General features: G+C 39.6%; 1 protein-coding gene across 1 annotated transcript; it reads right to left on the reverse strand.

Moving 5' to 3' along the window:
- Positions 1-3025: 3025 nt before the first annotated feature.
- On the reverse strand, positions 3026-46605 carry LOC114666488 (uncharacterized). The gene is made up of 5 exons (XM_028821383.2): positions 46525-46605; positions 39516-39551; positions 22010-22297; positions 8318-8593; positions 3026-3243 (listed from the first exon to the last, which is right to left on the reverse strand). Exons 1-5 carry the CDS (start codon positions 46553-46555, stop codon positions 3026-3028), a joined length of 849 nt encoding a protein of 282 aa, XP_028677216.2. The 5' UTR covers positions 46556-46605.
- Positions 46606-72089: the final 25484 nt, after the last annotated feature.

A 72089-nucleotide genomic window follows, 5' to 3' on the forward strand; every position in this document is an offset into this window, starting at 1 on the left:
AAAACATCGGTTTAGTGGACAGCTGAGATCTCTCCTGGGAGAGGCTGCGTTTCTTCAGGCGAGATGGTATGCATCCTAATAGATTCAGCACCCAGGTCCTCTCCGAAAACAAAAAAAAATCCACATAAAGGGGCATTAACACGAATAACTTAATTACTATTTTGCGCAGCCGTAACACTCTGCCAATTCAGCACTGTTCTTCCAAGACCTTAAATATGGCCTTATAAAATGTTAGAGCATTAACCAACAAGATATTTTACATCAACAATCTTATTAGTGATAGGAAAATTGACTTTCTTACATTAAAAGTGAAACGTGGCTTAGCTCTGATACTGAAGCTGTTTTAATTGAATCTGTACCACCAAATTACAGCTTTACTCATGTGGTTCACCAAAGCAAGAAAAGAGGAGGTTTAAAAAATATTTACTTGAGCCAGTTAAAGTGTATATAGGTCGCCTTTGTTATGTTCACGTCTTTTGAGTATCTTGCTGTTGTTATTAAAGGATTTTCTCAGTCTCTAGTATTGTCGATGTATAGATCTCTTAAATATAATGGGTCTTTCACTGAGGAATTCTTAGTCTTATTGTCAATTATAATAACTAACTATAACAGTTTCCTAATTGTTGGTGACTTTAATTTTTGCATTGATAATCAGGGTGACCTGAAAGCAAAAGAATTCATGAATCTCCTGCACTCATTTGATCTGAGCCAGCACGTTAGCCATCCCACACATAAGGGGGGGGTGGGGGGCACACACAGGCTACATTCAAACACCTGCCTTTCACACTACCTACCTACACACCTACATTCCCTTCTTCATCAATTGCTTCTCCTGGTCTTGCACTTTGGCTTTCAGGTGTGGCTGTCATGACTCTGGCGTTAATGAGAGAACAGGTCGATTCTGTATGTGTGCACGCAAACGCGGGATCACCTGCTCCCACATATATCTCCAGAGCCACTCCACCACACTACCTATGCCCCACCTGAAAACTTGAGTATGTTATTTATTTATTCATTTAAAATGCACATGCCACAGACTCATAAAATAAAATACAAAAACTTACTTGCTGCTCCTGCACAAGTTGCACAGTAAACCTGTGAAAAGAACAAAAGCTTTTAATATCTGCAGTCATTAACTGTAATTTAAATTTCTGTTGAAACACTATACCCCTCTCATTACATAGTCTGTCTTCTGAAACAATTTGTCTAGTGAGTAAGGGTTTTAACGTTATACAATGCAAGTATTAAATACTCTAATCAAATTCCACTGATCCAGCAACACAGAATTATCTATTCTTAGAAAGTAACAAAGATGATGTCTGCATACTGTACAGTATATGTGTAACATTCATCTTGACCTGAAAAGAATTATTTTAAAGTAACTCCAATCATTTAAAATAAAAAATTCTGTGTGAACTAAATTTAAGAGACACTAGGACCTTGCATAAAAGAAATTGCTTCCTCTTAACATTTACTGGCCCCAAAATCATTTAGTGCCCACATTTATCAGCATTGTTAAAACATGGTCCTAGCTGGCTCAAAAATCTCAGAGTGATGCACATGTGTCCCTACCCTTAGGAGCAGGAATAATAGCTTTTATTCAGTTTTCATAATTTAGGAAACTACTAACTTCACCAGGATTTAGGAGAGCTGGTGAGCTGGTCTAACTTGTCAAAAGTTACCAGAACATGATAATCTTCCTGAGATCTTTTCTCACAGCTTAAAACCATAATCAGACACTGAAGTGAAATGCCAAGAATCTTTTAATTGCAAAGACAAAAGAAGAAAACTCATGCTAATGAGTAGGGTTTTGTGTTACTTTTTTTTTTTAAATCAGTAATCTCAGGTGACCAGAAAGTGTTTTAGGCTGACTGTTATACAGTAATGTAGATGGCGTCTCACACCATCAGCAACAAAACCAAATCATTACGTTAATACATTTGAAAGAAATAAACATTTCACCAACAAATGTATACGGGATCTTAACAACAAATGATGAAGTCCAAGGCAGTGTGGACCCCAGCACAGGACAATTCAAGTACTGAAATGATGTCAGGGGCATGGCTTATTGTCACAATTTTATACTTGTTTGTTTTCTAATTATTAGAATTTTTCCTTGCATTTAGAAATTGGCAACATGTAACACAAAGAGAAATACATTAACCTCTTACAGTGAAGATAAACTTATTTTATATTTACATCAAGAAGACATTTTTCTACTTGATGGCTTCTAAACTCTTACATTTGTGAAATATTTTCTGAAAATAGGCACACATTTTATGACCTGACATGGTATGTTAATGTGGCAATGCATCTTGGCATTCACTCTGAAGATGTTCTTTGAACAGGTTTTATTTAATTTAATTTTGCTATTTATCCATTTTCCTAATATATAATAAATAAGCTCATAAATAGTGTTGAAAACAGTGATCTGGTTGTGTGGACATTTAAATATAGAGAAGGCCCTTAGAAATGAAGGATGAAAATTAAGATGGAAGTCCAGCCATGTTAATATATATGACTGTGATTTAAGTCTTCATGTTCTCAAAGTTAAAAGCTTTGTATTCTGTGTTTTCAATCATTTTATTAGTGGCTCATTGGTCTTCAGCATTTTTCATATTTTACTTTCTTCTCAGCAGGAATGACATCTTTCCAACTACAGCAGTGCTCCCCATTTCCTCATTCCCTATTGCACCATCTCTAATACTGTCTTGCTGTCTAAAGAAAAAGCAGCAAGTAAAGTGATTTGCCTTTTGCTCATGTATGCAGCATTTATTTAGACGAACACAGGTACAGTAAGCAGCAAACCAAGCATCATGTAAAGCAACTCTTTTATGTCTGCTGTGTCGGAGTACTGTATGTTTGTCTTTCGTGATGGGTGACCAATCAGGTAACAAGACATTGCAATGAACATAAACCAGCCAGAGCCAAACTGAAATGTCTGAAATGTCACTCCATTGTTTTCAGAGGTCTCTGGCTGTGTAGTGGCATTTTTAGAAATATTGTTTTTTGTCAATTGGAAATGTCAGGATAGTGTTGGCAAAAGGCAGAAATGAAGACAAATGTCTGCATTTTTAAATGGAAATGTAGTAGTGTGGAAACGGCCGTACATGTGGCACCCCTCAGTTAAACGTGTACTGTCCCACTTACCTTCAACCCTTAGGTAAACACACAGCAGTAGGACAACAAAAAGAAGGAAAAGACCAATTCCGACACTGACCAAAGCAACACTAAGCTGGGGAGCTGAAGAAAAAAAATAAGGAAAAAGTTACCATAGCAGGCTAGTTACTTAATAGAAGAATTATCCCTCCCAGGCAAATTTTTATACTATATAGTATATAATAATGATGCATTTCACATTCTTCATTTAATAAATTTACACTTTCCAATATGTAGTGAACTTTTTGTGATCAATTTTTTATCCTAAAGATTAAAGAGCAAAATATCTATCAGCAAAAAAATTACAAAACACAATTTTGTTTGTGACCAGACAGGGTGGGTCACGGTCACAAAACGTTTGGTAAAGGGTGCACACTGTCTGAGGGCATCAACCCCAGAACTGGAAGTGTCAAACTGTTTTCAGGTCCTTCTTGAGCTGGACGGTGTCTCTGAAGATTCTGAGGTGGTAGGCAGGCATGAGGAGTCCCAATGGGCCACCCCTGAGTGAAGAAAGGCAGATCCTTTTATGCTGCTCCTGGGAATGCTCCAGGTGGCTCGTTAGCCATATCTCAAATTACTCCCAGGTGTGGTGGAAGCTCCCCCTGGCAGTCCCCACAGAGCACAACAGGGCTGTCCCGAACTCCAACTACTATGAAGTCCTGCTGGAATCCATGGATCCACACCAACCTACCCTCTAGTGCTCCAGGGGAGGCAGTGTCCTGTGCACATCTGCTCCACTAGTCCTTCCGGTATATTGGCCTTCTGGTCGGGCAGGGTCCACAACCATCTGTCACATCAGATAAGGTGAAAGACAACCCAAAGAGATTCTTTCAGTATTTTAGTAGAACAGTCAATAAGGGGATGAAGCGCATCAGAAATAGTAAAGGGGAGTTTAAAAAATACAGACAGTTAAATAGCAAATACTCTAAATTCACATTTTTCTGAGTTCTTCACATGTGAAGAAGTGGATAACCTCCCAGTGGTAAATGGAGCTACTAAGGAGATTCTGAGGGATTTGGAAATTGCAGAGGGAGAAGTGTTGCTCAGATTAAATAGGCTGAAATCAAACAAATCATCAGCACCAGATAATATTCACCCTCAAGTTCTTAAGGAGGTTAGCGAGTACATATATAAACCCTTGACACTTATTTTTAGGAAATCACAACACACCGGGGAGATTCAGACGGACTAGAAAATGGCAATTATCCCATTATATAAAAAAGATGATTGGGAGCATTTGGGAATTTCATTAGGAAGCAACAAAAGGGTATGATCAAAGTGTAGCTTATGACATTATTTATCTGGACTTTCAGAAAGCATTTGATAAGGTGCCACATGAGAGGCTGGGCATCAAACTAAAAGAAGTGAGAGTTCAGGGTGATGTTTGTAGATGGGTGCAGAATTGACTCAGACACAGGAAAGCAAAGGGTGATGGTGCAAAGAACCTTATCAGAATTGGCTGATGTTAAGAGTGGTGTTCCACAGGGGTCAGTGCTAAAGCTGCTACTGTTTTTAATATATATATAAATGATTTGGATAGGAATATAAGTAACAAGCTGGTTAAGTTTGCAGATGATACCAAGGTAGGTGAATTGACAGGTAATCTCTGTTGAATCATCACAGAGGGATTTGGACAGCATACAGTCTTGGACAGATTTGTGGCAGATGAAATTTAATGTCAGTAAATGTAAAGTATTACATATAGGGAGTAAAAATGTGAGGTTTGAATACAAAATGGGGGTCTGAAAATTGAAAGTTGACCTTATGAGAAGGATTTAGGAGTCATAGCAGACTCGACATGAAGAAGGCTAATAGTAAGTTAGGTTATATAGTGCCCTGATGTGTAGAGTACAAGTCCAAGGTGGTTATGCTGAAGCTTTATAACACACCGATGAGGCCTCATCTTGAGTACTGTGTGCAGTTTTGGTCTCCAGGCAACAAAAAGGACATAGCAGCACTAGAAAATGTCCAGAGAAGAGCGATTAAGCTACTTCCAGGGCTACAGGGGATGAATTATGAAGAAAGATTAAGAGAGATGAGCCTTTTCAGTTTAAGCAAAAGAAGATTTATAGGTGACATGAACAAAGTGTTTAAAATTACGAAAGGATCGAGTCCAGTGGATTGAGACACTGACTTTAAAATGAGTTCATCGACATCACAGGGACACAGCTGGAAACTTGTTAAGGGTAAGTTTTACACATACATTAGGAACTTTTTCTTTACACAGAGAACCACAGAGACATGGAATAAGTACCAAGTAGCGTGGTAGACAGTAGGACTTTCAAAACTAGACTTGATGTTTTTTTAAATGAATCAAGTGAACAGGACTGGTGAGCTTTGTTAGTCTGAAAGGCCTGTTCTCATCTAGATCATTCTAATGTTCTAATTCAGGGGACTGTGAAAGTACAGAAAGTTAGGGAAAAAAGCATGTTTAATATGCAGTCACACCACACGTCTTGAGAACCGACCTAAGCTGAAAAACCTTTCCTCTGCACTGGAGCCCATATCAAAGATTTTAAGGGGTATGTTTTGTTTTACCGCTATGAGCACTCCACATTTATGTGAGCTGGCTGAGGATGATCCAGCAACGTGGTGGTGTATATTAGCAAAGCGAATGACATCATCTGATAAAAGTTTAGATTCTTGTATGAAGGTGCTATCCACCTTCCTGAGCCGTAGAAAGTAAAGAATGCTGCGCCTTTTGATATTGGCAACAACACCCTAGAAATTCTAAAATTAAATTATCAGATTACACGTGACAAATAGTAGTGGCAAAAAAACTGAAAACAGCCTTCAATACCATCCAAACATCCCTTTCAAGGAGCAAACCCAGAGCCATGAAGATGGATGAGCCTGTGGTGTCCTGGATAATGAATTATCTGTCAGGCAGACTACCAAAGAGCTTCTCTGTCTGGTCACTATTCAAGAGTGGATGTGGAGGTGGTGCACTCTTAGGGGTCCAAATCAGTGATGGGTTGGACTGGTCTCGTAACACAGGAGAACTATATAAGAAAGGGCAGAGCAGGCTCTTTATATTAGAAGACTGCCTTCCTTTATTCTGGTTAGTGACATCCTTCATAATTTCTATAACTCTGTGATGGTCAGTGTGATTTTCAACGCTGTGATGTGCTGGGATAGTTACATCACTTCAAGAGAAGCTGATTAAAAGGGCAGGCTCAATTATAGCACACACCCTGGACTCCCTGGTGGTTATTATGAGTGCCATTATGAACAATCACAATATACAGAGGTCACTTCAGTGACCTAAACATTTATGATCTCTCTGTTTATTCTTTCACAGTTGTTTTGGTAATACAATGCCCACTTTGCAAATTATGATGACAGTCTTTTTCATTACAATCCTAAAGATGTGTTGGAGACAGAAACAATATTCAGTACATTTATTCCCAGTACTTGGAGTGTGCTTATCCTCAGCCTCATCTGCAAGAATCAAAAAAATAGGAAAGGGTGGTTGCTAGGTAACAGCAAGGGATGGGCTTTCCCGTGGAGAAAATGCAGTAATGAGCATGATGTTGTGTTTTGGTGTGTCTTTGGGTGGACAATGTGCAGCAGGTCACATTAAAAAAAGCACTGCACTCCCTGAAAGAGATATCAACAAGAGCAATAAATAAAATTAGTTTTACTGGGGGCGGCACGGTGGCACAGTGGGTAGTGCTGCTGCCTCGCAGTTGGGAGACCTGGGGACCTGGGTTCGCTTCCCGGGTCCTCCCTGTGTGGAGTTTGCATGTTCTCCCCGTGTCTGCGTGGGTTTCCTCCGGGCGCTCTGGTTTCCTCCCACAGTCCAAAGACATGCTGGTTAGGTGGATTGGCGATTCTAAATTGGCCCTAGTGTGCGCTTGGTGTGTGGGTGTGTTTGTGTGTGTCCTGCGGTGGGTTGGCACCCTGCCCAGGATTGGTTCCTGCCTTGTGCCCTGTGTTGGCTGGGATTGGCTCCAGCAGACCCCCATGACCCTGTGTTCGGATTCAGCGGGTTGGAAAATGGATGGATAGATAGTTTTACTGGTGTGCTATAGATTAGCTGCATTACACAGCCCTGGAAAAAACACAGGTAAACACAGAAGAGTGTTATTCCATATTTTTCACCTCAAAAATTCTTTACAAACCACAAAAAAACTCTTTTTAGTTGCATATTTTGTAATTGAATAGTACATTTTAGCATCTATTTCACAAAACTCTCCTCCCTCTGTAGAACAGATGATTGACAAACCTAACGCTGATGATGTCACTTCTAGTTTCTGACCTCCTGAACCCATCTCTTCCTTCTTACAGGCCTGAATACTTGCTCCTCTGCCATCTTGGGAAACAGTTGATGACAGACTTGCTGTGTGTTTTCTTTTGTTGCAATTTATTTCAGGTATGCGGGAATCACCTTCAGGTGCCCCAACCTTTCATAATCTGTTGTGTTATTAATTTGACAATATAATGATATGAAACCTGTTTGATAGTCTCATTAGTAGGAGGTTCAGGCTGTATACACAGGAGAGCTGACAACCAATAAATGTTCATCCGGAAATGCAATGCATAGAATGTAGCGACAAGGAATAGGGAACACGCATGTTTTGAACCTCGCAAATTGAAGAGAAGCTCATCTGTCTGATATTTCAGGTTTTATGTACTAAACAGAGTGGAAAAGAAAAATAAAGAGCAGAGATTGCTACTGAACTCACTGCAGCTGTTAGCACTTCATACATTGCTGGCTCCATCAGACAGCACACTATTGGGTGTCAAAAAAAGAGGTAAGAACGACTGTGCTGAAAAGATTGACGCACATCTGGTAAATGTGACATGGGCTGTAGTTTTCAGGCATGAAACGTTATATGGTTCTGCAACATGATCATTTGCGAACAGCAAATCTGACATCTTCTATGACAAAAAGTCAAAAATGTAATATCGACTTAACAGAGCTAATAAAACTGCACTCTAGCAGGAAGTCCCAACACCTTCACCTGCTGCAAAAACCAGTGTGGGACTCCTTAGCACAGAGCTACTTTTTGTGTGCCACTCTGTATATATTCAAACATGTCCTGGTTTTGCATATTTTTCAGTTACAACTTCAAGCTTTTATGGTTCTAAGCCTGCCATTGATGAAGAAACTATAAAGAAATAAAGTGAATTCAATCAAATATGATTTTCTCACCAGATATGTATAACTGAACAGGATCACTAAAATTTGAGTAAATCTCTTCTTTTCTGGCTCGACACCTGTACTCGCCACTGTCTGAATGAACTACAGAGCTGATGATGAAGGTGGGCTCCATTTGTGTGAGATAGGGGTTTATGGCTTTGCTTTTGTGCAGCTCATATCTCCACTCCACAAGATCTCCTTCAACCCAGCAGAGAAGCTGGACTTGATCTCCTTCAGATACTAAGCCATCTATATTTCCTGAGGTTACCTCAAGTCTGGCTCTTCTCCCTGAAAATGAAAATATGTCAGATTGTTAAGACATGAGAAAAAAATTAGGAGTCTGTGAGATTTTGTCTTCTCTTATATTACAGTAAAAACCATAAAATACCATCTTTACTTCTGTGAACTCTAATCTACCAACTGCAAACAGTCTCCCCTATAGCCAATGATTTAATGGTTGATGACCAGCAATTGGATCACAACTAAAGATATTATTATTATAGATGTTTGTCTGATAGGTTTATCCAAAGGGGACTATCCAAATTTGTTACTCCTTTCCACAGGAATTTCTTACAGTTGGAACACAAGTGACTTACTAAGGGTTACAATGGTGCAGCAGGTCTGGGAATTGAAATGGCAGTCTGGTGGCAAACTGCCTTAGGTACACAGGGTGAAGTCCAAAGTTTATGGGTGCCTGGTTTCACTTAAGTCACACTTGTAAAATACACGTCTGGAGACAATTATGAGTGAATGTTGCTTAAAACTGGGTGGGAACCATTAGATGGCTCACTGGGTGTCACTTTTCTAAGCCAATCCAACTCATCATGAAGTCAATGCTCACAGTAATGTGGTAATTTTGAACTGGAAAGATCAGTGATGCTCTTGTTAACCTGGTATGACAAACACCAAGCTTCGGTTTATGGTGAACCATCTACAGTCGAAAAGTCTCCTAAAAAAGACCCTCTTAGATATCTAAATGTGTAACACGTGTGCAGAGAGCACATTTTATGTCTTAAAAATAAACATAACTTGATGCAAGGGAAAAACCTTTCTGTAACTTTAGACTATACATTGGCATTCAATAGCATCAATGGATGAATGGTAAACGTGAATGATACGTTGTTGCAGGTGCTGTGTTTGCTCTCTGTTGTTCAGCGTCATGACGATAGTGTAGGAGTCAATGTAAGTTTGAAAAAACTGGTATGAAACCATGAAAATATGAACAGCAAAATATGCATTTGAAGTAAAGGGAGTGTCACACTCCGTCAAAAGGACTACCATTAAGAGAGCAGAAAACGAATAGCCACAGAAGGTGCGGATTTCAATACTCAATATGCCCGAATAAACAAATCTACCTAACAACACCAGTAAAATTAGAGAGAAGGCTGTACAGCATCCACCTTCTGATTGCAAGTCTAGATAATTAAAGATAACTAAAGAAATGTAACATTGCTGTCTAATTGGAAATGCAAAGATGGCATGCCAAAATAGACAATTTTTTTTTATGATTTTGTTGATTTTATTGAAATCACACAACATTCCATACAAATAGATCAATTTTACAAGAACAGGATTGAAAACAAATCAACCCCCACCCCTGGGAAAGAGAGCATGGGCAGCAGAATAAAACTTAACGCTAGAAAAAAAGTAAATAGATGAATTAATAAGTGGATAAAGATAAATGGAGAAGAAAAAGAAATGGGGAGAGAATCTGCTTCCTCAGTGCTTTAAAAGCTTATTCTAAAATATTATTGATTAGATCCTGCCAGGTTTTGAAAAAGTTCTGCACAGATCCTTTAAGTGAGAATATGATTTTTTCCAATTTCAAATAGTATAAAACATCAGTTACCCACTGACTTAAAAGAGATGAGTTAGAATTCTTTCAGTTGAGCAAGATAAGTCTACGTGCCAATAGTGTAGTGAAGGCGATCATAGTTTGTTTGTCCTTCTCCAATTTAAACCCATCTGGAAGAACACCAAACACAGCTGTTAGTGGGTGTGAACGGCGCTATATAGCGCCCGACCCGGCACAGACTCAGACAGAGGCACGTACTTAAACAGAGCACACTTTTTTATTTCTCTTCAGCCGTGGGGCACGCCTTCCCCGTGTCCCACAGGCCCAACACAGTCCCAGAACACTCACAAACCACAACACTCTTCTCTTCCTTTCTTCCTTCCTTCCTTCCTTCCTTTACCACCACTGCTCCTCAGGCTTAGTCCTCCTCCTCCCGACTCTGGCTCTCTCGAGTGGTGGTGGCTGGCCTTTTTTATACCCCACCCGGAAGTGTTCCAGGTGCTTGATTACCTGGTCCTAATTGAACTTCCGGGTGGGGCTGACGAGTTGACCAGCTGGGCTGCAGACGTCATGCAGCTCCCCCTAGCGGCCATCCGAGCCCCCAACCAGGCTGTGGAGGACTCCATCTCCCATGGAGCCCTGCGCCAGGTTGGGGAATCATCGTCCACCAGGGAGGCTGCCACCAAGCATCCCGGGGGAGGTATTGAGCTGCCCATGGTGGCTCCCTCGGAACAGATGCAGCAGGGGCATCCCTGCCGGGCATGGGACCCGGCTGTCCTTCACATGGGTTAGGAGGGATTGTGACACCAAGGCTGTCTGAAAGGCATTTAAAGATTTTGGTCCAGAATGATGTTAATTTGGTGCTCGCCCAAAACATGTGGCCCAGTGAGGCTGGAACTTGATTGCAGCATTCGCAGGTTGGATCTTGACCTGGAAACATTTTGGACAATTTCAAATGAGACAGATGTGCTCGATATATAATTTTGAGTTGAATAATTGTATACTTTGCGCATATGGAGCTTGAGTGAATTCTCTGCATTGCTACCTTCCACTCCTTTTCTGAGATATTGAGTAAGATATCCTCTTCCCACTGTCTTCTTGGATCTTTGTAAGGGAAGGACTGTAAAATGGTTTTATATATTGCAGAAATGCTGTCTAAGTCCCCGAAACTGAGCAATATTTTTTCCAGCATAGAGGGAGGAAGGAGGTGAGGAAAATTGGGCAGGTTCTGTTTAACAAAGTTTCTAATTTGAAGGTAGTGAAATAAATGTGTTCCTAGAAAGTTAAATTTGGAGTGTAATTGTTCGTAGGATGCAAAGACGTTGTCTATGTACAGATCTCTAAGTGATTTAATCCCAAATGCTTTCCAGACATTAAAAACTACATATGTTTATGAGGGCTGAAAAAGGTGGTTCTTGTGCAGAGGTGCCACCGATAAAAGATTCTCAATCTTAAAATGCTTCCTGCATTGGTTCCATATTCTGAGTGAGTGAAGCACAATTGGGTTGTTAGTATATTGACAATAACTTGTATTTATTGGGGCACAAAGCAAGGAATGTAAAGAAGTACTGCAGGATTTTATTTCTATTGCAGACCAAGCCTGTATATGTTCATCTATTTGTGTCCATATCCAGGTTTTAATAGTTTGTATGTTTGCTGCCCAGTAAAAAAATTGAAAGTTAGGTAGAGCCATGCCACCTTCTGCCTTTGGCCTTTGTAGGGTCGCTCTTTGGATACGTGTTTGTTTCCAATTCCAAATAAATGTGGTTATGGTTGAATCTAATTTCTTAAAAAACGATTTATTGATGTATTTTGGAATGTTTTGAAATAAGAAGAGAAGCTTAGGGAGGATATTCATCTTAGCAATGTTAATTCTTCCAGCTAAATTAAGATGAAGGGTAGACCATCTGTGCAAGTCTTGCTTAATTTTTTCCATACAGACGGGAAAATTTTGTTGATAAAGAGCTTTATGTTTACTTTTGATGTTTACCCCTAGATATTTAAACTGATCTGCAATGATAAAAGGGAAGTTGTCCAATCTAATATTGCATGCTTGAGAATTCACTGGAAAGAGCACACTTTTATTCAAATTAATTCTGAGACCAGAAAAATTTTGAAATTCTGTTAGTGCTGTTAGAACTGCAAGCACAGTATTTTGTGGGTCTGATATATACAGTACCATATTATCTGCATTTAGAGAAATTTTCTGTTCAAGTCCTTCTCTGATAATCCCTTTTATCTCATAAGCATTTTGACAGTGAACTGTCAGTGGCTCAATGGCGATTTGCAAAAAGTAGTGGTGACAAGGGGCATCCTTGTCTGGTACCACGTTCTAGTTTAAAGTAATCTGAATTGATGTTGTTAATACAAACTGAAGCTTCTGGATTGGTATACAGTACAGTAATCCCTCGCTATATCGCGCTTCGACTTTCGCGGCTTCACTCTATCGCGGATTTTATATGTAAGCATATCTAAATATATAACGTGGATTTTTCGCTGCTTCGCGGGTTTCTGCGGACAATGGGTCTTTTTACTTCTGGTACATGCTTCCTCAGTTGGTTTGCCCAGTTGATTTCATACAAGGGACGCTATTGGCAAATGACTGAGAAGCTACCTAATCAGAGCACACAGTTAAGTTCCTGTGTGCTGATTGGCTCAGCAACGGAGTGGTGCATTAACCAGGAAGTCTCATCTCACTCATTCAGCATTAACGTGCTCCTGCTACTGCTTCAGGGGCCATGTCCAAGCGCCAACAGAAGATGCAAATGATTGCAGAAAAGGTAAAAGTTTTGGATATGTTGAAGGAAGGGAACAGCTACACCGCTGCAGGACACCATTACGGCATCAATGAGTCCACGATTCTTTTTATTTAAAAAGGAGGAAAAGCATATAAGATCTACAGCCGCAGTGTCCTTTAACCAGGGCGCAAAACGAGTTGCAAGTGGACGTGATAAGGCAGTAGTCTGGATGGAATCTGCTTTAGAATCTGCTTTGGAATCTGCTACACAGTCTCCTGAGGAGGCTCCTTTAGAAGAGCTGTAACTCTATCCTTTGTTGTGCAGTAAAATTAAACTCATCGTTATTGGACAAGTCGTCGTGTCATTGTTGGTGAGTAACCATAATTAATTATCTATGTACAGTACTTAATAAATGTACATAGTTTAGTGTCACTGTACACACATTTTACTGTATACAATTTTTCTTGGATTGTACGTATTTATTGCTGGTGGCCTGTCTGTCGTAATGGCTGTAACATATGTGATATCGGAGACGCTCGATATCTTTAAAATAATATTTAGGTTTTACTGCATATAAACTGTGTTTACATACATAATTTCAACGAATCTTACCTAATATCTAAGAGAATACAAAGGGTTTATGCTGTATAATTGTGCGGGAAATGTTTATAATAGTGTGGGAGAGTTTATAAGGGCTTAAAATATATAAAAAGAACCATATGAACATTTTCACCTTTCGCGGGGGGTTCTGGAACGCAACCCCCGTGATGGAGGAGGGATTACTGTAGTTTGATCCATGCACAGATGTTCGGGCTAAACCCAAATTTCTCCAATGTAGCGAAAGGGTAGTTCCATTCAATTATATCAAATGCTTTTTCTGCATCCAAGGATAATAAAATCTCTGGGATGTTTGACTTTGCGGGTGAATTTATTACATTAAACAGGCATCAAAGATTGGATGCTCAATGTCAGCCTTTAATAAATCCAGTTTGATCTTGTGATATTACTGAAGGCAGCACTTTCTCCATCCTTCTAGCTAGGACTTTGGAGAGTATCTTAACATCATTATTCAGAAGTGAAATTGGTCTGTATGATGCACATTGTAATAAGTCCTTGTTTTGTTTAGGAAAGATGGTGATTAATGCTTGGCGAAAAGTTTGAGGTAGAATTTTATTGTCTCTAGCTTCTGTGAATGTTGCTAATTAAAGGGGAGCTAGCTGAGTGGAGAATTTCTTATAAAATTCAACACGGTAGCCATCAGAGTCTGCTGCTTTCCCACTCTGAAGTGTGTGGCAGACGGCTGGGGGTGGCACCCAGCCGGGACGCCCAGGAAGACAGGAGGAGGGCTCATGCCTCCTCCAGACCACGAGAGGGAGACTGCCCTTGTTCCTTTAGGGGCCACGGGTGCAGGGCTTGGAAGCCCAACCCTGTAGGGGCCCGTGATCTCCGCCAGGGGGCGCCCCTATGCCTGAAGGACCCGAAACCCCAACACTTCTGCCACACCAGGAAGTGCTGGGGGGAAGAAGACTGGGAACACCCGGAGGACTTCCGGGAACACAGCTGGCACTTCCGCCACACAGGGGAGTGTCTAGGGAGTGTCGGGGATCACCTGGAGCCCATCCGGGCACTTATAAAAGGGGCCACCTCCCTGCAAAGAAGGACTGGAGTCGGGTGAGGAGTGGACAAGGTTTGTGTGCAGGAGAGTGGAGGCGGCCTGAAGAGCAGGCAGAGAGACTGAGAGAGGCCTGGACTTTGGGGGAGTTTGGTGCTTGAGGCACTGGGTTGTGCACTTTATTGGACTGTAAATATGGCGAATAAACATGTGGTGGACTTAAACATGGTGTCCGTCTGTCTGTGTCCAGGCAGCCTATCACAAGTGACTTTATAGCATCTAGTAATTCTGATAGTGCCAACGGTTTATCCAATTGCTCTGCACTAAGAGTATCTATTTGTGGTGTCTGTAATGTATCCAGAAATGCATTAGATTGTGTGTTGTCTTCTTTAAACTCAGTAGAATATAAGGATTTATAGTAGTCTCTAAATGTGTGCATTATATTTTTATGGTCAATGATTTTGTCTCTGTTTGTGTTGGTGATTGCTGGGATTGTATTGTGAACTTCTTGCTTGTGGATTTGTTGAGCAAAGAGCTTATTAGCTTTCTCTCCATGGTCATAGTAATGATGTCTTTATTTAAAAATGAGTTGTTCAGTTTCTTTAGTTGTCAAGAGGTTGAGCTCTGAATGCAGAGCCTGCCTTTTCCTATGAAGAGCCTCACTTGGACACCTGTCATGTTCTTGATCTATTCTAGTAATTTAACTGGTTAGCTTTGATACCTTCTTGGTTTCCAATTTATTTCTGTGGGAAAGATATGAAATAATCTGTTCTCTTAAGAAGGCCTTCAGGGTTTCCCAGAGTATTCCTGCAGAGACCTCTGAGGATGTGTTTGTCTCTAGAAAAAAAACTGATTTGTTTTGATATAAATTCTGTACAGTTCTCGTCTGCTAATAGAAGTGGGTTAAGACGCCATCTGCGAGATGAGTATGTGGGGCATAATGATTTTAGCTCCAAGATCAGAGGGGCACGGTCGGAAATAACAATAGCGTCGTACTTGCAAGATTTAATCGTAGGCAAGAAATGGTTATCTACAAAGAAATAATCGATTCTTGAGTAGCAATGATGCACTGGTGAGTAGAAGGAATATGTTTTTGAGTTTTGGTTTAGAAATCTCCAGGGGTCTGATAAGTTGTGGTCAGTTGAAAACTGTGTAATTGACTTTGCAGTGTTAGATGTCATCGCCCCTGTTCCAGGAGACCTATCTAGGTCTGAATTTAAAACACAATTAAAGTCCCCAGCCATTATAATTTAATGAGTGTTCACATTGGGAATGGATGCAAATACATTTTGGATGAAGTCCCTATCATTCACATTGGGTGCATAAACATTTATCAAAATCACTTAAATAATAATAAATAAATTACCCATGACAATCATGTATCAGGATCAGATACTACATCTGATGCTACAAATGAGACTGTTCTATGGATAAGAATTCCCACACCTCTAGTTTTTTTTGCAAAGCTGGAATGGAACATTTGGCCAGTCCAGTCTTTTTGCAGCCGGAACTGATCCTTGTTTAATAAGTGGGTCTCCTGTAAAAATACTGTTTTAGCGTTTAGACCTGTTAGGTGAGAGAAAACTTTCTTTCTTTTTAATTCATGATTCTGGCCTTTAACATTCCAGCTCACAATGTTAACTGTCCCGTCTTGGAGACATTGGTTCTAAATTTTTGATGTCATTTTGTAGTCTTAACCAAAAGTGAGAGAGCTTTGACCTCAATTTCCAATTTTCCCAGGGGTTATTGCCACGCAGTCTATTGTCCATCCATCCATCATCCAACCCGCTATATCCTAACTACAGGGTCATGGGGGTCTGCTGGAGCCAATCCCAGGCAACACAGGACGCAAGGCAGGAAACAAACCCCGGGCAGGGCGCCAGCCCACCACAGGGCACACACACACACACACACACACACACCCACACACCAAGCACACACTAGGGACAATTTAGAATTGCCAATGCACCTAACCTGCATGTCTTTGGACTGTGGGAGGAAACCGGAGTACCTGGAGGAAACCCACACAGACACGGGGAGAACATGCAAAATCCCAGTCTATTGTTACTTTGGTAATTATAATTATAAGGATTAAAAGGATAGATTAGAGCTGGCTTGCTCTCTTTCTCAAATATAATCTCTTGTTTCTGTCTGAGACGTGACATTACATTTAATTTACATTGCAATTTCTCGAAGCGCACAATAAAAGTCATAGGTTTAGAGGTGTTGGATCCCCATATGCAGTAAGCTGCTGCTATGTTGGTGTCTAATTTAAAGTCCTCTCCAATTATTTTGGAGAATAGTTCAGCTACGAATTTCACTGGGTTTTGACTTTCACAATTCTCAGGTAGACCTTCGATTCTAATATTATTCCTTCTGCATCCATCTTTCAGAGCAGCAAGTCTGTCTCCGAGTTTTTTGCATTCAAAATTCGCAGCTGTTGCTTTTCCATATGCGGTGGATGCTAAATGTTCAGCTGTTTCAATTCAAGTCATGAATGTCTGCTTAACATCTTCCGTCTCAAATTGATTATATACGCATTTCTCCAAGTCTTTATTATCCTGCTGCAGCTCCTGCAGCTCCCACCGCAGCGTCTCGCTTGTCTTCTCGTTTGTCTTGAGCATGCTATTTATTTCTTTCTTTAACTCTTGCTTGAGCTCAGTGATCATTATGTTCAGTTTGGACATATCATTTCTGCTTTTGTGCACTATAGGTGAAGCGGCGAGCCCTATTACTCCTGGCTCGCAAGGAGTAGATGAAAGCGCGGACTGCAAGACCTTTTCTAGTTTCAAGTGATCTTCTGGAATCAGCAAGCTATTGTGACCTGCATCACTTGCACATTCGCTCCCATTTTCACTCTCAACTGGAGACGATGCAGAGGACCGTGGTCCCGAGAAGTCTGGGCTTTCGCCTATCTGTTCCAGGTCAGTCTCCGGAAGTCTGTACCTTGAACTTGGACTTGCCTGTCTAGGCTTGGATGTAGCTTTAGGTTTCTTTTCCGTTTCTTTCTGAGCCCCTTTATTACCACCCATGTTTATATATGCTTGCATATACTGGAATAGAACCTCCTCGGGTTAGGTAAATATAGGATACCTCGGGATAATAAGAAATAATAGAAAACATAACACGGCTGCTAATGGAGCTCCACTTCAGATGGCCATCTCCTGCAACGGACAAGACCAGTGTTTTAACATGTTGTATATTCACAGAACACAATGTTTATCTACAGTAAACTTGATTTGCTGTTGTTATGCCATATAGTGAAGCAATAGAGCTCCTGAATGGATAACAGCAACGTTAGCTGTTTATTTTCTCTCAGCATCAAGTGTTTATTTCAGTTTCTTTTGCTCTCTCCCTGACACCCCAGCAGTGGTTTATAACGCATGGACTAGAGGAACTGTGGGGACAGGTTTTTAGAAGTAGACCTGTGGGTGGAGCCTTTGCAGTGCAGGATTTCACTTCTATTCTCTACACACTTTTTAATGTGTTGTCCCAAGATTTGCATAGTTATTTGAGAATCATATCTGGCCCTATGAGACTAATGAGATTCAGCCTACCAGAGCAGATTTGTTGTAGCCCAGTCAGACTTTTGATGAGATTTGCGGAGAGGAACATCAAGTACCATACAGCTCTGGAACTGGCACACAGGACCAATACCAATCACACTGACAATGCACATTGGGAGACAAGTCTGTGTCTCAGACACATCTACAAAGAAGTAGGCAGAATCCACATTTAAATGGAAAAACCACAAAGGTTAAAGTGAGATTATTATGTTATAGCCAGGATGGTCTGAGCCAGGAGCATTAACTCAATCTCAACATTTCTGCTCCACATGCTCAAACACCTCACTAGATTTAGTAGAATACAAAGTTCAGCTAAGGAGTTCCTCTTGAGTCCATTTACCCTTCAACCACATTGTTTAGAAACTGACACAATACAAAATGTTCATGATGGCTTATGGGTATTTCAGACACACACATCGCAACTCTCTGTCATTAGTGTAGTTGAATCCAAGACCAAATGATCATTGTTGTTCTTCAGTGGGATTGCACCATTGTTGAACATAGTGAGATTTCTTTAGGCAGAGGTAGCGAAACCTGCTGAAATTCACTGAAAATTGTTGGCTTTTACAGATCAATAAGCTGTTTGGGTAAAACTTCAAGGGAAAGTCCTGAGAAGAGTGACTAGAAATGTGCAGTATGAGCTCTGACTAAAGATTGAAGAAGCTGATTAAAAACAGACATAATGCACTCAAAAAATGATTCATTTGATGTATGTATTTCAGTTCATCGTTAAAGCTCCATATCAATCAAGTTAGACTGAACAACACAAGTTAACATAAAGTTCTTTTTCAACACAATGTTGCTATCAGCATGGAAAAAATCAAACAAGATGTGAACAGAGGGTCTACCCTCCATCTCACATTATCAGGGAGAAGCAATACTATTAAGATGGACATCCTTCTCAAGCTTTTGTTTCTGGTTTAGAGCTTCCTTATATATATATATACATTCCTTAGCAATTTAGCATTACTTTTTTTTACTCAAAAAAACAAGCAAAAAGCATTGCATTTGTTGGCTTGAAAAATTACATTTTTATGAAATCTCATCTTTCTACTGTAAAACATGCAAAACACTAAAATACAAAGTCCGAAGTGTAGAAAGTATAATAATGAATAATAATAATAATAATAATAATAATATGAACAGCACACTGCATGTGTACGAGTGATGCGAGTGTCACTTTCGGATTCCCAGAATCACTTTTGGTTTCACTGACCATTTCAATTTCACTGCCTGAAGACAGATTCACTTCATCATCACTGCTGATGGGAGGCATTTCTCATGAGATGCCATTATGAGGCTAGGAAAAGATGTATCTACATTGTTGCCTGGGTGACTCTCAGGCCTGACACTTACGCAAGACACACCTATGCTGTTGCCTGAGTAATGCTTGGCACTAACGCTATTGGCACTTTTACAGCCTGAGTAAACCTTGGGTCTTACGCGAAACATGTCTATAACATTACCTGAGGGACACTCAGGCCTAACACTTCTAGCATTTTTTTTTACAGCCTGAGTGATACTCAGGTCTAACACTGAGGAGGTTAACAAATCATTATATATAAGAAACTAACCTCAAATATAGTTACATTTATCTGGAATTTGAGATGTCCATGCATTTCAAAAGGTGACTCTACAAAAACCTAAAGCAGAAGGTGGCACGGCACTACCTAACTTTCAATTTTATTTCTGGGTGGCAAATATACAAGTTACAAAGACCCAGACATTGATACAAATTGATGAAAATACATAAGCCTGGCCTGCAATAGAAATTAAATCTTGTTGTCCTTTTTTATATGCCCTGCTTTGTGCCCCAGTGAATACAAATTATCGTGAATATATTAATAATCCAATTGTCCTTTAATCACTCAGAATATGGAACCAATGTTGGAAGCGCTTTAAGACAGAAAAGCTCTTATCTGTTGCTTTTCTATATGGTAATCACCATTTTCTACCCTCTGATACCTACACAGTATTTAATGCTAGGAAAAAACGTCTGGGATTAAAACACTTAGAAAACTGTATAATGTCTTTGCATCTTATGAACAGTAATGTTTCACATTTAATTACCCATCAACAGAATTTTTCCACTACTTTCAAATCAGAAACTTTACTAAAAGAAACCTGCCCTATTTTCCTCACCTCCCAACCATTTCTATTCCAGAAGAAATATTTTTCACTCTTGAAGTCTCAAACAGCATCTCAACAATATATTAAACATCTCAAAGAATATTCTTTCAATGACCCTAGAGTATGGTTTGAAAAAGATCTCTCAATTAACAACTCAGAGAAGGAGTAGAAGGAAGCCATGCATGGAAGGCACTCTGACTTTATCTGTGCAAAGTATTCTTCTACTTAAAATCAATCTTTGATCACATTTATCCAGTTTAAAATTGTCCAAAACGTATTCAGGGCAAGATCCAACCTGTGACCATTACAATCTAGCTTCAGCCTCACTGGGCCACATGTTTTGGGCCTGCACCAAATTAACATCATTCTGGACAATAATCTTTGCATGCCTATGAGACAACCTTGGTGCCACAATCACTCCTAACCCATTAACAGCTGTGTTTGGTAGACTCCCAGACAGGCTTAAACTGGAGAAGAACAAACAAATCGTAATTGCCTTTACCTCACTACTAGCACGAAGACTTATTATGCTTAACTGGAAGAATCCCAGCCAACCATGTATAAGTTAGTGGGTAACTGATGCTCTGTACTGTTTGAAATGAGAAAAAAATAAAATTCTTGCTTAGGGGATCTGTTGAAAATGTTTTAAATATATGGAAAGATTTAAGTAAATACACTTTAGAATAAACATTTACTGTATATGGGGGGATGGACATTTTTCCTTCTTTTTTTCTTCCTATTTTTGCCCATGCTCTTGACTTTTCTCTCTTTCCCTCTGGATTTGAATTCTGTCTTTTTTTTAATCGTGTTTTCCTTTTTTATTTTATTGATTTTTTTTCTTTCTGAAGTCATTTTTTGTGTAAGTTCGACTTGATTGGATGCTATGTTATTTTCTTCAAATAAAATAAAAAATAAAAATAAAAAGACTGACCAATGTCCTAGTATTTCAAGGCTCATTCACTAATAAATCTTTCTCACATGCTCCCTGACCATGTTCTTGTCTTCACCCATTCAGGGCTACCATTTTCTGGTATTCCGTATTTTAATGAAAAATCTTAACCCTGAACACCCCTCTCTTATCAGTCCAGAAATAGCCTTTAATTTTGTTTTTTGAAGATGCACACTGACAAAACCCTTCATTATTTGTGTTCTTGTTAGTTCTATAGAAAAGGACACATAAAGCATTAAAACACGTTCATTTTGAATAAAGTCAACTTCACATAACTTTGCAATGGCAGAAAATGCTAACAATCATGTTTTGAATGTAGCTGTTTTTACATTTATAAAAGGAACAACTAGAGTGGATGCCAGAAATTACTCTAAAGAAGAGTTCTCCAGTGGGATGCTTTTTTATTCACACAGATAATCATAGATAATGTGGAACAAGTTAGTAAGCTGTGTGGTGGACAGTAGTACTCAGTTCTCAGTTTGTCAAGATTTCATAAAGAATGGGTGACTAGGGATTGATGAGCAGTGCTCGGTTGAGCAACCTGTTCTTGTCAAAATTGTTTTTAAGATCTTTGACCAGAATTAAAGTAGGTCGGCTGTCAAGAGAACTAGAGCTTCATAAGTTGTGAGGTGATTAACAAGAACAAGTCTTTTCATCTTTAGATTCCTAATAAATTTTCCAAAGGATTGGCGTTTTCAGCTTTATTATTTCCATGCAGTAGCTTGATGACCTAAGTGCATCTTAAAGTATGGAGTGTTCTACTAGAATCTGCTTGTATTATATCACAAGAATTAATAAAGAAATACTATCAAGCCTTCAGTACTTGTGAACCAACACAACAGCTATTTAGAAATATAGCCCCCCAGGTTTGCCCTATGTAGTAGCGAGTGACCCTCCTTTAGGCACATACTTACCTTGAACTCTCAGAATGACGTCATTGCTGATTTCTGAGCTGGAAGGATGGAAATTTCTGTGGGAGTAACATCTATAGTGTCCACTGTCAGACTGGGTCAGGGTCGGGATGAAGTAAGTGTCTCCAGTGACATTTTCAATCTGATTTCCCCAGTCGTACAGACTCCCTTTGTACCAGCGGTAGAGCCAACCTGAAAAATTGCCCTTGATGTGGCAGACCAGTGCCACTCTGTCTCCAATGTATATTGTTTGCAGGTGATTGCTCAGTGTTAAAGTGGCAGTTGGCTTTACTGCAATGAAGAAAGCATAAGAATTAAAGGCAAATGAGGATCTTCCAGAGGCAGAAACAGCTGCTGCACTTCTGCTAATAACTATTTGTTTTTTATTTTTGATACACGTAATATATTGTTTTTTTTGTATGACCTTTTAGTATGGTCAGAGCGCAGGGTCAGCCATTTTACACTGCCCCTTGAACTTAAAGTTCATTGCAAAAAAATTTTAATTTTCATTCACCCTTAAAATATATGAACTGATATCACAAGAACCACTAAATAGTCACTGGGAATAATAAGTAATATTTCTCAGTTGCTAGCCAGCTGGTTTCCTGTTACTCTATAATCATGTTCATGTATTACTGCACAGACTAACATCAAAACCAACCTGTGACAGAGGATGCTGTTGAAAGTGCTTTGTAAAATTAAACTTAATTGACTGCTGATGTTGTAAAGAAAATGGGTCCTCATGGAAGGAAAGGGCCAGATCGGAGGAGCAGCTATATGTACGCAAAATTCAGTGTAGCAGATTGGTATCTTAGGTAAACTTGTGCACACTTCTTTTAGTGACTCAGGAATTACACCACCATTAAAGTCTAGCTTTTTTAGTCCTCCGTTTTCTTAACATTTTTATTCATTATCCAGTACTGCCACCTTGTGGACATATGACAATATAACATTTAGTTACAGAATTTGGCAGGTTCTCCTTAAGTTTTACAATCATGTGGTATTTTGGTGCAGTGGTTAGCTTGCACCCTCATTGATCTAGCATCCTGGATTTTAATCAAGTACCTTCTTGTTGTCTATGAAGAGTTAGTCTTTCTGAAGCCAGATGTATAATAGCTACGACTGGGGACAACTTTGAGTAAAATTTCTTTAAAACTGGGTGGGAACCATTAGACAACTCACTGAGTATCACATTTATAGACACAACATCTCATGGCGGTGGCACGCAACGCAGGGGTAGGGATTTTGAACTGCAAAGATCAGATATGCTGTTGTTATCCTGATCTGACAAACAGCAAGATTGTTTACGATGAACTGTCTACAGTCGAAAAGTCTCCTAAAAGCAAAACTCATAGACATATAAATGTGTGTTGCACATGCAGAGAGCACACTACACATCTTAAAAATAAACATAACCTGATTCTAGATAAAAAACCTTTCTGTAGCATGAGATTATATGTTGGCATTCGATGGCATCAATGGACGAACAGTAAACTTGAACGATACGTTGTCACAGGTGCTGTGTTTGCTCTCTGTTGTTCAGCATTATGCTGATAGTGTGGGAGTCAATATAAACTTGAAAGAATTGGTGGCTATATTAATGAAAATATGCATTTGAGGTAAGTGGTGTGTCACACCTGTCAACAGGACTGCCGTTAAGAGAGAGTCACAGAAGAAGCAGATTTCAGTACTCAAAACACCCAAATCAACAAATCTGCCTAACGACACCAGCGAAAGCACAGATAAGGCTCAAGACACCCACCTCCTGAATGCATATTTAAAATGAATAACTAAAGAAATTTAACATTAGTGTCTAACTGGAAATGCAAACTTGCTGTTCTGTGTTGAACACAATGCTTATCTAAACTCAATTTGCTGTTGTTATGTCATACAGTAATTCAATAGTTGAAATGACAGAAAGATATCATGGCAGACAGTGCCACTACTCAAACGTGTGGAGCTCAGTAGCTGCGCTGGTCTACATGTGTGTGTGTCCGTTTGTCTCTGCTGTCACAGCGCTCATTACAATGTGCTCTTTAATTATTAAGCTTCAGTTACTTTGTGCTACTGAGCTCCAGAATTAATAACAACACTTTGAGTGTTTTAGTTTTTCTCAGTGTCAAGTCTTTTGTTCAGTCTCTTTTTCTCTCTCCTTGGAACTCCGGCAGCGATATAAAATAAATGGACTGGAGAAATTGGGGTGTAGTCTTTGCAGTGCAGGATTTCACCACTATTCACTACACACTTTTTAATGGGTTGTCCCGAGATGTGTGTTCTCATTTGAGCATCTCATATGGTCATGTGAGACTAATAAGGAGTTTGCATGTTTTCTCCCATCTCTACATGGGTTGGGTCTTCCAGTCTTTCTACCACATCCCAACAGTTGTAGGCAGTCAGTTTTATTTGTGATTGTGTCATAACCAAAAACATATCAACCGAACAATGGATTGCTTTTCATTTTGGCACACAATTTTATTGGCAGTTTAAAAGTGTGTTGCATTTTAAATCATGTCTATAGATTGCGTGTAACCAGTAACCACGCAACCACCATAACCAGGTGTGGAAAGTAAAGTACAATTACTTTTTTCATGTATCTGTACTTTACTTAAGTATATTTAGCAGTGGATACTTTTAACTTTCTACTCCACTACATTTCTACATGACAATGTGTTACATTTTACAGTCTTTATGAACAACTCTTTTCAGTGGATCATAAGCACAAACAAATCAATTCAGTACATCTCCACAAGAGTGCTAAAATGCATAATAATAATAATAAATTTTATTTATATTGCACTTTATATTTTAGCAATCCCAAAGTGCTACAGAATAAAAAAAGATTAATAAAAAACACAAGAATCTATAAAATACTTTAACAAAATGTCTTTCTAAAAAGATGAGTTTTTAGGTTTCGCTTAAAGGCCTCAGTCGACTGTGGGGCTCTCAGGTAATCAGGGAGGGCATTCCACAGCCTCGGCGCCACAGATGAAAACGCCCTGTCACCCATGCTGCTGAGCTTAGTTCTGGGGACTTGAAGGGTGTTAGTGTGTACAGAGCAGAGGGAGCGCGAGGAGGTATGAGGGGTAAGGAGTTCCTGTAGATAAAGAGGGGCATGTCCATAAATGCACTGATGGGTAAGAAGGGAGACCTTATACTCTATTCTGAATGAAACAGGGAGCCAGTGAAGGGTTTTCAGGATTGGGGTGATGTGATCATGCTTTCGCACTGTAAAAGGCGCTTTTTAGCGCCCGACCCGGCACAGACTCAGGCAGAGGCACGTACTTAAATAAAACACGCTTTATTATTTCTTCAGCCGTGGGGCACACCTTCCCCGTGTCCCACAGGCCCAACACAGTCCCAAATACACTCACAATTACACTCTCTATCCACCTCAGCACCACCACTCCTCCTCAGGCTTAGTCCTCCTCCTCCCGACTCTGGCTCTCTCGAGTGGTGGTGGCTGGCCTTTTTTATACCCCACCCGGAAGCGTTCCAGGTGCTTGATTACCTGGTCTTAATTGACCTTCCGGGTGGGGCTGACGAGTCGACCAGCTGGGCTGGAAAGTCCATGCAGCTCCCCCTGGCGGCCATCCAAGCCCCCAACCAGGCTGTGGAGGACTCCATCTCCCATGGAGCCTTGCGCCAGTTTGGGGAATCATCGTCCACCAGGGAGGCTGCCACCAAGCGTCCCGGGGGAGGTACTGAGCTGCCCATGGTGGCTCCCCCGGAACAGATGCAGCAGGGGCGTCCCTGCCGGGCATGGGACCCGGCTGTCCTTCACAGCACCCTCATCAGGATCCTGGCAGCGCTGTTCTGAATATACTGGAGTCTCTGGATACTCTTGCCAGGAATCCCAATGAGGAGCGCATTACAGTAATCCAGCCTGGAAGAAACAAAGGCATGGATGAGCTTCTCTGCATCTGCCAGGTGAGTAATGGGCGGAGTTTGGCGATGTTCTTGAGATGGTAAAAAGATGACTTACAGAGATATTTGATGTGGGTGTCAAAAGTAAGTTGGGAGTCCATTCTAACACCCAAATTAGTAACAGATGTGGAAAGAGGAATATTTTGGCCAGAGAAAGTAATACTGGTGATGGTAGAAGAGCGGAGATGATGTGATGTACCAACTAAGATGGCTTCTGTTTTGGATCTATTCAACTGAAGAAAACTGAGCCTCATCCATGCCTCTATCTCCTCCAGGCAGGTAGTCAATGTAGATGTTGGCAGAGGAGCAGCAGAGGAGGTGGGAGTAGTCCTGAGGTAAAGCTGAGTGTCATCGGCATAGCAATGGAAAGATAAACCATGTCTGCCAATGATAATTCCAAGGGGGAGCATATAGATGAGATAAAGGATAGGGTCCAGCACAGAGCCCTGTGGAACACCACAGGTGACGTTGTGGGTGTGGGACTTTGCGCTGCCAAGGGCGACATGCTCAGTTCTGCCAGTCAGGTATTATGTAAACCAATTTAGAACATTTCCTGAGAGTCCAATAGTGTATTGCAGGCGGTGAAGAAGGATGTTATGGTCTATTGTGTCAAAAGCAGCTGTCAGGTCAAGGAGAATAAGTAGTGAAGAAGAACCAGTATCTGCCGTCATCAGAAGATCATTGGTGACCCTGACCAGGGCTGTTTCGGTGCTATGGCCAGGGCGAAAACCAGACTGAAACTTTTCAAACAGGTTATTCAGTTTGAGATGATCATGTAGTTGTGCTGCAACTATTTTTTCCAGAACTTTAGAGAGAAATGGAAGATTGGAGATGGGCCTATAGTTTGAGAGAACTTCAGGATCCAAGGTGGATTTTTTCAGTAGAGGTCTGATGACAGCAGTTTTTAGTGCAGAAGGAATATGGCCAGCCAGGAGGGAATGATTTATGATCCTGGGGATAAGTGGAGAGACGGCAGAAATGTTGGCCCTCAACAAGAGTGAGGGGAAAAGTTCCAGGGAACTAGTAGACAGTTTCATTTTCCTGATGACATCCTCCACCTCTTCTCGTGTGGCAACAGAGAAAGAGCAAAGAGGCTGGACAGTCTCAGACAATGAGTCAACAGTTGGGAAGGGCAAGATATCCTTGGTAGAGAGGCGCAAATGGATATTATCAACTTTTTGTTTAAAAAAGTTGATATACATGTTGCACCTCTCATCGGTGGTCTCAGAATGGGCAGGTAAAGGAGGTTTGAGAAGATGATTTATAATTGAAAAAAGTTTTTTAGGGTTCCTGGAGCCATTTCTGATGATGGTGGAATAAAACTTGGACCGTGCAACCTTCAGAGCTTCTGCATACGCCCTCATGTGTTCCCTGTAAGCCTGTTTATGGACAGTCAGCCCAGAGGCATGCACAATGATGTCAGCCTTTTTTGCTTATAACAGTGCTTCTTCCAAACAACATGATTCGCTGAAGTCCTGCACTAGTAACAATATGATTCACTCAGGTCAATTTGAATTGACATTTATCCTGCTCCCTAGATCCACTCATAATTTCTCCAGGCTGCAGCAATACCCTTCTCGTTTCTTCAGGCAGTGACAGGGACTCATGACGTAAAATAAGGAGCGCGGATTGGGCAGTGTTGTAACAGTAAAAGTTCTACGCATGCATGTACATGCATACACAGATCGGGCAGCGACAGCCACATTATTATGTGGTAAAATTAATCAAGTTTGTCCAAGTGAATTTAATTCTGTATCATGTGAGAGACAGCTTGCTGTTTAGCATACTATTTGCAGGAGTGCAGGATGTGAAACAATGCCGCTGATGCATCCCAAAGAGCTTTTGTTTGTATGGCATTAAAATATAATACACATTCCCAATATCCATCTTGGAACCAGTGATACAATGGATCTGAGAATATTGACAGCAAAGACACATACAGTATATGAATTCAGGAGAGAAAAGGAAATGAATGACAGATAAGCTTGTGAAGTGAAGGGACCATGGTGCTAGTTTGAAATGTTGACATGAAAATAACAAGTGCAGCTCAAGAGGACTTTTGGGGTTTTGTGAGGGGTGAGTCAGTAGAGCGGGGGTATATATAGTACCATAGCAGTGTTTTATACTAAATGAAATTTCAGTGAATATTAACAACTGGCTGGTCTCTCATAACATGTTCACCTTTATAAGCTACACTGAATCTAAATCTTCAACTGAGGAGCAAAGGAGATTTTGTATTAAGTTTAACAAGCTGTGGTGAGGAAGAATTCCTTCATGTAACACTATTTTAAAGCAGTTTGATAAATATCAGTCTACTGGTAGTGTGAAAGACACGTTGTTTAAACCACTGAGAACTGCAAGAACACCAGAAAATATGAAAAGGGTTAGACAAGCAGTAGACATGCAGCACATGCAGTGTTAGTCAGTCGAGTTAATCATTTGAAACTGTACTGCTCACTGAATTATTCAACAGGATTTATCCTATCACCCACATAAAATACACAGTGTATATAATTTTTAGGAATAATTTAGCTTTTTTCTGTTAATTAAACTGTTAAATGGAAACCATAGTATTTTAAATGTATTGTTAATGTTGGAGTTCATTTGAAATACATTGTTTTTTAAAATGTTGTTTAAGGCAAGGTTAATAAGCTGAATTTAATTATTTCATTTTTAACTAATTAATTCCTTCACTGGTACTTAAGTGACCTTTCATACTATGCTTTCAAAAATCATCATATCCTTGCGCCACACACCTAGAAATTCTTTCTCTCAGCCTTACTAAAGCTTAAACTAAGCATTTCCATAGGCAGTGATGCACCTCAGAAATCTATTCCTGTTTTGAATAGTTGCTCTATAGGTGGTCTATGTGTGGAGTTTGCATGTTCTCCCCATTATCTGTTTGGGTTTCCTACTGGTCCTCTGGTTTCCTTCCACAGTCTAAAGACATGCAAATTAGGTGGATTGGTGGGGCTGAATCACTCCTAGTGTGTGCACGTGTGTGGGTGTGTGTGTGTATGGTGGGTGTGTTCACAACTGTGATGGGATGGCATCCTATCCACAGATCGTTCTTACCTTGCACCCTGTGCTTGCTGGGATAGGCTCCAGCTGGCTCATGACCCTGCTCTGAATCATCAGATTTGGAATATGGATAATGCATTTTGGCACAAATAATCTCCCATATTTACCAGTTAATGTTCATTGTGGCTTAAAAGGGAGCCCTCCACTTCACCCAGAGAGTGGGATTCGAGAGAGGACACAGACAGCACTCGCCTGGGAGGAGTGGAGCAGAGAGGGAAAGACAGAGGGAGAGAAAAGAAGGATGGTACTGTGTGAAAAGAAGGTATGCTATTTAATAAAAAGATGCTTGTTTAGATCCCCAGTACTTGTGTCTGTGGAGTTGTGTCTGGGGTTTGGGACTTGGTGGCATTATAAATATAAAAAAAAAGAGAGAGAGAGAGGTTCTGCAACAATATTAACAATGGCAAAAAAACAGATGAAAAATAATCCCACATAACAGGCAGTGAGCAAGTCTTTAGCTCAGGGGAGCCACGGCCCACCTTTAGATTTGTGCTGATTTGAATGTTCTTCTTTCTGTATTTTTTTTGGCAAGCAGAAAAAGGGTAGAACTGCTTCATATTTCTTCCAGTACTGAAAACAACTTAAAGCTGAAATTAAAGGCAGAGCGTATAAACATGCAATCCACACATTCTACATTTATTTGCCGATGTTATGAGAAGTTAAGCAAAATTACACCTTTTATTGGCTAACTAGAAAGATTACAATATGCAAGCTTTTGAGGCAACTCAGGCCCCTTCTTCATTCAAGATCTTGCTTAACTTCTCACCACATCCATAATGGTTAACACGGTACAACACCCTAATACTATTTGCAGATGTTAGTAATTGTCATGATTGGGATGCACGTGAGTTCATTTGGATGCTATTTTTTAGGACCTTCTATTGCCACCATTTTGAGAGCCATCATTGGCTTCCTGCATTGTTAGGGTTGTGGCTTCTGGGGTCATGAACCACAGGTTCATGCTGTGAATTTCCCCTTGGGATTAATAAAGTATCTATCTATCTATCTATCTATCTATCTATCTATCTATCTATCTATCTATCTATCTATCTATCTATCTATCTATCTATCTATCTATCTATCTATCTATCTATCTATCTATCTAATCGGAACAGTGGGATTAAAGGTATTTGAAAATACAAGAATCCTACAAAAACACTGAAATCTCTTGTTGTAATGCTTCTCACGTGTTTTATCTGCTTTGATCTTTTTGCCCATTGTTTTCGACTTTGACTTTGGTCTTTCGTTAGAAATCGGTACCTAGGTTTATTTTTATAAGTTTGGGTTTCATTTATTACACACGCTTTTCGGCAGGACAGTAATACCCCAAACTTTAAACTTAATGCTGAACATTTGTTATATTACAATTATGTACCCTACTCAGAGCTGCTACTGTGGATGTTCATTTTGCTTTTAAATCTGATTGTCTCAAGATTTCTTCCATTCTTTTCCCCTACAAGGGTATTTTTTTGGGAGTTTTTTTCTTGTCTTCTTAGGGAGTCAAGGCTGGGGGGCTGTCACAAGATAGGTCCTGTTAAAGCCCATTGAGGCATTCCTCATGTGATTTTGGGCCAACACAAAAAAAAAATCATTCTTATCCTCAGTCAAGTTGCTTTGTGGTCTGTTGTTCCTTGAAACCTTGCAGATTTTTTTTTTTTTTTTCTTCAGTGTTGCACTTCTTGAGTTATTTTTAATTCTTTTCTATCCTCCCTGGCCATCTGACCATAGCATTGGGCATATCATTACAAACTTACATAACTCTATATATAAGGACTTCATCCATCCATCCATCCATTGTCTCCCGCTTATCCGAGGTCGGGTCGCGGGGGCAGCAGCTTGAGCAGAGATGCCCAGACTTCCCTCTCACCGGCCACTTCTTCTAGCTCTTCCGGGAGAATCCCAAGGCGTTCCCAGGCCAGCCGAGAGACATAGTCCCTCCAACGTGTCCTGGGTCTCCCCCGGGGCCTCCTCCCGGTTAGACGTGCCCGGAACACCTCACCAGGGAGGCGTCCAGGAGGCATCCTGATCAGATGCCCGAGCCACCTCATCTGACTCCTCTCGATGCGGATGAGCAGCGGCTCTACTCTGAGCCCCTCCCGGATGACTGAGCTTCTCACCCTATCTTTAAGGGAAAGCCCAGACACCCTGCGGAGGAAACTCATTTCAGCCGCTTGTATTCGCAATCTCGTTCTTTCGGTCACTACCCATAGCTCATGACCATAGGTGAGGGTAGGAACATAGATCGACTGGTAAATTGAGAGCTTCGCCTTGCGGCTCAGCTCCTTTTTCACCATGACAGACCGATGCAGCACCCGCATTACTGCGAATGCCGCACCGATCCGCCTGTCGATCTCACGCTCCATTCTTCCCTCACTCGTGAACAAGACCCCGAGATACTTGAACTCCTCCACTTGAGGCAGGATCTTGCTACCAACCCTGAGAGGGCACTCCACCCTTTTCCGGCTGAGGACCATGGTCTCGGATTTGGAGGTGCTGATTCTCATCCCAGCCGCTTCACACTCGGCTGCGAACCGATCCAGAGAGAGCTGAAGATCACGGCCTGATGAAGCAAACAGGACAACATCATCTGCAAAAAGCAGTGACCCAATCCTGAGCCCACCAAACCGGACCCCCTCAACGCCCTGGCTGCGCCTAGAAATTCTGTCCATAAAAGTTATGAACAGAATCGGTGACAAAGGGCAGCCCTGGCGGAGTCCAACTCTCACTGGAAACGGGTTCGACTTACTGCCAGCAATGCGGACCAAGCTCTGGCACCGATCGTACAGGGACCGAACAGCCCTTATCAGGGGGGCCAGTACCCCATACTCCCGGAGTACCCCCCACAGGATTCCCTGAGGGACACGGTCGAATGCCTTTTCCAAGTCCACAAAACACATGTAGACTGGTTGGGCAAACTCCCATGCACCCTCCAGGACCCTGCTAAGGGTATAGAGCTGGTCCACTGTTCCGCGACCAGGACGAAAACCACACTGTTCCTCCTGAATCCGAGGCTCGACTATCCGACGGACCCTCCTCTCCAGGACCCCTGAATAGACTTTTCCAGGGAGGCTGAGGAGTGTGATCCCTCTGTAGTTGGAACACACCCTCCGATCCCCCTTCTTAAAGAGGGGGACTACCATCCCGGTCTGCCAATCCGGAGGCACTGTCCCTGATGTCCATGCGATGTTGCAGAGGCGTGTCAACCAAGACAGTCCTACAACATCCAGAGCCTTCAGGAACTCCGGGCGTATCTCATCCACCCCCGGGGCCCTGCCACCAAGGAGTTTTTTGACCACCTCGGTGACCTCAGTCCCAGAGATGGGGGAGCCCACCTCTGAGTCCCCAGGCTCTGCTTCCTCATTGGAAGGCATGTTAATGGGATTGAGGAGGTCTTCGAAGTACTCCCCCCACCGACCCACAACGTCCCGAGTCGAGGTCAGCAGCGCACCATCCCCACCATATACAGTGTTGACACTGCACTGCTTCCCCTTCCTGAGACGCCGGATGGTGGACCAGAATCTCCTCGAAGCCGTCCGAAAGTCGTTCTCCATGGCCTCCCCAAACTCCTCCCACGCCCAAGTTTTTGCCTCAGCAACCACCAAAGCCGCATTCCGCTTGGCCTGCCGGTACCTATCAGCTGCCTCCAGGGTCCCACAGGACAAAAGGGTCCTATAAGTCCTATATAAGGACTTTTCTTTTTGTATTACTTGTATTTTTATGTTATGTAAGTGCATACTGGTATACGCTTATCTATTATTGTTAGTATTTATTCATTCTTATTTTTGTCATTTTCTAATTTGTTTTTTCTTTTCGTGTTATTTTTTTTCTTTGTCAGCACTTCAAGCTACAGCCTGTGTATAAAAATGTGCTATAGAAATAAAATTTGTCATTGTTGTTGTTCGTCTCTTCCTCATTCATGCACCCTGAAGTGGCACTTTGTCTCACTGTCATGTTCAGTTGGTCTCCCTCCTGAACTCAGAACAAGATCACCAATGAATGGTTTATTGTCAGACCTCCAGCATACTCCACTAGAATTATCAGCATTTCCATGCTCTGTAATGCTTTATAGATTTTTCCATAGTAGGAGTGAATAACGAGAACTTGTGAAAGTGGGCTTGTGTTTTGTAGAAAAAGAAATGGAGAGGAGTTGCATATGTATAGTTCTTGTGCTGAATAATACATTTTTAATTTCTGCACGTATATAAGAAAAGTGTTATGGTGGCATGAAAATTTTGACTTCATGCTTTCAGTAGATTTACACGTTTAGGGCATCTCTGAACTCGGTTTGGCTATTTTGGCATTGAGTCTGTGTGTGTGTGTGTGTGTGTGTGTGTGTGTGTGTGTGTGTGTGTGTGTGTGTGAAGATGTAAATCTGTGGAGGCAACAGGTCAAAAACAAATCACCCAATCCAAATGAAACCAAACAAAGATATTAGCACGGCCTAATATAAAAAGCCACTTGTTTTTGCATAATGTCACTCCGGTAGATTTTGTTCTAACAATGTAATGATTTTGTCAGCCTACTATGTTTTGCAGCTAAAATCACAGGTTTATATATTTATTGTATTTTAATATACTAGCTCAAACTGCTCCTGTTCTAAGTTCTCACTTCTCCAGTTCCACTTGACCTCCTCTTGTACATCATTAGCAATAAAGCTTTATGTTATACAGCAAAATTAAGAGTACTGTATTATCTGTTGCAATGTGTTTTTTGGAGGAAACTAATAAAATTTAATTTTAAATTTAATAACTCACTTAATTGTGATGTCTGTTACAGTAACACATTTAAATAAGTAAAATAAAAAAGAAAAGGTAGAAAACACAGATTCTCCAGTCCTGTTTTAACTCCACTTGTTCTCTGGAGGGGGCGGCATGGTGGCGCAGTGGTAGCGCTGCTGCCTCGCAGTTAGGAGACCTGGGTTCGGTTCCCGGGTCCTCCCTGCGTGGAGTTTGCATGTTCTCCCCGTGTCTGCGTGGGTTTCCTCCGGGCACTCTGGTTTCTTCCCACAGTCCAAAGACATGCAGGTTAGGTGGATTGGCATTTCTAAATTGGCCCTAGTGTGTGCTTGGTGTGTGTTTGTGTGTGTCCTGCGGTGGGCTGGCACCCTGTCCGGGATTGGTTCCTGCCTTGTGCCCCGTGTTGGCTGGGATTGGCTCCATCAGACCCCCGTGACCCTGTGTTTGGATTCAGCGGGTTGGAAAATGGATGGATGGATGTTCTCTGGAGTTTCTGAAAGAATTTCTTTGGCATCTTTACATGTCAGCCATAATTAATCCATCTATTTTATACATCTATTTAGGATTTTGCTTTAGCAAATTACATTTTTCAACATACGCACATGAAGTGACTCCCAAAATGCTTATTTAAGTTCATATTATGTCTTAAAAATCATGGTATATGTTAATTTGTCACCTTAAACTATGTTTTAAAATAAAAAATTTTTATGAATTAAAAGCAATATATATACTGTAGAGTGTTCTTCTTTAAAAGGTACTCAGTGAAGAGTGCAGCACAAAAATGAACTGAACTGAATACAATAGCAAAATCATTTGCATGCCTAGAAATCATTTGATGTGAGAAACCTTCTGCTGTTAAACTATTGTGAGTCTACACAATCCAATCCAATGCACTAGCGCTGGTAGCATAAAAGTTCTCCGATTATAACTTTTTTTCTTATGCCATGTGTAACAAACCATATTTTTTATGTGCAACGCTGGCACACATACCTGAATCACATTCATTTACAGCAGTTTAATGGCAAATGCAGGCTCCAATCTTTTTTTCTTTTTTCCCCTTGAATGATGTCTCATATACATTTAGGTTCCATGTTGCGTCAGTCTTTCCAGCTATAGCTTTGGTGCAATCTTAGATACATGTCAGTATCAAGCAAAGAAAACCCACTATTTATTGTACATATTCATACATGGTTGGGTCTGCCTTATCTGTGAGTGTGCTATCTTCCAGCATTGTGGTTATCACCTGCGGTTTGCCACTTCTGCTTTTGCTGTCTTCTCTTTTCTCCAAATAGAAACTGGTGCAGGCTGTGTGCTAATTACTCCAAGCATGTGATGCAAGCATTGCAATGCCATTCCTAAATGTTATATATGGTTTTACCTAACTGAAATCATGGACCACAGAACACACAACTTGGGGTGATTGTGGCATGAGCTACTTTTCACCTATTATATTCTGTGTTATTATATTTTACAGAGCGAGAATTACATTAAGTGGCAGTGTGGTGTATATTGAGGAAATGTTCACACAAAAGTGTTACTGTACATTGCCCTCATCACAACAAATCTGATCCGAACTGAATTCACTACATAGCATTTATTATCAAAGCCTTAGCTTTTTGAAAAAAATCAGTGTCATGCACTTCTTTGGTGTGCACATATGATAAAACAATATTTGGGGAAATGAAAAAGACAGATTATGCAAAAGAGCTCAGCCAGGATGAAACAAGCTGAGATGCCACAAACCAACTGTCGATTTTATATCCCATGCTGAGTTGCTCTTGCTGAGACTGTTGTCATAAAAAATTTATGATAATGTTTTTAAGTGAATAAAAGTAACTGGTAAATTTCACTGATTCTTCTCAGTGGACATTTACTCAGGCCTATATCATGATGAGTTGTGATTTGTAGCAGTTATAAATCAACTTTGAATTATTTGTTTCACGTTGTGAAAGACTGGATGATTGTGTGAAATTTTTCAGTGATTATTGTATAGTTGTCATAGATAGCAATTCACATATGGCCATCCACATTCAATAATGTCAGTTACAGTATGTGGAGACGATTTTTCAAGGTGAAAAGTATATGCTCAGATGAGCTCAAGGATCATGTAATGAGAAGACAAGGCTTGTGAAAACATTGACGCAAATTAGTTTAAAAATAGATCACATTCAAGTCCTATACAGTACATTCATATGGAATTTAGTACCACACTTGAATATTTACTGAATATTTTTATACACACGATCATACTGGATAATTAGAAGACAGTATGCACAGAAATTACAGTGGTTTGAAAAGGTATTTCACCCCCTAGACAAAGTATAAACTTTCTGTAATATTTTTCTTTGAAAATGCATCTTCAGTTTCATACTGTTACATATAAATGAGGGCCTCTTGGACAATAAATTTTCACTAAAAAATCCTGAAAAGCAAATTATGCTGCAACGATAAAGAACTAATCAGTGAACTCTGCTTTTGAATAAGTATTCGACCTCTAAGAGCTTGGAGACTGTATGATTGTTAACAATGCAATAAGGGTAATGAAAACAGGATGAAAACAATCAAGCCATTCATCCTCTAGCTTATTGACTGGTCTATAAGTGATTGTTTAGGCAGTTCTTAGGAACATACAACTGAGAAATCAGTACAAGTGGCTTATTTGGTGAAACCTCAAGAACTGACAAAAATGAAGACAAGAGAACTTTCTTATGACTTGAGAACCACTGTGATTAAGATGTTTAAAGATGGCAATGGTGCCAAGAAGATTGCCCAGCCTCTTAGCCTCAGTGCGTCCACCGTGAAGGCCATCTTAGTGAAGTGGAAGACAACTGGAATGCATAATGAACCGGCCTAGATCAGGCCACCCTGTTAAAATAACAAAGAAAATGTCAAGAAAACTAGTCAGAGAAGTAAGAGCAAAATCTAAGGTGACTCTCAGTGACCTGCAAAGCTCAGTATCTGCAGCTGGAGTGAATGTGCAGAAGACTACAATATCGAAGGTTTGGCACAGAGAGGGGCTGTATGGCAGACTTGCCAGAAAGAAGCCACTACTAAAAAATGTCATCTGAAAGCTTGATTAGAATTTGCTAAGAGACATCTTGAGAATTGTCCTGCATTCTGGAGTCATGTACTTTGGTCTGATAAGACCAAAATTTAACTTTTTGGCCTCAACACAAAGGCGTTTGTCTGGCAGATGGAAAGGACTACCAATGCCAATCACACCATACCTACCATCAAGCATGGTGGGGGGGGGGGGGGGGGGCATCATTCTTTTGGGCTGCTTCTCTAGGGCAGGCCCTGGGCCCTGTGTCCGTATTGAAGGAAGAATGGATAGTAAGAAGTATATCCAGATTTTAGAAGAAAACCTTCAAACGTCAGCCATGAAATTAGGACTCTGACGACGCTACCAGTTTCAGCAGGACAATGACCTGAAACACTGTGAAAAAGTAACCAAAGCATTGTTTGACAAAAAGAAGATCCAGGTTTTGCAGTGGCCTAGCCAGAGTCTGGATCTGAATCCGATTGAAAATTTGTGGCATGATCTCAAAATTGAAGTTCACAAAAAAAGCCTTCAAACTTTGCCCAGCTGGAGCAATTTTGCAAGGAAGAATGGGAAAAATGGCCTTCATCCAGATAGATAGATAGATAGATAGATAGATAGATAGATAGATAGATAGATAGATAGATAGATAGATAGATAGATAGATAGATAGATAGATAGATAGATAGATACCTGTAGATCTTTATTGTCATTGTCACTTTTACAAAGGAACAACAAAATTGAAGATGCAGTCGACTCAGTGTGAGGCATAAGAGTTAAAAAGACAAGAAGGGAGAAAATAATAACAAACCGAAAAGTAATAAAAGTACAAATATACAAATTGCACTTGTTATGTATACAAATTACACTATTTAAATGTACAAATTGCACTGGTTGACTTAAGGTCTATATTGCACATAGCTATAATATGCTAAACTTGTAGATAGCTATCCAAAGCGATAGCAAGCAGTTATTGCCGCAAAGACTGCTGCTACCAGGTATTGACTGTGTGTCATGTGAAGGGGTCAGTTACTTTTTCAACAGCATTTTTCACAACATGACTGTCAATTTGAATTTGTATAATTCAGCAAGCTCTAAATGTTTCAAAATATGTACACAGAGAAATAAAAGTTCACTGTGATACTCTGCATTTGTGATTTTTGTATGTTGTAATGATGTAAGATGGAAATACGGTGGCTTTCCAGAGGGGTCGAATACTTTTTCAACCCACTGTAGAATGAATAATGTGATTAAGGATTTAATTTTAATTAAGGACTTGATTTACTAAGTGATTCAGTACCTTATAAGATGTTATTATTTTTAAAAGATATTGTAAACTCACTACCAATATGGTTTAACCACTTAGATGCACTGAGTCTTCCATGTAACTACTCCACCAATGTAAAATGACCCCTGAAAGCAGATGCCAAGGAATGGGTGGAGGATTAGCAATAAATAGGTCTGGTTGAAAAGGATAAAGAACAAAGACTGCAAAATACCAAAGAGGTGTCTGCTATTAGCATAATGAATAATGAACATGGATGGGCATAACCTAATAAAGTGGGCTTGACTAAAGGATGAATGCCATTAGGTGTTGTCAACATTAGCACAGCAGGAGTGTCAAAGTTTCTTATTTATGTTAAGCCATATTTAAAAATGTTTTTGTGCTGTAAAGGACAGCCGGATCCCATGCCCGGCAGGGATGCCCCTGCTGCATCTGTTCCGGGGGAGCAGCCATGGACACTTCAATACCTCCCCCGGAACGCTTGGTGGCAGCCTCCCTGGCGGACGATGATTCCCCAACCTGGTGCACGGCTCCATGGGAGATGGAGTCCTCCACAGCCTGGTTGGGGGCTCGGATGGCCGCTAGGGGGAGCTGCATGGAGTTTGCAGCCTGGCTGGTCGAATCTTCAGCCCCACCCGGAAATGCAATTAGGACCAGGTGGTTAAGCACCTGGAACGCTTCCAGGTGGGGTATAAAAAGGGCCAGCCACCACCACTCGAGGAGCCAGAGTTGGGAGGAAGAAGACAAAGCTTGTGGAGGAGTGGTGGGAGAGAAAAGTGTATTGTTGTTGTGTGGAAAAGGAGTGCTTTTGGGACTGTGTATTACCTGTGGGTCACGGGGATGACATGCTTCCACGGGTGAAGACGAAAATAAAAGCCCTTGTGTTTTATACGTGCCTCTGTGTCATTCTGTGCCGGGTCACGCGCCTATATAGCACTTTTACTACAGTGCTCACGAACAGCGGCTCTCTCCACAGACAGAAACATGGCTTTTAATTATTTTTAACAAATGTCTAAACTGAAACCAGTAGGCTTTCAGACTGTGCATGATTTTCTTGCTTTGGACATTATTGGATTGGGATTTTATTCTATGACAAGCTGCAGCGTGACTGTAGTTTAAAGGCCAACATTGAAATGGTCTTTTAGATTAGATGTGAGAGGCATGAAAATATAGACCTTTCAGAAGATTGCGTGAATATCTTAAGGGTCAGCCTACACAACCAAAACAAACCACAATTACAGTAACTATATAATGCTTTTTTACTTAAATAGGGACCAGAATGAGGCTGACAGCCTGGGTGCAGCATTTTTGCATTTCAAACAAGAAATCAAATGAGGCCTTAATTGTGAAGTGATTATGTTAGAGATCAACTAGGTACTTGCGTACATGTCCACATACTGGAGAGTTAGTATCACCACACAAACAAAACCATTGGTTTCTTACCTGAAGACTGTGCTGAAGGAATTGCTGCAATGAACCCTGAAAGAAAGAAAGAATGAAAAGAAAAGTAGCCAGGTGGAAAAGGAGAACAAATATGTCTGATATTTTAGTTATGGCTGTAGGAATTTCCAGTTTTCTTCGTATTGAGGAATATTTTATTGTATAGTGCACAGGAGCTAATTCAAGGCAAGTCAAGTCAAGTTTACTGCCATGTATATGCAGAACAATGAAATTCTTACTTCCATGTCTCCTCAGAACATCTGACAGAATACAATACCAAAAATCAATTCATCAGTTGATGAAACTAAATCAATTAATAAAAGTATATATAATATCCATCATATGTACTGTATATATTCTTAGGTCTGAATCTGATTATTAGGTTGTTACCTACCAGGTAACATTTGTGGTTAGTTGGCCAGTCGGCAAACATCCAGCACATCCTCTTAGTTGGGAGAAGCAGATCACAGACAGGTTATAGAGTACCTGCCAAATAATACAAAGAGTACACAACACGTGTATCGCATTATTGGGGCTCGTCAATAAGGGGATGCAAACGTGCGTACACCTGACGAGCCCCAGTAAGGATGAAACACATGTCGTGTACTCTTTGTATTATTTGGCAGGTACATATATATATAAATAGATACTCTTAGTGCAGAGGAATTGGATAAACCATTGGCACTATCAGAATTACTAGATACTATAAAGTCACTTCAGAGTGGGAAAGCAGCAGATCCTGATGCTTACCCTGTTGAATTTAATAAGAATTTCTCCACTCAGCTAGCTCCCCTCTTATTGGCAACATTTACAGAAGCTAGAGACAATCAAATTCTACCTCAAACTTTTTGTCAAGCATTAATCATTGTCTTTCCTAAACAAAATAAGGGCTTGTTACAATGTGCATCATACTGACCAATTTCACTCCTGAATAATGATGTTAACAAGTCTCAAAAATTATAGCTAGAAGGATGGAGAAAGTGCTGCCTTTGGTAATATCACAGGATCAAATTGTATTTATTAAAGGCCGACACTTATCTTCCAATCTTCGACGGCTGTTTAATGTAATATATTCACCAGCAAAGTCAAACACCCCAGAGATATTATAATCACTAGATGCAGAAAAGGCATTTGATATGATTGAATGGAACTACATTTTCACTGCATTGGAGAAATTTGGGTTTGGCCCGAATATTTGTGCATGGATCAAACTACTGTATACCAATCCAGAAGCTTCAGTTTGTATTAACAACATTTGTTCAGACTACTTTAAGCTAGAACGTGGCACCAGACAAGGATGCCCCTTGTCACCACTGCTGTTTGCAATTGCCATTGAATCACTGGCGGTCCACTGTCGAAATTCTTATCAGATAAAGGGGATTATCAGAGAAAGACTGGAACAGAAAATTTCTCTATATGCTGATGATATGGTTTTATATATATCAGACCCAGAAAACACTGTGCCTGCAGTTTTAACAGCACTAACAGAATTTCAAAAGATATCTGGTCTCAGAATCAATCTGAATAAAAGTATACTCTTTCCAGTGAATTCACAAGCATACAGTTAGGTCCATAAATATTTGGACAGAGACAACTTCTTTCTAATTTTGGTTCTGTACATTACCACAATGAATTTTAAATGAAACAACTCAGATGCAGTTGAAGTGCAGACTTTCAGCTTTAATTCAGTGGGGTGAACAAAACGATTGCATAAAAACGTGAGGCAACTAAAGCATTTTTTAACACAATCCCTTCATTTCAGGGGCTCAAAAGTAATTGAACAATTGACTCAAAGGCTATTTCATGGGCAGGTGTGGGCAAGTCCGTCGTTTTGTCATTATCAATTAAGCAGATAAAAGGCCTGGAGTTGATTTGAGGTGTGGTGCTTGCATGTGGAAGATTTTGCTGTGAACAGACAACATGCGGTCAAAGGAGCTCTCCATGCAGGTGAAAGAAGACATCCTTAAGCTGCGAAAACAGAAAAAAATCCATCCGGGAAATTGCTACAATATTACGAGTGGCAAAATCTACAGTTTGGTACATCCTGAGAAAGAAAGCAAGCACTGGTGAACTCAGCAACGCAAAAAGACCTGGATGTCCACGGAAGACAACAGTGGTGGATGATTGCAGAATCATTTCCATGGTGAAGAGAAACCCCTTCACAACAGCCAACCAAGTGAACAACACTCTCCAGGGGGTAGGCATTTCGAATTCCAAGTCTACCATAAAGAGAAGACTGCATGAAAGTAAATACAGAGGGTGCACTGCAAGGTGCAAGCCACTCATAAGCCTCAAGAATAGAAAAGCTAGATTGGACTTTGCTAAAGAACATCTAAAAAAGCCAGCACAGTTCTGGAAAAACATTCTTTGGACAAATGAAACCAAAATCAACCTCTACCAGAATGATGGCAAGAAAAAAGTATGGAGAAGGCGTGGAACAGCTCATTATCCAAAGCATACCACATCATCTGTAAAAGACGGTGGAGGCAGTGTGATGGCTTGGGCGTGCATGGCTGCCAGTGGCACTGGGACACTAGTGTTTATTGATGATGTGACACAGGACAGAAGCAGCCGAATTAATTCTGAGGTGTTCAGAGACATACTGTCTGCTCAAATCCAGCTAAATGCAGTCAAATTGACTGGGCGGCGTTTCATGATACAGATGGACAATAACCCAAAACATACAGCCAAAGCAACCCAGGAGTTTATTAAAGCAAAGAAATGGAAAATTCTTGAATGGCCAAGTCAGTCACCTGATCTTAACCCAATTGAGCATGCATTTCACTTGTTGAAGACTAAACTTCAGACAGAAAGGCCCACAAACAAACAGCAACTGAAAGCCGCTGCAGTAAAGGCCTGGCAGAGCATTAAAAAGTAGAAAACCCAGCATCTGGTGATGTCCATGAGTTCAAGAGTTTTCAACCAAGAATTAGAAATGAACATTTTATTTCCAGTTATTTAATTTGTCCAATTACTTTTGAGCCCCTGAAATGAAGGGATTGTGTTAAAAAAATGCTTTAGTTGCCTCACATTTTTATGCAATTGTTTTGTTCACCCCACTGAATTAAAGCTGAAAGTCTGCACTTCAACTGCATCTGAGTTGTTTCATTTAAAATTCATTGTGGTAATGTACAGAACCAAAATTAGAAAAAAGTTGTCTCTGTCCAAATATTTATGGACCTAACTGTATAATATTAGATTGGACACCCTACCTTTTACCATAGCAGATCAGTTTAAATACCTAGGGGTAAATATTACAAGTAAACATAAAGCTCTTTATCAACAAAATTTTGCCGTCTGTATGGAAAAAATTAAGCAAGACTTGCATAGATGGTCAACCCTTCATCTCACTCTAGCCGGAAGAATTAACGTTGTTAAGATGAATATCCTTCCTAAACTTCTTTTTTATTTCAAAACATTCCAATATATATCAATAAATCATTTTTTAAGCAATTAGATTCAACTATAACTTCATTTATTTGGAACTCAAAACACTCGCGTATTCGAAGAGCGACCCTACAGAGTCCTCAGGCAGAAGGTGGCATGGCTCTACCTAATTTTCAGTTTTATTACTGGGCAGCAAACATACAAGCCATAAAAACCTGGACACAAATAAATGAACATACACAGCAGAGGTGTGACCAGAACATCATGTGTGGGTGGACATTTGGCTTCTCTGAGGGGGCAAAAAATATCCATCCATCCATCCATCCACATTTTTGTAGGGGGGTCAAATAATACTAATAACAACATAGTTTTATATAACATATAAAAGCAAAAATTGTGGCATAAATCATAACCTGTTGTTCAATAAAATTAACAGAGGCAATGGAACTTGTATTATTATTTTTTGTGAACAAATATAGAACTACATCTACAAGGTAAATATCAATAAAGTATTTAAGTCAGGCAGACCGGACTGTATATTTTGTTGAAGGCAGAGGTTTGGAGTACCCGACACGGGCGCAGAGCTGGAGGATCGTGTAGGCTTATCTACATCTTTTGGAGTTTCAGTTCCTGACGTGGGTGCGCTGTGCTCCGTGTTGGTAGCAGCGGTGCTGGGCTCAACCATGGAGCCAGCAGCCTGCGGAGGGACAGAGGTTGAAGATGTCTGCTTTTTAATAAGCCACCTATGCATAGCCTTTGGTGTTACCAACCAGAAAATAAAAGAAGAATGGAACGTATATGCCGTTTTAATTAAAGAATGCAGCCAACAGGTTCAAAACGTGCTGCAAAATGTGCTGCGAAGTGAACTGTGAGCAGCACGGTGCCTGTCTAGTGGAGGAGACACTGACGGATACGCCCCAAATTCAAACAGGCCGATTGGAAAGCAACTCAGTTTTGAAAATCAAATGTTATTCTTCTCCAGAGTTTTCATTGGACAGACAGAGCATTTCGCAGGGGGGGTACGGCTTGTCTCTGGGGGGGCAGTGCCCACCCCAGCCATCCCGTGGTCATGCCTCTGATACACAGGCTTGGTCCACAATAGAAGTAAAATCCTGTAGTACTTCTTTATACTCCCTGCTCTGCGCTCCAATAAATGCAATTTATCGCAAATATACTAATAACCCAATTGTGCTTTACTCACTCAGAATATGGAACCAACATAGAAAGAATTTTAAGATGGAAAATCTTTTATCCGTGGCACCCCTGCAGCAGAACCACCTCTTTCAACCCTCGCAAACATATCCAGTTTTTAATACCTGCAAAAGATTTGGGATTAAATTGCTCAGAGATCTTTATATAGACAATATCTCTGCATCCTTTAAACAATTATGTTCCAAATTCAACCTCCCAGCTACACATTTCTTTTACTATCTTCAAATTAGAAACTCTGTTAAACAGAAACTGCCCGATTTTCCTCATCTCGTACCCTCCATCATGCTGAAAAAAATATTGCTCAATTTTCGAGGAATTAGACACCATTTCTGCATTATATAAAATTTTATTAGAGTCCCTTCCTTTCAAAGATCCAAGAGGACATTGGGAAAAAGATCTCTTAATTAATATATCAGAAAAGGAGTGGAACGGTAGCATTGCAGAGAATTCACTCGAGCTCCATATGCGCAAAGCATAGAATTATTCATCTAAAAATTATATATCGAGCTCATCTGTCTCGTTTAAAACTGTCCAAAATGTTTCCAGGGCAAGATCTAACCTGCGAACGCTGCAACCAAGCTTCTGCCTCACTGGGTCACATGTTTTGGGCCTGCACCAAACTAACATCATTTTGGACCAAAATTTTTAAGTGCCTTTCAGACAGCCTTGGGGTCACAATCCCTCCTAACCCATTAACAGCTGTGTTTGGTGTTCTTCCAGACGGACTTGAAGTGGAGAAGGACAAGCAAACGGTGATTGCATTCACTACACTTTTGTCACGCAGACTTATTTTGTTAAACTGGAAGAATCCTAACTCTCCTCTGATAAGTCATTGGGAAACAGATGTTTTATATTATTTGAAATTGGAAAAAATCTAATTCTCAGTTAGAGGATCTGTACAGAATTTTTTCAAAACCTATAATCAATATTATTTTAGAATAAGAAGAAATAATTATTTCCACATTTCTTTTCCTTCTCCATTTATTTATTTATATTTTTTTTTTTTGCCTTTTTTTTTGTTTTGTTTATTTTTGCCCTATTAAAAAGCCCTTATCAATTCTCCTTTGGCCATTCTCTCCTTCTCAAGGGTGAGGTTTGATTTGTCTTCAATTCTTTTTTGTATTGATTGATCTATTTGTATGGAATGATTACAATAAAATTAATAAATAAAAAAAAAAAAAAAAAAAAAAATATATATATATATATATATATATATATATATATATATATATATATATATATATATATATATAAACAAAATAATAAAATGTTGACAAAAAATTACAGTGGAGTAAAAAATGAAGAAGATAATAAAATAAAAACAAAATACAAATTGGAATCCACAAATAACTAAGCTAGTCAAAAATCCTAAGTCCAAAACCTAAATACAAAGCCTATTACGTTGAGAAGCAGGAAATCAACAAGTACATTGTTAAAAGATATATACAGTAAAACAAAACCAAAATACAAGATTTTCAAAATGAAAAGAGAGTAGCACAGACATAGAGAATCAAATGCTAAGGTCCACTCCATATCAAGAGTGACAAACAAAATCATTTCTAGCCTTGATGGGGCTGAAGAACAACGTAACTGAGTGATTACCTAATCAGGCTTCTCATTAACATGCTTAATTTACGTTAATCTGGACTAATACATTTAAACAAAAATGTTTAACCAAACTGATATTGCAAAAGGATGCAGGAGAAACAAAATATAAAGAACACAAAATTATTTTAAAATTACTACTATGGCACAGTTACCAAATTTTATATTTTTACATTGAAAACTTTAAATTGAGTTTTTGTTCTTCTCTGTCCTAAACTGATTCAATTGTATGAATGGTTATTACAAAAAGAAAAGGTATAAAAGATTCCCTCACCTTCAAATTAGGTCTGTGCAAACTGTCATTTATTTGTGATGTGTCAAGAAGTGCATCTTATCATAAACAGAACAGTCTTGCATTTAAGAAAAAATGAGTAACTTTACAAGTATATGGTAAATCTTGGTATCAACTGTAAAGAGTTGACTGCCTGACAGTATAATGTGTGGCTGAATAGTAAGAGAGAGATGGTAGCATCAGTCCACAAAGAACAGTGTCAAAGCATTCCAAATAATTGGATGTATTTTTATATATCTGGTATTTTTGCCCTGCAATTTTATATCACTACAACTTTCACCATCTCATGATGTGCCCTACTTCATTAGGTGCAGGAGCTGGGAAAATGAAAAATAATGTGTTTGCATGTCTCAAGAACTGAACTCCACATCTAACACTCCACTTTTGTCTAATTTCCGTCACCTGCAGCTGCCAAATAAAGTTTTTATTTTGCCAGTTTGGGCATTTCTGGTTTAGAATAATGTCCTGTAATAAACAGAGTTTTACTATCACATTTTTAACAAAATATGTACTTACAAGTGATGAGGCACATTTCACAGGTCTGCATTCTGTGCTCGATTCAAGCATCTCATTTGTAATTTTAGATTTTCAGGAAGTGTGCACTTGCCAGGCTGTCCTTTGCAGCACATGGCACTTTTTTAAAGACGGCCCAGTCAACCCCAAAGTTGAGTTTTGCCTTTCTATTTATGCAGTGTCTTGAGCAAGAAGGCATCAGTATCAAGAGCACTAGAGGTAAGATAACTTTAATGAGTTTTATTATTGTCTTGGTTGGCAGCAGCAGCAAATTCACCAATATCTTGACACCTTTTTATACGCTTTTTGTATGTTCTTTCTGTTACTCCTGCAATACAAACTAAGAGTTTTCAGCTCCCCACATCACTGTGATCAGGTCCATTTCTTTGCATGTGAGTTTTAGATTTGTTGTCAAACCTCTTATTACCCACCACTAAGATTTTACCCAAGCAATGCTCAAAAATCAACATTGTAACAAGTAGGGGACACCACCGAGCCCCAAACTCCAGACACCAACACACCCAATACAGTCCCGGGGTCAAATAAAGGAATTGTTTATTAAATGCTGTACCTTTACAAGTGAGCAAGATCCATTTCCACAAGCACATATAATATGTTGCTGTTCACCCTCCTTCCACTCCACCAGGTGTATGTTGTCCTCTGACTCTCATGGATGTGATGAAGCAGTCTTCTTATGCTTGACCCAAGAGTAGTTCCGGTGCCACCACATTGTATTCAGCCAGCACTACCGGGTTAGGCAGAACCTTCTTAAAGTAGGGACTCCTTTCTGCAGCACCCCCTGTTGGCCTCCAAGACACCCAGCAGAGCTGGCCATTGAAACTACAATTCCCATGCCGCCCTGCATGTGTGCACCTGGGAAATACACCTATCTAGTATACTGAGGAAGGAATTGTTCTGGATAGACAATCTCCCACTGTTTATCCATTATGGCCTCCCAGCTGGAAAAGGCTCCAGCAACCAATCCAATGCCAGTCCATCCTCATCTTACCATTTAGACTTCCCATTCAGATAAGGAACCACCCTCACTCCTGGCCAGGATGCCAGTCCATCAACCTACTATGTATATACAAATGTTAAGCTGTTTAGAATCATACAATACACATATATGCAAGAACACAGTAAATCAACACTGACATACACTTTTATGTAACTGCAGAAACAGAAGTAACATATATTCCTGATTATTGTGTCCCTTGTCATTATTTTGTGCTGTATGAAAATGAAATAAGGTAAATTTGATGCATGAGGTCCTTAAGAGAATCCCAAGAAACAAAGTACATTATGCTGATTGCCAGTATGAACCCACTCTGTAGTAGGTGATTCTTGGCTAAATTTCACATGTATATGATGCTTCTGTACTCCTTGTTCACCTCAGACAGTGTGGCCACACACAGCCCTAACTCCATAATTATATTTGCCTATGAAATCACCACCACTGTACATTTATGTAGTGGTGTTACCATTTATTCTTTCTGAGTGTGTCTATGTTTCCTGTCATAATCTAAACACCTACTGCTACCTTGACAGATGATGCTAAATTTACCAGCTGGGGGTCAGTGTGGGCAACTCAGGGTGTCATGCCCTAAGCTGGCCCTACTTGTCCAGATAGTCTCTGTCTTCTGAGATCCTGCAAGGGATGGGTATATATGTTATTGTGTTTATTAGTTAAAAAATAACCCAAAAATAGGACATCTGTGTTGTATTATTTGGGATAGTATCTATCTATCTATCTATCTATCTATCTATCTATCTATCTATCTATCTATCTATCTATCTATCTATCTATCTATCTATCTATCTATCTATCTATCTATCTATCTATCTATCTATCTATCTATCTATCTAAAGACTTCAATTCAATTAAACGTGTATTTGTAGATCATGTTCTTCTTGTAGACATTCAGTTTCCTAAACTTCTGTTACTTAAGTGAACTAGTGTACAGTGCCGTCCATAAGGATGAAGACATATTTTTCCTTGATTTACCCGTTTGCTCCACAGTTTAAAACAATTCAGCTGTGATTACTGCATGCATAAGATATGAAAAAGTCCTAAATATGACAATGGCTTTCACAGACATGCCACTGCTATGTTCCAAATATTAGGGTGCCTTGAAATGGGGGGACAATATAGAAAAAAGTGTTGTCATTTCTACATATTGTGACTGAAATGCATGCAAATCACCTTCAGTGGAAGTCTACATGAGCACTTTAATCACAATGTCTTATTTGTTTGATTTATAATTTTAAACTGTCGAGCAGAGGGTCAGTCAAGGAAAAATGTGTGTTTGTACAAACCATAACGGATTGCACTGCAAGTGTGGTTGTAGATCTTTGTGGTTTACAGCTTTACGTATAACATTTCCGTGTTAACTTAAACAAAGCAGGGTGTAGAAATTCATTATATATGTGCTATAGCCCACAAGAAATGAGCATATGGGGAAAAAAAACAAAAGGCTCAGAACATTCGTTGCTCATTCCTTTTTATCTTGTGACCACAAGTAGATGCTCTGATGAAATGTATGACACAAGTAGACTAACATATGTGTCTGTGCGCTATCTGCTGAGAGGTGGTCTTTAAACCACAACAGCTCAGTGTTTCCAAAAAATAGTGAACATGTGCAATCCGCAGATGGTCAGGTAAATAGGTTAAAGCCATTTCAGCCTAGATGCTCATTTCTTAAAAAAAAACTTCTGAATGGTGTATTAATGTCAAAATTAAACAAAAGGACAATGTCATGGCAGGAGTGAAGCTATTGTGCTGGAACTGAAACATTTAGCCTTCTCTTCATCTGTTTTATCAACATAACAACAAACTGTGTGAAACATTTTTAACTCGTTTCTCGTTATTTGTTCAAGTCTTTCTCTGCAAGACATTTGTAACCAGATCTTCAACAGCAGAGTAAGGTGTAGGCAGGACCATTTCCTGGTATACAAGGTGAGACCCAAAGGTTTTTTAGATAACTGTTATAAAACACAGATAACTTCTTATATGGACATAATTTATTTTTATTCTTCAAAATACATTCCTCCTTGATCAATACAATTGTTTGCAAGTTCCTTCAACTTGTTCATGCCCTCCAGGAAAGCAGTTTTTGAAATGTTGTTAAGCTCCCTTGCCACAGCATAATGAATTTCTTCCACTGTTTGAAAATCCCACCCTTTTAAGTTAAATTTTAACTTGGGGGAAGAGAAAGTAGTCAACAGGTGCAAGATCTGGAGAGTAAGGTGGGTGGTGAAGAACAGCAACGTTCCTGTTCTCCAGAAATTTCTGTATAATTGATTTCTTTAAAATTGCTGCATTATGAGATGGCGTGTTATCATGAAGAAGAAACCGCTCAATGGATTGGAATTTGGACGTTCTAACTCATTGAATTCTCTTCAGTAGCTGATCCAAAACACCCATGTACAATTCTGCATTTACTTTCTGTCCTTCAGGGACAAACTCTCGATGAATTACATGTTACACGAACCATAGTACTATGTAGCTATGCTGTCTGCCGCTAACGCACAGTACTCTTTAAAAACAAGTCGTCTACAAACATTTGGGTTGCACCTTGTATACAAACTTAGCAACCACTGCAGCCACCGGGGTACTCACAACCCACACAAAGAAGAACAATAAAAAAGGGTGGAGGTCCTGGGTGCTGGGCCACCCGTAATGTAATCACCAGTGCAAGCCCAGGTGATAAGAGCTCAACCCAATCTTAAGAGTTTTTTGTTGTTTCTTTTGGTGAAGAGTGCAAGTATTAGCATGAACACACTTCCAGCATTAGAAAAGTAGATTGTCACAATATACAGTGACTTCAGAAAGTCTTCAGACCCCTTCACTTTGTCACTTTTTGTTATGTTGTAGCCTTTTGTTAAAATTATTTAAATTCATTTCTGCAGGGGTTGAATTATGATGAATGATTAAAAGAGCTGAGCCTTTCCAGATTAAGGAAAAAAAAGATTAATAGGAGGCATGATTGAAGTGTTTACAATTATGAAGTGAATTAGTCCATCGGTGCAAGACTCTGACTTTAAAATGATTTCATCAAGAACATGAGGGCACAGTTAGAAACTGGTTAAAGGTGAATTTCACACAAAAGTTAGGAAGGTTTTCTTAAGAGGACCACAGACACATGGAATAAACTAACCAGTAGTGTGGTAGACAATAGGACTTTAGGAACGTTGAAAACTCAACTTGATTTTATTTTAAAAGAACTAAGTGGATAGGACTGGCAAGCTTTGTTGAGCTGAATGGCCTGTTCTCATCGAGATTGTTCTAATGTCACTAAAAAGGAGTACACCTGCTCTGCTCCATTTGTTTCTTCTTACATATATTTTTTGCTTTCTCCCTGTCAGCTGACTTATGATACTTAAATGCTTCAGGTGAGTCTATTCATGGACTCAGTTTCCTGTCTTAAGTAAAATAATACAATGTAGAATAAAACTCACAGATCACAGTAGCACACTTCAAACCTTTGGCTACTGCCATTTTGTTAGTCAGATGAGCTCCACAAAATTTAGTGACTATACTTTCTGAGACTTCCTTTGAACCTTTATTGCTCTTCTAAAAATGTCATCCAGCATTTTTGATGTGAAGGTGCTCTCCTGTGTTTTGTTTCTGTCAAGATTATTAAATGTAATATAAGACTAAACACATACACAGTGTCAAGCGCCTGCCCATCTCAGTTTTCAGTAATGTGACAGTGAACTTCAGCTAGCATTCATTGGTTGTCTTGATGATCCTACCTACAGCTCTGTGACACCTGGCTGCTCCAGGCCATTGAGCTTCACATCCCTTAAAACATCATACGTGAGTGACCAGGTAGTGAGGAGATAATGAGACATCTGAAGACATTATCTGAAAGCTTCATCCACTCTTTGTAGTCTCGCAGGCACCTATCAAGCACCGAGCAAAGTTGCGAATAAGTTTCATTCTCTGTGGTCGGAGCATACATTGAGACAACAGACAAGGCACTCAGAGTGTTGTCATCTGAGTCTCATAATACACTCATTGAAAGGAGTGACATCACACACCATCAGAAGGAGCCAATCTACTACAGCAACAGCTACTCCCCGAGTATGACAGCCTTCGGAGTGACCAGTCCAATAAAAGGTGTACCCACCTACAGAGGTCTGGCCAGTCCCAGGTCTGCGCACCTCAGAGTGCCACCATTGAAATGCGGAGTTTACACAGCTCCTCTGACAGCAGAGGAAGATGTTAATCATGCCAGGGATCCATCCCCTTCATAATGCGAGCAGCCATCTTATGGTGGGGGTTGGGTTCTGCAGCAGAGAGCAGAAAGGAGTCCTTTCTGTTATCTCACAGCTGTGTGAAGGTTTTTTTTTTTTTTTTTACAATTGGTGGCTGGAGGGTCAATCTTGCTACCAACTCCATGATTTCACACCAAGTTGGATGACCGCTTGCAGGGCCACATGCAGTTTAATGTCATACCCAGGACAAAGTCTGCTTATAATATTAACTTTTCAGAGGCAAGAATTGTGTTGCTAAATATTCTCATCAGCTAGATTTGTTAAGCCTTGAAGTAAAATTCTTAACCAAGTGACTACTCTCTGCTGATTTCTGAAAACTACAATTTTAGGAGAGATGGGATTGCTGTCCTCTGTAGGATTGATTACAACGAAAGTCAATTTTCACTTATTTCTGTACTGTTCAGAGGCCTCTAACTCTTTTACTAGGATTGTGGCTTAGTGTCCCTTTTGTATGAGGTTTATTGACAATTTGTCAGTTTTCATGTGATGCTTAATCTACAAATGCTTCTTGGTTTTGTTCATGTGATCTGTTTTACCTGCATTGAGATTTCTTGTGTTAATCTCATGGTTTTGAATCCCCTTCTCCACCTATGCTAAATGGCATAGATATGGACAGCATTTTAAATTTCTTTGGGTGAGTTGGTGGACTAAGTATTTTTTTTTTTTTTTGAACCAGTAAAAATGGAAACTCTTCAGTTTTATTAATGCAATCCAGATCTCCACTGTTCTAGCAAGGTGCACCATAATGGTCTCCAAACATGTAAGCCTATGCTGACAATCTTAAAATTTGTTTGTCAGATATACGCATTGCTTATGTGCCCAAGAAAATGGAAATTTTTGCATCTAACAATGTTGTATTTGCAGATTTTTCCTGCAATTGTTTTGTCTGAACTTTTCCAACAAAATTGTCATGATTCCCCAAGATCTTAAATCCCCAAGATCTTAAATCCACAACTACATATCCAATGCAATCCCGTATGTGCATTCACCCTAATATATAAGCTTGTCTGGCAAAATTGATTAGTAAATTAGTAAATCAAATCTACTGGTTCACTAGATCAGATTCCTACAACTTAATCAAAGTGTGTTTCTCTTTTACTGGTATTCTCAACTGGTTTATCAGAGTACTCTAGATGCTGCTTTTATTAAATGATACTGATATCAATGTTGCTGCTTTCTTCTAGTCTTTTTTTTTCTAGCTGAAAACTGAGCATGCTACCTGTTTGGTTCTTACACACCTGAACTATTTATTTTTCAACAGTTCATTTTTATGATTAACATCACACTGAAATGACACTTGTGAAGATCACAGATCTTTGTGCTGCTAATGTTGCAGTTGGCATTCTTAATCTAAATGTAGCTTTTCACCTTTTTCCCCTCTTCTATTGTCCATGTCTTTAGGAACTACAGGCATTGCTTGTTTATGGTCTTACCAAAGTAGTAAATTCTAGCATTCATTTGAAAGATTCTAAATGTCCCCTTGTTCCTAAGGGGTCTGTATTAGTTTGCTTTTATTGCCTCTTCCACTGGGGTTCATTATACATCATAATGGTGGTGGCTTTTATTCTGCAAGTGACGCTCCACTATCTGTTAAAGATGAAGCACTTCATCTTTTGATATGTTATGTTGGGTGACACCACCTTAAACCTAGCAACAAAAAATCTGATTCTTGCACATGCTCAAAACTACCTTTATTAAAATGAGGTTGTATTTGTAGTGATTCTCCAATGTGCTTTGTACACTGGAAAAAATTTCTTTTGCCTCTTTCATTGTATACTTGAGGGTCTTAAGTTTGAAGTTTGAGGTATTGATTCATGAATTACTTTACGTTTAGTAGCTGATTAGAAATGGGACATTGCATTAAATAGGCTTCAGTTATTCAGAACACAGCAGCACCTAAAATCCCATTTTACCTGTACTCTAAATTGTTTGTCAGATAAATATTGCATCAATATTCTGTTGCTTGTTACTTTTTATAATTAGATTTCTTAAGTCTTAAAACAATTTTAGATTTTTTTAGAGTTTCCTATTTGTATAGGCTGTTTTTGTTGAAATTCACAAATATTGAACATTAAAATGATTAGTCACATGACAATGCCTAGTACAAGGGTGGGCAACATCTGTATTAGAGGGCCACAATGGCTAAAGGTTTTTATTCCAACCCAGTTGTTTAATTAGAAACCAATCTTTGCCAGTCTAAGACCTTAATTTTATAGCTTGTTAGTCTGCAATGTTGGGTTCTTGAAGATTGTTCCTTTCAAAGGATATCCTGCAAATTATTTAAAACCTAAAATGGATAACTTTCAGTCTGTCACATTTTTTCTCTTGAGTGTTTTTATTAAACCAAATAGTGCATGGTAAATCCACATAGGAGTAAATGGAAACAAGTTAAATGGAGAACAGGAGGGTCCTTTGTCATTAGTATCTTATTGCTAATGAGGAGCCATTTGTGAATGCAGCTCTACGGCTGTGATAAGCAATTAAAGTGGAACCTTGACAATCAAGACCACCAAAATGAAGCATCAAACTGGATTGGAACAAACCTGTGGCTCTCCAGGCCTGATGGTGCCCACCCCTGGCCTAGTATAGTTTTTTATTAGTTAAGTGTGTTGCTCTGAATTTAATCACGAGTGTCATTACAGTCACTGGAGAAATGGAAGATCATGGCACCTATAGTAATCTAGCATTTTAATTTTTGAAAACGCCAGAACTTCATGGAATGAAGGCTTTGAAGAGTTAGATGCAACAACTCCTGTGCAATGAACTTGTATCAATGCCTTCCTACTTAATTGCTTTTAAAGTTCTTTTTTGGGATGTGTACTTTGGTTTGTTTTGGTTTTTTTTTTGCTAGTTTCTCATAATAAGGACATAACATTTAATAGACTTGCATGTGACAACAGCTTATTTCAAACTGCTAGTCAGACTTGATTTGTCTTGATTAATAGGTGAGCTGGGTATAGCTTGGTGGAATGTAGATTTTTGTATGTCTTGTACTGTACCTGCAGTGTGTGGTTGTCTGCTTTAGGTTCTTCTTTGGAATATAAAGCTAGGCTAACCTGACAGGATTGAAGGGCTCATTTGTAAATGAGGGACTAGTTCTGGGTTGTCTCAGTGGGCTGGTGGTGCCAGACAACTTTCTTTAATTTCCCTTTAACACTAGAAGCCTACCTTAAATTCCTTCACACCTCCTCATCAGTGTCTTTGTTTTGTAAATGTGTCGATCAGTACAAGCAGAAAGCAGCCTGCTATCCCATCCCCCACAGATGGAGCTGAAGTCATTCGCAAAATTCTGAGAGCTCAAGTGTGTTTATCTGGGTGTGAGGTGCCTGGAATTGTATAGGGTAAATATATCGTTATTTGGAATATGTGCATTTCATGCGGGTTCTGTGTCTACAACGATTTGGGTAAATGTAGGATGACAGGAAAAGTGAGGCAAGAAATGTTCAACACATGGCTAAAACAAACTTTTTTGTCATTAGTATTATAACCTGAAAACTGACATGAAGTGTAAAATGTATGAAGACTGAAGTCCAAATATCAAACACTTTCACGAAAGGTACAAGTTTAACAGAACAAGTGTGCTTTTATTCATGAATATAACTGAAGAAAAAGAAATATGGTTAGGGTATGATGGCAACATGACTACTTGGCTGGTGCCTCCGAGCAGCTGTGAGTCAAGGTAATTCTTGGTCGCGAGAACCAATCGGATCGCTTTTTACTACCAAGATTCTACTAAGAACTGAAAGCTCGGGCCAATCGCAGGCCATATCACCTAACAAGAATTAACCAGTCACAATCCATTTCGGCTACCAAGAACTGGCCAATCGTGGCTCGTGTCGGCTACCAAAAATTGATAAGTGTGTGCCAGCCTCTTGTCAATTAATGCATTCTGCAACACACACGCTTTACGTTTTATTTTTGAACTTTCTAAAAATGTTATTCATGAGTCTATGTTTGTGGAGTTAAGCTAAAAATATATACTTAATTTTAAGTTTCATAAATGTATTGATTAGTGTTACCAACATACCAATAGTTGATATACTATTACCTATGTGACAATTTCTTTGTAATCTGGTAGTATAAATTAATTATGAACTGATTTATATATTTACATGTACACTTTTTAAATTATTTAAACTTCTTGGTGAAGTTTATTACAGTTATTAAATGTGTGTGAAAATGTGTAAACAAAGATGTAAAACATTGGTGAACTGCTTAATAGTTTCATTTTACAGGATGAGGTTTAAAAAGTAATAAAATTAATATGTGCAATAAAAATGAATTAAGTAATAAAATTAATAAGTGCTGTATAATTATAAAAATACAAATCCTTGTAAGTGATCTTTTTTTTTCTTGACATGTTTGCCAGTTAATTTTTTTTTAATTCATTGTTTGGGTGAGTTCATTTTTAACTGAAAAGATAGATGAACCACGTGTATATTTCCTACAGAAGACCCCAGGATACTCTATTGGTCTTTATATACCAGAAAATTATTGCAGTGTATATATACTGTATATATAAACAAATGACTGGTATGTACGGGCGCAGTGGTAGCGCTGCTACCTCGCAGTAAGGAGACCCGGGTTCACTTCCCAGGTTCTCCCTGCGTGGAGTTTGCATGTTCTCCCCGTGTCTGTGTGGGTCTCCTCTGGGTGCTCCGGTTTCCTCCCACAGTCCAAAGACATGCAGGTTAGGTGCATTGGCGATCCTAAAGTGTCCCTAGTGTGTGCTTGGTGTGTGGGTGTGTGTGTCCTGCGGTGGGCTGGTGCCCTGTCCGGTTTGTTCCTGCCTTGCGCCCTGTGTTGGCTGGGATTGACTCCAGCCGACCCCTGTGACCCTGTGTTAGGATGTAGCGGGTTGAAAAATGTCTGACTGACTGACTGGTATGTTTTATGATTTTTTTTTTCTTCTCACTAATTTCACAAATTGTTCACATCAATGCTAATACAGGGGGTCCTCGGGTTACGACACAGTTCCGTTCCTACAACAGTGATGTAACCCGAATTTTGGTGTAAGTCGAAACACACCCTAGCCTAACTCACTTCCAATCCTAACACATTTGCAAAATCATAATCTAGAACATAAAAACACAACTAAGCCACAAAAAAAGGAAATGGACAAAATATTCTGTACTGTACACTGCACTGTAGTAACAGAAAAAATGACAAAAATCCGTGTAAAAAAAACCTTACCTTTATTCCTTCTGATCTCTTTATAATGTCTAATTTCACTTCCATCGTGATGGCTTTCCTCTTCTTCGAAGTACTACCATCTGAAGACTCTGACTTTCATTTAGGAGCCATGATAAGGGCCAAAAAGTTACCAAACAAAGCAACACAAACAGAACACTTGTGCCGCATGCAACCAAACTAGTTTACCAACTCCCTCACTCATGCGTCACGTTACTGCGTTTTCTTCCGCTGCATGCAACCAAACTACTTCGCCCACGTAGTCTGTAAGTATGACGCTAATGGCATAAGCCAAAACAGTCGCGTCCCAATTTTTTTAAGTTTTTGTGGGAGTGAGCGTTGTAAACTCGAAACATCGTATGTCGAGACGTTGTACCCCGAGGACCCCCTGTATAGAATAATTCTATAATACAATTGACATTATAAAATATACTTATAAAATAGGCCACCTTTAATATTCTAATGTTCTATTGTTCTAATGTTCTAGAATTCTATTCTAATGCACTGTTCAAGTGCAGATGGATAAGCTTTTCTCCTGCCTGATTATTGATTTGACTTGTTAGAGGGTTAAGTCCCTTTCCTTAATTAAGATGTTGATTTCTACCTCACAGTATATAGGGCCTGTGAAGTTCTTATTTGTATCAGTTGTAAAGGACGACTGGCAGTTTATCTCAGCCAGGACGCCCCAGTAATGGAAGGATGGGGGAAGGCAGCTTATCAAGGACACTGTCTCCACCAGGACGATAGATGGCAGCTTCCCTGGACTGCAGTGGTGCCCCGGATGCCTGCAGGGCACTATGGGACTTGGAGTTCAGCAACACAGCCTTGCTGGGTACCATGGGTGCTGCCAGGAGACGTTGCAGTGAGATTGGAGATTCCCTACTATTTACATAGCCCGGAAGTATTTCAAAGTCACGGGGATGGAAGCATAGAAGTATTTCCAGGTCAAGGACTATATAAAGGACTGCTGAAAACCCAGCAAGCGAGCCAGAGTCGGGAGGAGATGGACAATGCTTGCTGGGAGGTGTGGAGGAGAGAGAATATTGTGATTATTATTGAGTATTGTGTTTATTGTGGCTGTGGTGCTTTGGAGGTACTGTGCAGGAAGAAAATAATTAAAAAATATCTTCTTGGTGCTTTTACCCTGTGTCCTGTGTGTCTGTCTGTTCGATTTAAGGGTGCAACAGTGACCCCTAGCGTCCACACAGTCTTAATGTGCAGAAGAGGTTAACAAGATCGTGTGTAAATTAATTAATAAATTAGAATAAATAAGTTGTCACTTTTGTGTGAGTGATTGTGATTTACCCTGCAAATGGACTGGCACCCTGTCCATGGATTGTTCCTGCCTTGTGCCCACTGCTCAAGTTAGAAAAGGTGTGTGTGTGTGTCAATGGCCTTGTAGTGTTTACTACAACACATTTACTTGTTTTATGCTAAGTATATAAACATTTGCAGTATTTCCAAATATTTTTACCTACTTCAAATTAAAGTTCAACATCAACTAGAATATGTTACTTCCCAAATTTTATAAATACATACAAACACAAGGCTGTGCACAATTTGTTAATTCTTATTGTGCTTTCATTTTTATTGCACCCCCCTTGATTATCTGTGCAGCCATTTTGAGAGCTTGGTAAAGGTGCTATAAGTGAATTGCATTGTTGTAATCCTGCTTCAATAGAATGGGCAGGCAATTTAAGTGTGATGTTTAACTATGCTTGTTCATGTGTTCCTTTGACAAATCAATTAAATTAATAAAGGGTTTTGTTTAATCAAAAAGAAAACTAAACTACTGCAATGTATGATTCAAAGTACCATCAGTTGACAAGAGAGATTTTTCTTTTTTTAGAGATTTTCTTCCATTCAGCAGTGTGCAATGAGTGGGATTCGAACCTGGGTCTGTGCTGTAATTTGTGGTAGATCATCTCTCGAGAATCACAGCTATAGCTCAACTAATGGATGCAGTCTCTGGTGCAGAGGTAAGAAGTGCTGTCTCATAATCAAGAGGTTGACGATTTGATTCTGGGTCCTTCCTGCATTTACAATTTTGAGTAGTGATCTGCTCTTATTCTTAATATTATATTGTAGAATAAAAACCTACATTTGATTTGAGTCTGTTATCAGCCGGTGTAAATTTTATGGTGCTTGTAAAGGTTTTTTTGTTTCATAGTTTTATTCTCTTTGTTCTCTTCATGCTCCCCCTGATCTGACACTGCTAGTTTTCAAATAGATGTGATATAACAGAGGTGAACTCAGATGAGGGTTCTACATTGGGGAAAGAACAGAATCCCTCCCTGCAAGAAACGCCCAGTCACACATACTGTAAGAACACTGCTGCACCAGGTGTCAAAGATGGCTCAGTTTGGATGCAGCAACAGGTTAGGCATCATCCTGCCAGTGAAAGTGCCACACATGTCCTTCAACTAAACAGCAGGGGCCTCATGCATAACGCCGTGCGCAGAATTCGCACTATAACATGACGTAAGCACAAAAGCTGAAATGTGCTTATGCACAGAAAAATCCAGATGCATAAATCTTCCACGTTCTTCCACTACATAAATCCCGGTCAGCGTGAAAAGTAACGCTCGTGCACGCGCCTGCTGTCCCGCCCCAACTCCTCCCTGAATTACACCTCTTTGAATATGCAAATCAATATAAATAGCCCTTAAGCTCAGTGTTCTGTGAAAAGGCAATGGCAAAAGTACGAGGAAAAATAGAAGAATTTCAGCCAATACCAAATGGAGGCAAAGAAAAACGTACTGTTTGTTGGTTTAAACAGTTATATAAGCAACAAAAGGAAGTTGATCGAGTGACATAGCATGTCGAGAGAAACTCGAAAGCTCAAGTTTCACAAAGTCGCACAGTGCCCGAAATAAAAAAGAAGTTGTCAGATATCAAAGTCGCCATGAAAAGGCGACTCGTAGACCACCATTTGAGTGTCATATGAAAGCTTATTAGGGTACAGTGAAAAAAAAAAGGCACACAGTGTGAAAAAAAGCACAAAATGTCAACTTTAATCACGTAGTTTTTTTTGTCATTAAAGTAGAACATCATAAACTTCATCTTAAAATCGTTTAATTTACTAGTTTCTTAAATCCCATCATAACTAAAGTAGCACGTTAAATGCTTTGTTGTGTATTTGATCTTATATGTGCTCTATGTGCCTGAATCACTACGTGCTCTTCCTCCGACAGGACACAGAATCCATTACATTCATAATATTACAGCTCTCTGAATAATTAAAATACTGAGAAGTATACGTGATATCATTTTCATGATGATATGAGTTAAAGCATGTTATTAAACATGGGAACATGGTGGCGCAGTGATTGTTCATGTCTCACACAAGATGCTTGCTGCGCCATGCGCAACCTTCGATGAAATGCTTTATTACAGAAGTACTGTCTTTTTCAAATGTAGTAACCCTCAATCCCAGTCCTTACTTTTCTTTCTCCAAATACCCAATCGCCACACAATCAGCTCAGTAATAAACGTTAAGCCATCTGTAAGCTTAGAACGCCGATTCTTCAAAACTTTTAAGGAACATCGAAATATCTTCGGAATGTTTAATTATTCTATCCATTTATCATTCCAGTGTCGCGCCAGCCATGGTATGAATACAGCGCGAGGCAGGAACAAACCGTGAACGAAGCTCAAGCTTGCTAGCGCTGCGGCACCATGTAGTTAAAGTTAAAGTTTTATCTGTATAATATAATAAATATATTTTGCTGCATTTCATCTTAAAAATTATATCGTCATCATATGTAAATACGCACTTTATAAAGTGGCTCAGATTGTGCAATATTATAACTGTATCATAAGTACAATTACCTCACGGTAACTTGCAAGTACAAACAGTTCTACAAGGAGCACTTGATGGACTGATTGAGTGCGTTTATAGTTCTTGGGATGAAACTGTTTGTGAACCGCGAGGTCCGAACAGGAAAGGCTGTGAAGCATTGGTCGAATGAGAGAAGTTCAAATAGCGAATGGCCGAGGCAGCGAGTGCTTGATGCTGTATACCGATAATTCTCTTTCCGATCGCTGTAGATCTGTGATTCACACTCAGATACAGTGATATAAATACTCCGAGTGGTGCAGTGAGAGTGATATGGAAAAAGATGATCCACTGTGGCAACCTCTAAGGGGAGCAGCTGACAGAAGAAGAAGAAGGTGCAGTGAGAGTAACAACGCTAAAGCAGTTATGGTATTTAGAATAGTTTGACCATTCTGTGGGCCATTATATTGTTACAGGTTAATTACAATCAGATGTATTAAACTAATAAACAATATGCGGTTAATTTCAGTGTATTTATAAAGTCGCGTCAGGGAAGCGGATCTCTTTCTATATTACCGTAGCAGCTAGGGATTACTTACTGTATGTATATGTGTATGTGATTCTGTTTATTGAGACTCTTGGTGGAATGAAGAGGTATTGGGAGGACACCTGAGAATGTGAATATAAAATAGTGAAAAATATATGCAGGGTTATAATGACTTTATTGAATGTGAAAAAAGAGACGCAACTTGGACAACGAACTGAAAGTAGTGTGCTCTCATTGCTGCTCCACTTTACCTATTCCACAGATAGAAGACTTCAGGGCCAAAGTCCCCAATTATATCATCATTGGGGCCTGTAACATGTAGCTTCTAGAAAATGATTCAGAAAATAAACATGACAATGTGCTGTCATTGTGCATAAATTATTTTTTATTTTTAAATCAGTAGAACATGAATAGAACTAGGAACAAATTAATATAATGTCTCCATAAAAATAAAACATTGTTGTTAATGTTGAGGAAAATGTTATGTCAGAGAACACAAAGATTCTTTCTTCAGAGGTGACATGTAGACCTGCAGATACGTAACCTTGATTACATTCACAATGAAAACCTTGAAAAACCTCACATTCTTTAGACTGCTCTTATTCCACTTGTTTGTATCTGCACATTGCTTTAGTCCTTTATACCATGCGCTGGGCTCCAGTGATGCTCCTGTTACGCGGTTTGTCTGACACCTTTTCCCATTTGTGTTTTTAAAGTTATTACTATTTTGAAACATTCTATGAAATGCCAATTTAGTGTTCCATAATGCTGATTTAGCAACCAGCCTAGATGTCTAAATATAAAGATATATAAAGGCAGTCATCTTGTGATGTTAGATTCAGCATCATAAATTCAGCACCCTCCACTGTCATTTCTGACAAGGAACTGAGAAGCAAAGTGTTTGGTCTGATTAAAGGCCACAAATTAAGTGTGGATGTAATGTGACAGAAACTGCAACACAGCAGTACAAAATGAATTGGACTGGACAAGAATGAGAGAGAGGAGAACAACAGGCTAGGAGAGGATGTGAGACCCTCAGATCAGTGATGACAAGCCTGAGAGCTGCCGGTGAGTCAGTGAACAAGTGCCTGGCATCATTGTTGGACTTCTTGCTTGTGTCTTTAACAAATCCTCGTTGTATGGATTCCACTTTTATTAAAATGTCTCCGTTCTTGTGTTCTCTAATTCTCAGTGTGGTGCTCAGACTGTTTAGGTTTAAGTGAAAAAAATAGCAAAAATGTGGAGTGGAGGAGGTCAGAGGTATGATTTGGTTTGCAAAAATTTTAAAATAAAATCAAACATGAAAACTCAACATGTGTGTTTGCCATCTTTTGTGTTTTTAATCTTCAGGTCATTGAAGGAGTGTAAATATGGTGTTTTAGAAAAATCCAAAGTCCAAACCCAGTGAAATTCATAGCTGAACTATTATCTAAAATAATTGGAGAGGACTTCAAATCAGACACTGAGATAGCAGCAGCTTACTGCTTACGGGGATCAAATACCTCTAATACCTCTAGGACGCATTGTGTGTTTTGAAAAGTAACAATCTAAATTACATGTAATGTTACTTCTCAGACAGAAACATGAGAGTGTATTGGAAAATAACCACATTCGTATTTTCCCTGATTTCTCACCCTCAACAGCTGCTAAACGTGCTGCTTTTTACAACATTAAACAGCTATTATGGAAAGCTGAGATCAGATACAGCCTCTTGTATCCTGCCAAACTGAAAGTGGACATTCAAGACAAGAACTACATCCTTACCTGTATGTAGGAAACAGAATATCAGAATGTCCTTTGTCAGGTTAAATTGCGATCTCTAATGACAGAATATTAGAAACACTTGTACAACTTAACTTTTACATATTTCCGGGTCATAGTTCAGGCTTCGTATGTCATTCGTTCCTTTGTTTACTTGCTGCACGTTGTGAGAACAGTTTGTCCTTTTCTCCTATCACTTGAGCCATTAATGCTGTGCATCCTTGCGGAAAAGTAAGTCTATTATAGATAATGTGATATAAAGAGGTTAAAATGTTTGTTAAACTTACACGTGCAGAGTATTTAAAAGGTGTATTTGTATGTAACGTTGTGACTTAGTGTATGTATTTAATTTTGTTTACAGATCATAGCAACAGGAATTAAAGTACTTTCTGAATTCAGAGATTATGTTTGAAGCTAATCCTTACTTCGATATTTGGAAAGGAGAGTTTACAAAAGCAAAGTTGTACCACTGTGAAGTTAATAGCAGCACCTCCTGTGGCCAGACATCTGATTGTGTCTACTGTCATTTGAACTTTATCTCACCCTTATTTCTTACACCAGCCTGTTGTACCGAGCCCAGCCCTCATTTATACAGAAAAAGAGCTAAGAAAATGTTCCCGACACTTTTTTGAAAATACGATCATGAGTCGTATCATGCCATGGCATGGCAAAGAGGATCTTACCGGCTGTTTGATCCGCTTGCAATGATACTGGTACTGTAAATATACATCCTTTTCCCTTCTCTGCCACTTTTTTCTTTATGCTTTAATTACAATTATATGTGTATATGTATGTATGTGTAAAAATCTTTGTTTTTTTTTTTTAATGGAGACTGTTCAACATCATACCCTTGGTTTATTGTATTAGGGATTACTATGCTTATCCAGGTCTACTTTTTAACATCATTCCCTAGGTTTACTATGTAAAGATTGTTTAAAATCATATTTTATGCTGCTACTTTCTTTGTTAGTTGTGGTAATTACAACTCAAAGGCACATGATATCCTATATGGTGTTCCACAAGGCTCTATTCTGGGTCCGCTGCTTTTCTCAATCTACATGCTTCCGTTAGCTCAGATTATCTCAGGGCACAATGTGAGCTACCACAGCTATGCTGATGACACACAGCTGTATTTAACAATAGCACCTGATGACCCAGATTCTCTTGATTCACTAACTCAATGTCTGACTTGTATTTCAGAATGGATGAATAGTAACTTTCTCAAGCTAAATAAAGAGAAAACTGAAATCTTAGTAATTGGCAAAAATGGATACAATGAGGCTATTAGAAATAAACTGGATGCATTAGGATTAAAAGTCAAGACGGAGGTAAAAAGCTTAGGGGTAACTGTTGACTGTAATCTGAATTTTAAATCGCATATTAATCAGATCAGTAGGACAGCATTTTTTCACTTAAGAAACATAGCAAAAGTTAGACCTCTTATATCATTGAAAGATGCTGAGAAATTAGTTCATGCGTTTGTTTTCAGTCAACTAGATTACTGTAACACAATCCTCTCAGGAATACCCAAAAAAGACATAAATCGTTTGCAACTAGTGCAGAATGCAGCTGCTAGAATCCTAACCAGGAAAAGAAAATCTGAGCACATTTCTCCAGTTTTGATGTCACTACACTGGTTACCTGTGTCATTCAGGATTGACTTTAAAATTCTGCTTATGGTTTATAAAGCCTTAAATAATCTCGCCCCATCTTATATATCAGAATGTATGACATCTTATATTCCAAATCGTAACCTCAGCTCCTAAAATGAGTGTCCCCTTAGAATTCCATGAGCAAAACTTAAAAGAAGTGGTGAGGCGGCCTTCTGCTGTTATGCACCTAAAATCTGGAATAGCCTGCCAATAGGAATTCACCAAGCTAATGCAGTGGAGCACTTTAAAAAACTGCTGAAAACACATTATTTTAACATGACCTTCTCATAACTTCACTGTAATTTAATCCTGATACTCTGTATATTCAATTCATTATAATAACTATTCATGGTGGCTCTAAAATCTGTACTAACCCCTACTCTCTCTTCTGTTTCCTTTTCCATCTACTCAAAGCACCGTGATGTTCCAACAGTGATGGATTAAAAGCCAGAAGTCTGCATGACCATCATCATCAAGTCCTTCCGTGAGAACCCTAAAAACAAAAAGGACTATTTCATTTATGTTAGGTAGAATGCCCAGAGGGGACTGGGTGGTCTCATGGCCTGGAAACCCTGCAGATTTAATTTTTTTCTCCAGCCGTCTGGAGGTTTTTTTTGTTTTTTCTGTCCTCCCTGGCCATCAGACCTTACTCTTTTCTATGTTAATTAATGTTGTCTTATTTTCATTTCTTATTTTGTCTTTTATTTTTCTTTTCTTCATTATGTAAAGCACTTTGAGCTACTTTTTGTATGAAAATGTGCTATATAAATAAATGTTGTTGTTGTTGTTGTTACAGTTCTGGCACGTAGACTTGTCTTGCTCAACTGGAAGAATCTTAACTCTCCTATGTTAAGTCAAGTCAGTGGATAACTGATGTTATACTATATGAAACTAGAAAAAATCAAATTCTCACTTAGAGGATCTGTACAAAATGTTTTCAAAACCTGACAGAAAGTAATCAATAGCATTTTAGAATAAGCATTTTAATTGAGAAAGCATATTCTCCATCCATCCATTTTCCAACCTGCTGAATCCGAATACAGGGTCACGGGGGTCTGCTGGAGCCCATCCCAGCCAACACAGGGCACAAGGCAGGAACCAATCCTGGGCAGGGTGCCAACCCACCGCAGGACACACACAAACACACCCACACTAGGGCCAATTTAGAATCGCCAATCCACCTAACCTGCATGTCTTTGGACTGTGGGAGGAAACCAGAGCGTCCGGAGGAAACCCATGCAGACACGGGGAGAACATGCAAACTCCACGCAGGGAGGACCCAGGAAGTGAACCCAGGTCCCCAGGTCTCCCGACTGCGAGGCAGCAGCGCTACCCACTGCGCCACCGTGCTGCCCAAGCATATTCTCACCCCTTTTATTTTTTCCTTTTTACTCTGTTTATAAAATCACCTGTACACCATCAGACTCCTTTACTGAGCCCCTCCCTTCTATCTGTTCTTCAGTCCTGAATTTAATGACAATGGTAAAAATGTGGCCTCTCTGGTCATCTGCCCCCTGCGCACACACTGACCTCTCAGTATTCGTGTCGTCTGTCCATCTCTGTCAAGTCAGTACAAAGCCAATGGAGACATTCTTTAACATTCAGAAAACCAAACTCCAAGCCCCAATGAGATATTTGGCTGTTTGTTGCTCATCTGATTTTCATTTTTAGGATTTCTGTTTAATGGAGACATTAGGACTAAACACTTGGGATTTTTAAATGGCGTCTGATAAAAGTTTGGCTCTATAAAGAAATTTAAATCTTTAATTTTATGTGAGTATCTGTGAATAAACAAATACTGAGTGCATATCTTATTTTGAATTCATCTGTGAATGTCAACAAAGATGGTGGTGTTCTCCACAGCAGTGGATTTGTGTTCTTCAATATTTGTTTGACATCACTTGCTAGTGGTTAGTCCTGATGACCCTGAGGTGCCTACTTTGTGACAGTAAAAGACTTAGAGGACAGGAAGAGTGTGAACTGAGCAGAAGAAATGTGAGACCCTGAATATTGAACATGACATCCATTTTACAACTTTGATGTAATTTATGGTCACAGGGACTGTATCAATTTGAGAGGCCAACACAGGTAACAGTCAACCTATGACTCCAGACACGTAGCCAAACCAGCTCTGTCATGGACTCATTTTGTTGACGTACACAGCTGCAATGCTGGAGTCTGATTGAGTTACAGAAATAAGTTTAATTCATGAACAGTTATAAATGTGACAAGAAGAATTGAAGAAACTATTATGAATTGTGGTCATGAAGTGTAATTATAAGTATATTATAATTATATATCATCTGAATCTGTTTCTTGTACATTTTTGAGCATGAAAGGCGTAATTTAGAAATGTACTTGAAAAGAGTCGGATGCAGAGTTTGTCTGGTGTTACCAGGGGATGTGTGACTGGAAGAAAAGTCATGTGGACAACAGAACATGTTAAATCCACAGAGACACTGAGCATGCTGGGATTTGAAGTCCTGGGAGCAGTGAGGTGCTGGGCTACTTGGGGGTATTAATATTATAATGTTGAATAGAAACCTCTACAAACTGGCTTGCAGCATGTGGTAGAAAATGGCATCTTAAAGAAACATAACCTCTGCCAAGACAAATTTGACAAAACCTTTGAGCCAGTTATCCGGAAGGAGAAAAGTTTGTCCATCTGCGTCAATTTATTGCATATGCAGCACCAAGCTGAGGAGGGAGTATTTGTCACAACAGTCTATTACAGCATGATGAGAATGTTCAAATATTAAAGGTATAGATCTATTTTATAAGCAACTGAATTTACATAACAGTGTCAATGTGTTCTTTTACTCTGGTTGGTTTGATGCTTTACACCCAAATGATCTATATAAAATAGTGTATTTTATTATATTCATATTCTTATTAGGCCTTTTGGGGTTGAGCCACCACCCTTGAAATTTCAGCATATGTATCAACTGTCCATACATTTGACTTCTTAGTCATCTTTCAGTACTCTTGACCTTTACCTGGTTTCCTGATATGCCTGAACAGGTTTCTGACATTTATTAACCTTTTATGCAAATTCATTAAGATGAATGCCAAATTTGAATATTAAATGCATATCAAAACACTTTATCCTAAATGGTCTATTTTTTCTTCCACATTCCTCCCTTTAGGAGCTGTTCAAGTCCCAGGTTGATCTGGTGTTCCTACTTTAACTCTAATCTGTATAAATCGTGTATCAAAAACCAAATACGTCCTTGAATCTAGGAAGAAGTAAAAGATACCTGGCCAGCTGAGTCTGGGGAAAGATAGAAATCAATATAAATCATTAATACCTAAGATAATTACAAAAATCAGTAAAATCAAATAAAATCAGTAACAGTGAACATAGAAAATCAAACAAAAACATCTATCAAAGTCATTTTTCTTCGCCTGAGTATTTTGGCATTACTGTACATGCTTTTCTCAATAAATCTCCTATTTGTGTCACATAACCTCCTAAATTCTAATTATGATAATAAAACATTGTCAACTACTACTTGATTTCCTTCAAATCCAATAAAGATTAGTTGTTAGTTTACCAAAATGTACCCAGCCCTGTGTTTTTGTGAGATATCTATCTAATAGCAACATTGGTAGCGACACAGATAGCACAAGTACTTACTTCAAAAGTTACTAGTTTATGTTGCCAGTGATGTGTGTAACAATGGCCAGAGATAGTATCCTTTTACACATAGCCATGCTCGCATCCTCATGCTCACATCTACAAAGTTGACCCAGTTTACATCCAGCAGTGGTCTTAAACTAGATTATTAAAAGCAATCAATTGTTTTGCTGAAATGAAAGTACATTTCAATCCTCCCTTTGGAAGATGTCTGCACCACTCTCATTAATGCAAGCCAGTGGCTTATGTATTTAAATTGCAAGTGTTGTACCCAAGCTTCTTATTGACGTTAAAGTTTTATGCCACCAATCCTTGGATTGTATGTGGGCTTCTCATTTCACAAACTGCACACTGTGTTTTGCTATCTTCTATATTACTTAGGCCCAAGGAGCCACAGTATTAATTATTTGTCCTGTATTGCCACCAACTATTTGTCTATATGGCCCTAAGTACCCCAATTCCTAAAAACACTGTTAGCACTATCCCACAAACACAAGACGTGCCCGGAGGCAGGAGGAGAGTAGGAAGGTAAAGAGAGTGGAACTGAGGGTAGAAACTTTGAATGTTGGCAGTATGACTGGTAAGGGGAGAGATTTAGCAGATATGATAGAGAGAAGGAAGGTTGATATATTGTGCGTGCAAGAAACTAAATGGAAGGGGAGTAAGGCCAAGTGGATCAGAGGTGGATTCAAATTGTTCTATCATGGTGTGGATGGGAGGAGAAATGGGGTAGGGGTTATTCTGAAGGAACAGTATGTCAAGAGTGTTTTGGAGGTGAAAAGAGTGTCAGACAGAGTAATGATTATGAAGCTGGAAATTTGAGGTGTGATGATGAATGTTGTTAGTGCATATTCCCCGCAAGTTGGGTGTGCGATGGATGAGAAAGAAAATTTTTGGAGTGAGTTGGATGAAGTGATGAACAGTGTACCCAAGGGACATGAAGTGGTGATTGGAGCGGATTTCAATGGACATGTTGGTGAAGGGAACAGTGAAGACGAGGAGGTGATGGATAGGTATGGTGTCGAGGAGAGGAATGAAGAAGGTCAGAGGAAAGTGGATTTTGCCAAAAGGATGGACATGGCTGTGGTGAATATGTATTTTAAGAAGAGGGAGGAACGTACAAGAGTGGAGGAAGATGCACACAGGTAGATTTCATCCTATGCAGAAGAGTCAATCTGAAGGAGATTGAAAACTGCAAAGTGGTGGCAGGGGAAAGTGTAGTTAAGCAGCATAGGATGGTGGTCTGTAGGATAACGTTGGAGATCAAGAAGAGGAAGAGAGTGAGGGCAGAGCCAAGGATCAAATGGTGGAAGTTGACAAAGAAAGACTGCAAGGTTGAGTTTAGTGAGAAGGTGAGAAAGACACTAGGTGGTAGTGAAGAATTACCAGATAGTTGGGAAACCACAGCAGATGAAGTAAGGGTGACAGCAAGAAGAGTGCTTAGCGTGACATCTGGACAGAGGAAGGAGGAAAAAGAAACCTGGCGGTGGAATTGGGAAGTACTGGACAGTATACAGAGGAAGAGGATGGCAAAAAAGAAGTGGGATAGTCAGAGAGATGCAGAAAGTAGACAAGAGTACAAGGAGATAAGGCACAAGGTAAAGAGAGAGGTGGCGAAGGCTTAAGAAAATGCGTATGATGAGTTGTATGAGAGGCTGGACACTAAGGAGGGAGAAAAGGACCTGTACTGATTGGCTAGACAGAGGGACCGAGCTGGGAAAGATGTGCAGCAGGTTAGGGTGATAAAGAATAAAGATGGAAACATACTCACAAGCCAGGAGAGTGTGTTGAGCAGATGGAAAGAGTACTTTGAGGGGCTGTTGAATGAAGAGAACGAGAGAGTGAAGAGGTTGGATGATGCGGAGATAGTGAATCAGGAAGTGCAACAGATTAGCAAGGAGGAAGTAAGGGCAGCTATGAAGAGGATGACATACCTATGGAAGCATGGAGGTGTTTAGGAGAGATGGCAGTGGAGTTTTTAACCAGATTGTTTAATGGAATCTTGGAAAGTGAGAGGATGCCTGAGGAGTGGAGAAGAAGTACTACAGGGGAATAAAATTGATGAGCCACAGCATGAAGTTATGGGAAAGAGTAGTGGAAACTAGGTTAAGAAGTGAGGTGATGATTAGTGAGCAGCAGTATGGTTCCATGCCAAGAAAGAGCACCACAGATGCAATGTTTGCTCTGAGGATGTTGATGGAGAAGTTTAGAGAAGGCCAGAAGGAGTTGCATTGCCTCTTTGTGGACCTGAAGAAAGCATATGACAGGGTACCTCGAGAGGAGCTGTGGTATTGTATGAGGAAGTCAGGAGTGGCAGAGAAGTACGTAAGAGTTGTACAGGATATGTACCGGGGAAGTGTGACAGTGGTGAGGTCTGCGGTAGGAGTGACGGATGCATTCAACGTGGAGGTGAGATTACATCAGGGATCTGCTCTGAGCCCTTTCTTATTTGCAATGGTGATGGACAGGTTGACAGACAAAATTAGACAGGAGTCCCTGTGGACTATGATGTTTGCTGATGACATTTTGATCTGTAGCAATAGTATGGAGCAGGTTGAGGAGACCCTGGAGAGGTGGAGATATGCTCTAGAGAGGAGAGGAATGAAGGTCAGTAGGAACAAGACAGAATACATATGTGTATGGAGGTCAGTGAAATGGTGAGGATGCAGGGAGTAGAGTTGGCGAAGGTGGATGAGTTTAAATACTTGGGATCAACAGTACAGAGTAATGGGGATTGTGGTAGAGAGGTGAAGAAAAGAGTGTTGGCAAGGTGGAATGGGTGGAGAAGAGTGTCAGGAGTAATTTGTGAAAGATGGGTATCAGCAAGTGTGGAAGGGAAGGGCTACAGGACGGTAGTGATAAAAGTTGATATAAAGCAGGTCATTGATATTGGTCTATCAGACCATTTTCTTCTACTCTTTAATATAGAAATAATGATAGAAAACACTCATGAGAAGCATATTGTTAAAAAACGCTTCTTTGACTCATCAGCAGCTTTAAAACTTTCAAACATTCTAACCAATCAGTCCGTTTATAGTGCCAACTATAATAGCGAGGAGAATGTAAATAGTAAGGTGGAAAGATTTAATACTAAAGTGAGGGCTGCTGTTGACTTAGTTGCACCTGAAAAGACAGTTAAAAAATCTTCTAGCATTGTTATACCATGGAAGACCCAAAGAGTGTCTGATTTAAAGAGAACATGCCGTAGAGCTGAGCGTAAATGGAGGAAAACTAAACTAACTATTGACTATGAAATATTAAAAGTTAAAATAACAGAATACAATAACACAGTCCGTCTTGAGAGGCGCTGCTATTTCTCTAAGCTTATAAATAACAATGCTAGTAATCCCAGAGTCTTATTTTCGACAATTGATCATCTGTTAAACCCAGGTAACTCAAAGGAATGCCTCCTAAGTACTTCCAGTAAAACCTGTGAGGCTATCGCTCTATTTTTCAATCAAAAAATTAATGATATTAGAAATAACATAGTATATCTCCCCAACACTAAGGATCCTCCTAAACCCCAGTACCCCATAATAAACAAATTAAAGTCTTTCACTAGGATAGATTTACCTGATTTACATAAAATAATTTCTCAAATGAAACCCTCCACCTGTGCCCTTGACCCAATACCAACAAATTTTTTCAAAGAAGTATCGGGCGTGCTTATTGATAATGTTCTTGACATAGTAAATTCGTCATTAGATACGGGGGTCTTCCCAG

This window comes from Erpetoichthys calabaricus, chromosome 16, assembly GCF_900747795.2.
Source record: "Erpetoichthys calabaricus chromosome 16, fErpCal1.3, whole genome shotgun sequence".
In the NCBI taxonomy this organism is placed as follows: domain Eukaryota; kingdom Metazoa; phylum Chordata; class Cladistia; order Polypteriformes; family Polypteridae; genus Erpetoichthys; species Erpetoichthys calabaricus.

Coding starts and splice junctions, on each gene's coding strand:
- LOC114666488 (XM_028821383.2), bottom strand. CDS start 46,555: ATGCAGACCTGTGAAATGTGCCTCATCACTT. Junction 22,298..39,515: donor TCCTTCAGCACAGTCTTCAG/GTAAGAAACCAA, acceptor TCTTCATTGCAG/TAAAGCCAACTGCCACTTTA. Junction 8,594..22,009: donor CGTCATTCTGAGAGTTCAAG/GTAAGTATGTGC, acceptor TTTCATTTTCAG/GGAGAAGAGCCAGACTTGAG.